This window comes from Choloepus didactylus, chromosome 10, assembly GCF_015220235.1.
Source record: "Choloepus didactylus isolate mChoDid1 chromosome 10, mChoDid1.pri, whole genome shotgun sequence".
NCBI lineage: Eukaryota > Metazoa > Chordata > Mammalia > Pilosa > Megalonychidae > Choloepus > Choloepus didactylus.
Window position 1 is genome coordinate 109,992,968 of NC_051316.1, and position 72,089 is coordinate 110,065,056.

The following is a 72,089-nucleotide window of genomic DNA, read 5'->3' on the forward strand; positions in this document are numbered from 1 at the left end:
TTTCAAAGAATATTATAGATTACATTTCCACAGTTTCAATTATTTCCTCATTGTGAAATGTAACATATGTACAAAAAAGATAATATCTTTCAAAGTATGCTTCAACAAGCAGTCATACAGGAAATCTCCAAAGTTGCCATGAGTTACAGCACCACAGCCTTAGCCTTTCCCTTATTGTGAAAAAATAACATACACACAAAAAGGTGATAGCCCCCAAACCACAATTCAACAAGTAGCCACAGAACAAACCCCTGACAGATTGTTTTAATTATGAGTAAGTTTGACCGTCTTCTTGTATGTTTGTGAGACAACCGTATTTCTTTTTTCTGTGACCTGCCTGTTTTTGTCTTTTGTGAATATTTCTATTGGGATTGTTGGTCTTCTGCTTATATGAGTTCTTTACATAATAAGCAAATCATTCCTCCATTTATTATATAATTGGTCATTTGGACTTTTGACTGCATATAGAATTTTGGAGTATTTTCTGTGAAATTAAAATTATCACTTTTCCTGTGTTTTGATTCTTGCTTAGAATAGTCTTTCCCAATGCAAGAATAGATTTTAAATATTCCAAGTTTTCTTTTAGTAATTTGAGGATTTTATTGTTTATATTTAAATCTTTGATTCATCTGGAGCTTATTTTGGTATAAGGGATGAGGTGGAGATGCAGTTTTATTTTTTGCAGATGGGCTAGCTGGTTTTCCCAGGTATTGAATGAATATCCATCTTTCCCCTGCTGATTCAAAAGGTTGCTGTTATCATGTACTAAATTTCTGCATGTATTTTAATCTATTTATGGGTCCTCCGTTCAGTTCCATTATACTTTTTTATGTGCCACTGACAGTATATGTTAAATACTATAGCTTTAAGGAATTTTTAAATATGTAAGAACTATGTCCCTTTACTATACTATTTCTTTTCCAGAATCTTCCTGGCTACATACTCCCATATAAATTTCAAATTTACATTATCTAGTTCTCAACAATTCTGTTACCATTTTGGATGAGGAATCTGATAAATTTAGAAAAAAAGTTGAACTTTATAATATGGAAGTATCCTATCCATGAACAAGCAATGTTTCCATTTTTAAGTCCTATTTTGTATTCCTTATTAATATTTTGATGTTTTCTTCATATGGGTTATGTACATTTCTTTTTAGTGTATTTCTAGGTGTTTTAACCTTTTTGTTTTTGTAAGTGGCATCTTTTCCTATTTACATTTATAAATGATTGCTGTTTGTACATAGGAAAGTTATTGGATTTCATATATCAGTTGCACATCCAGTTATATTACAGAAATCTTTTATAGTTTATATAGTTTTCCATTAGTTCTGTTAAGTGTTTCAGGCATTAACTAATGTAATCTGAAAATAATGCTAATTTTTGTCCCATTAATAATTTTTCTACATTTTGTTTCTCTTATCTCATAGCATTAACAAATACTTGAGCAACAGTATTTAAATAGTGGAAATTTGGGGCATTTTTATCCTGTTTATGTCAATGGAAATACTTTTATTTCACCAATTAGTATATTGATACCTTAACAGCATCTCTGGGTAAGATCATACGATTTTTCTCTTTTGATCTATCAATGTGATGAGATATATTAATAGATGGAATATTAATAGATGTCCTACTATAGAATCACCTTTGTAGTCAAACAGGATCATTAAAAACTCATGTCCAGTGACTCCCAGGTGTATAAATCTCCCTGGCAACATAGGACACGACTCCTGAGGATGAGCCTGGGCCTGGCATCATGGGATTGAGAACATCTTCTTGACCAAATGGGGGAAGCAAAATGAAACAAAATAAAGTTTCAGTGGCTAAGAGATTTTAAATGGAGTTGAGAGGTCACTCTGGAGGGCATTCTTATGCACTATATAGATTTCCCTTTTTAGTTTTCAGTGTATTGGAGTAGCTAGAAGGTATTATCTGAAACTGTTGAACTGCAACCCAGTAGCCTTGATTCTTAAAGATGATTGCATCACTATGTAGCTTACATGGTATGACCGTGTGATTGTGAAAACCTCATGGCTCACACTCCCTTTTTCCAGTGCATGGATGGATGTGTAGAAAAATGGGGACAAAAACTAAATGAAGAATAGGGTGGTATGGGGGGGGTGTTTTGGGTGTTCTTTTTTACTTTTACTTTTATTTCTATTTTTATTTTTGTAGTAGGAAAATGTCCAAAGGTTGTTTCTGGTGATGAATCCACAACTAAATGATGATACTGTGAACAGTTGATTGTACACTGTGGATGACTATAGGGTATATGAATATATCTCAATAAAACTAAATTTTAAAAAAACTCATTCCAACATAAGAGTACAAAATAAATAAATAAAATTCATATATAAATTATGAATTCAAAGTGAAATGGAAAGAAACAGAAAATGTAGTAGGAATTTTAACTCAAAACTGTCGGTTGGTAACAGAGCAAGTAGACAGAAAATAATTAAGGTTAGAGAATTTAGATGAAATAAATAAGATTGAACTAATGAGTATGTATCCTTTCTATCCTTTGACATGTGATTTGGGTCATTACATTTTGAAACTAGAAGATAATTGTTAAATGAGAGAAAGTTTTCTCTTTCTTCTATAAGCCTTGTTCAGAATCTATACTTTGGAACTCAGCTGAAGACATTCATTGCCTAGTTCTGATGGCACTGCAAGTACTGTGAGATCAATAAAAATGATCTTAGAGGCTCTCAGCTGGACAGGCCTTTGTCTTCCTGTAAATTATTAGTTCTCAAACCTGGCTGCAATTCAGATTCATCAAGGGAACTTTTTTAAAATACAAATTTCCAGGCCTTTCTCCAGATTAATCAAATTGGAATCATTAGTAATGGGGCCTGGGTCTCTGTAATTATAAACTCTCAAAAAAGATTATAATATAGCCAGCTGGAACTGGTCCATAAAAAGATTACATTTCTTTCAACCCTGGGACTCCAAACTTCCAGAGAGAAAAATCAGTAACCCATAAAAGAATGAGAATCAGACTTGTGTAGCACTGCATGCTAAAACATAAATGGACAACGCCTTTAAAACTCTGGGAGAAGTATACAAACATAGGTTCAGCCAAGTATGAACACAGACTAAAAACATTCCCAGACACAATGGACTCAAAAAATCTACTTCCAATGTAGTCTTTTCTGAAAAAGTTAATTGAAGATATACAAATTATAGGATTAAGTGGATAAAAAATATCAGTGTGATGGTCAAGGGATATGTTAAGAAGAAAAAGGAAAGGCAATTATAAAGTGTAGGGCAGACAACAAGCTGTAAAAGAAAGTCATGGTTCAAATTTGAAAAAACAAATTGTTGAAAAGTTCTAAAAAAAAAAAAGTTTGGAATTCAAAAAAAAAAATGCAGGCAAAAGAGAGAGACAGAACCACTATGGGTTGGATTACACAATTTTGTAATGAATATTAGTAAAAGTAAAAATCATAAAAATGGAAGACTATTGATTTTAAAATTTAGGCTGAAAATTACTTAAGCTCTAAATGATCTGACCACCGTCTGTCATTCTGATTTCATGTTGCGCCAATCTTCCCTTCTGTCCCAAAGCAGAGAATTTTTTATTTGGGGTAAATGAAGAGTGCAAAATGTTATTAACTTTGGCAATGTCACTATATCTGGTCAAAGTGGGGAAGTGAAGGTGTAGGAAAGGTGGAGAAAATATGGAAAATGGGACTGGAGTTAAAGGTAAGAATCTTTAAAGACATTCAGTTTTTAAATGTTTTTCTGTACTATTTTGAAAATTTTAAATCACATTACTGATCATGATGGGCAATTCTATTAATTTGCAGCTGAATTTTTATTCTAGAGTTTTATTTATAATTTTACTATCTACTTTCATTAATAAAATTGGTCAGATAAATATTCTGTTTGTATGTGCTAACTCCAGGTTTGGTTTGAGGATTAGATATAAACTGGGAAGTTTATCAATTTTTTTAGTGCTTACTTATTAATTCATTCATTTACTCATTCATTGAATATTTATATCATGCCAGGCATAGTTTTAGATTTTGGATCTACAGCAGTAAACAAGACAGACAAGGACTCTATCTCCATGAAGTAAAGCTGGTGTTCTGAAAAGGGGAGAGAGATAATAGAGATAAATCAATAAACAACAACAACAAAAAGTCAGATATATAAAAATTTTCCAGAAACAAAAACAGAACAACTTTAGATTTGTTACTTCCTCTGGCCTCCCTGTGGAGGTGACATTTAAGCTAGACCTAAGCAATAAAAAGGAAACAAAAAGAGAAACATGTAACTTTACAAGTGATGCAGCTCCTGTAATCAGAAAAAATAATTTCACTGACTTGAAGATCATGCATTCTGTGTATGAGCACAAGGCGTAATTCTTTCTTCACATCAAAAATAACACCCTCAAGCAAAAAATGGTCTGTCTTTGGATGGGGGTACATTACAATGCTTTTTATTAATCAAGTCAGTGTCTAAGCAAGAAACATATCCCACTGCATCAGTTCCCTAGGGCTGCCCTAACAAAGTATCACAAACTGGGTGGCTCAAAACAACAGACATTTACTCTTTCACAATTGGGTTACGGTTAGGGTTAGGGTTAGGGTTAGGGCTGGTGTTAGTGTTAGCATTAAGGTTAGGGTAAGGGTTAGGGTTAGGGTTAGGGTTAGGGCTGGTGTTAGTGTTAGCATTAAGGTTAGGGTAAGGGTTAGGGTTAGGGTTAGGGTTAGGGTTAGGGTTAGGGTTAGTCTAAACCAAACCCTCTGGGGGCTCTAGGGAAGACTCTGTGCCAAGCCTCTCTCCTAGCTTCTGGAGGCAGCCGGCCATCTCGGTGTTCTTTGGCTTGTGGTACCTTAACTCCAATCTCTGCCTCGTCTTCCCATGGCTGTCTTCTGACTGTGCCCTTTCTCTTCTTAGCAGGACATCAGGTTAAACTCCTGCCCTGCATCAGTGTGACCTCACCTGAACTACTTCCATCTGCAATGATCCTATTTCCAAATAAGGTCACATCTGAGGGGCTGTGGGTTAGAACTTCCACATGCCACATAAGTAAAAGCCCATGGAGACAAAGCGTATCTGTAACCAGAGTGGACAGTGTGTAACCCAGGTTTTCACCGCACCACTCAGTTCCCCTTTCACAGGAGCACATCCTCTTACCTTCAGGATTTGTCTGTTTCACTTCTACTCTCCAGAGCTTACTCACTTGTAATTTTGGAACAGCTTCTTTTGTTACTTACACACTGTCATAGTGAGACAAAAGTTTGTTGGAAACTTTGAAATCAAAGGGGCTGGTTCCAGGGAATTAGTGATATCCTGGAGATAAATACTGATACCCCTTACTATGCACCTTAGAAATGCACTGTTTGGGGCCCTCAGGTTATTACTATTATTCAAATTCTTATTATTTTTGGTGGGGATTCTGAGTTTGTCCTAATTTCTTATCAATGTTTTAACCCACACTTTTCCTCACCTAGTGCCTAGTTATTAAATTTTAGTGTGAATTTATTGTTTAAATGATAAAATTTTTAGCAGCTCTGGGGATGTGGTAAAAACAAAACAAAACAAAACAACAAAAAACAAAAAACAACAACAACAAAAAACCCTCCATTTGGCACAGCACAATTCTTTAGGCTTACTTTCCCATTTCAGGGCTGAAAGTTGCTCACAAAGTTGACATTGAACCAATGTCAGGACTCTAGCAAAATTGATTTGTGGCCCCTTTTAAAAATCCCTGTTGGTTTTCACTGTTCGTGGATAATTAATATTATTAATGACATTAATAGTGAACCACTTTGAGCATAAGTATCTGTAGTGGTTCTGAAAAAGGTTATACATTTCAGAATGATCTTCTGATACTTTCAATGTGGGCATTTGAGACTCAGATGTTTAGAAAATGTTACAAGATGTTAAGAAGGTTGCAAAACAAATTAATCCAACATAGAAACTATCAAGACAGAAATGACTAGTAAGGAATGAGGAAATTCAGAAGTTTTGGGTCATAGAAACCAAACAAAAAAAAGGAATTAAAAGAGAGGAACATGATTAATTATATCAAATCCTGCCAAAATCTCCAATAAAATGAGGCCTGTGAACTGACCATTAGATTTGACAACAAGGAGACTATTGGTGATCTTGACAAGAGTGGTTTCGCTTTTTCTGGAGTGGGTGCAGATCACATATTTTTAGTGTTTTGAGGGGGAGCAGAAAACGGGGAGCTAGGTAAAGAGGACCTGGAGTCAAGGAACATTTTATTTTCTTTTAAGAAGTGAGGTATTACAGCAAATAAAATAAATGAAACAGATTTTAAAATTAATTGATGGTGCCTTCCAAGGACCTTTTAAAACTCTACCTTAAGTGTCCTAATTTCTTATCAATGTTTTAACCCAGTTTGTCCCCACCTAGTACCTAGTTAAACAGAACTGCCAGCAAACTTTAGCCAGCATAAAAAGGCTGTGTGCCAAACAAAATCTGAAGGCAAGTACTCTGAATGGCAGAGTAAGAACCTCTGAATATCTGCTTCTTCAAAAAAGCAACAGGCACACTGGAAAAAATTGTCAAAATTGACTTTTTCAGAACTTTGGAAATTATCCAAAGGCCTGCAATCACCCAAGAAGATTTTATTCAAGAAAAACAGATGAATCTATGTAAGAAGGGTGAGTTTTGTGATGTTTTAACATGCCTGATTCCCATACTTTGAGATGAATGGAAACAAAACTACAGCATATCAAAACTCATAGGATGTAGCTAAAGCAGAGCTTAGAGAGAAATTTATAGCTGTAAATGCCTATATTAAAAAAGAAGAAAGCCTTCAAATCAATTACCTAAACTTCTACCTTAAGAAACCAGAACAAGAAGAACAAACTCAACCCAATGCAAGCAGAGGAAGGAAATAATAAAGATTAAAGCAGAAACAAATGAAGTAGACAATAGGAAAACAATAGAGAAAATCTATAAAACCAAAAGTTGGTTCTTTGTAAAGATCAATAAAATCGACAAACCTTTAGCTAGACTGACCAAGAAAAAAAGAAGACTCAAATTACTAAAAATAAGAAATGAAAGAGGAAACATCACTACCAAGCTTATAGAAATAAAAAAGGATTATAATGGAATACTAAAAATAATTGTACATAAACAAGTTGGATAATCTAGACATGATGGTTAATTTCATATGCCAATTTGCTAAGCCATGGTGTCCAGTTGCTTGTTAAACAAGCACTGGCTTGGTTGCTACTGTGAGAGATTTCTAGATGGATTTAAATCATTAGTCAGTTTGTTGCATCTATGGCTGATTACATCTACAACCAACAAAGGAGTTTGCCTTCAGCAATAAGAAGAGTTTCCTCACTCAAACAGTTGGAGGCCTTAAAATGAGAACTGAGGATTTCAGCAGTCAGAAAGGAAGATTTTTATCTCTACTTCAGCCAGCCCACTTTTCCTGGGGAATTCAACACCATTTTCTCTGGAATTTCCAACTTGCAGCCCTATAGAATTCAGACTTGCCAATCCTCACAGTTGTGTGAGCTGACTCCTACAATAAATTTCTTCATCTGTTCTGTTAGTTCTGTTTCTCTGGAGAACCCTGACTAATACACTAGATGAAAAATGAAAAGAACAAATTCCTAGAAAGATACATACTATTAAAACTGATTCAAGAAGAAATAGGAAATCTGAATAGAACTTTAACAAGCAAAGAGAATGAATCAGGAAATTTTTTAGAAAAACTTGCCTCAAAGAAAGCTCAAAGATGGCTTCACCAGTGAATGTTACCAAGTATTTACAGAATTAACACAAATCCTCCCCAACTCTCCAAAAATTAAGAGGGGTACTGTTCCCAATTCATTCCAGAAGGCCCATATTATCCTGATACCAAAACCAAAGAAACAAAAGAAACTAAAGATCAATATCCCTTATGAATGTTGATGCTAAAATTCTCAACAAAAGCCTAGCAAACTGAATCCAGCAACATACAAAAAAAGATTCTACACCATGACAAAGTGAGATTTATCCCAAGAATGAAAGATTGGTTCAATACATAATAATCAATCATTGTAAAACACCATACTAATTAATAACAGAAACCATATGATCATCTCAATAGATGTAGAAAAAAGGATGTGGCAAATCAAATACTCTTTCATGATAAAAACACCTAACATTCTAGGAATATAAAGGAACTTCCCCAACCTGATAAAGGGCATCTATGAAAAACTGAACAGCTAACATCATCCAAAATGGTGAAAGACTGAAAGCATTCACCTAGAAGATCAGGAACAAGACCATGATGTCCACTCTTGCCACTTCTATTTAACATTGTACTGAAGGGGCTGGTCAGGGAATTAGGTAAAAATAAATTAATAAAAGGCTTTCAGATTAGAAAGGAAGAAGTAAAACTATTGCTATTTACAGATGGCAGCTCTTGTATACTAAAAATCCAAATGAATTCAAACAGAACTATAAGAATTAATAAGTGAGTTCAGTAGGCTAAGGATACGAGATCAATATACAAAAATCAATTATATTTCTATCCACAATTTATTTAGTTTCCTAGCTGCTAAAACAAATACCATACAGCAGATTGGCTTAACAACAGGAATGTATTGGCTCAACGGAGCCCAGAGGAGAAAGAAGACAGCACTATGTGCACTGTCATGTAACAGAAACACCAAAGGACCCAAAGATTGCCAGCCAGCCGGAAGATACTGATCCTGAAAGGATGCAAGCCTTTTAGCCTATGAAACATGAGCACATAAATTCTGGTTGTTAAGCCATCCTCTTGTCTGGTATTTGTTTTAGCAGTTAAGAAACTAAAACACCATACAATCCAGAACTCCTACGTGTGAACCCAAGAGAAATGAAAACATGTCTACTCAAAAACCTGCACATGAATGTTCGTAACAGCATTATATATACTACCTAAAAAATGGAAACAACCCAAGTGCCCATCACCTGATGAATAAACATATGTGGTATAGTCATACAGTGAAATAGTAATCGGCAATAGGTAGGAGTGAAGTACTGATACACACTTCAACATGGATGCATCTTGAAAACATTATGCTAAGTAAAAGGAGATAGTCACAAGAGGCCACATATTGCATGATTCCATTTTTAGGAAATGTCCAGGATAGGCAAATTAATAAGGACAGAAATCAGATTAGTGGTCACCAGGATTTGAGGGAAATGGGGAGTGACTACTAAGGGGTATGGGGTTTCTCTCTGGGTGATGAAAATGTTCTGAATTTAGATGGTGATAGTTGTACAACTCTGTGATTATACAGTGTGATTTTATGGAGCATGACTTTATCTCAATAAATTCAAAAAATAACAAAAGCTGGAAGAGGTTACTTGGAATCTTTCATATTCACGACTTGCTAGAAATTTCTCAGTTTGGGGGAAAATCTCTGTGTAGTGGGTGTCAAGGTTATCTCTCTAATTCTATTTTCCTCATCCCATTGTGCAGCTTCCACACAGTTTGGGTGGGATTATCCTTACTACCTGTTCCAATGGGTCCTGACTTGCCATTCTAGTCTTCCTTGACACAGTGTAAGCCAATCAGCAGATGGTGTTCAATGATGCCCCAAGTGGGGGGGGGGGTAGCTTAAGATTTTTGTTAGGTCATTTTGCGTAATAACACAATCTCTCTTTCACTGTAGTGAAGGGAAAACCAAGAGGTACAGATAACAGCTGGCAGGTACCTTACAATTATGAGAGAAGTCAGCTTAAGGCAAAACTGACACAGAGAATGAGAGAGTCAAGCATATCACAGAAAAATGGAATAAGAGCTCTGATAGAACCATGCCTGACACCCTTGTCCTTTAAATAGGGTGTGGCCATGTGCCTAATTTGCCTAGGACAGTTCCAGTTTTTAACCAATCTCTTAGATTGATGGGTAAGTGTGTTGGTATAGACAATCATCTGCATTACAACACTTGAGCACGCGTTTATCTTCTGTAGCAGACTGTGAACTTCTACTGAAAAGGATTTTTATCATTTTTAACTTTGTATGCAAAGCATGAGAAGAGTGTTGTCCTAGTTTGCTAATGCTGGAGAATGCAAAACACCAGAGATGGACAGGCTTTTATAAAATGGGGGTTTATTTCACTACGCAGTTACAGTCTTAAGGCCACAAAGCGTCCAAGACAACACATCAGCAATCGGGCACCTTCACCGGAGGACGGCCAATGACGTCCAGAAAAACCTCTGCTAGCTAGGAAGGCAGCCGGCGTCTGCTCCAAAGCTCCGGCCTCAAAACGGCTTTCTCCCAGGACGTTCCTTTCTAGCAAGCTTGCTCCTCTTCAAAACATCACTCCCAGCTGCACTCTCTTTCTTCCCCCCAAGTCAGCTCATTTATATAGCTCCACCGATAAGGGCCCACCCTGAATGGGCGGGGCCACGCCTCCATGGGAACATCTCATCAGAATCATTGCCCACAGCTGGGTGGGGCACATTCCAAGCAAATCCAACCATCACCAAAACGCCTGCCCCACACAAGACCACAAAGATAATGGCATTTGGGGGACACAATACACTCAAACCGGCACAAGTGTGCACCTGGAATATGGTATATTTTAACAAATATTTGTAGAAGAATGAAGAAAGAACTGGAAAGCCATTAGTTTATTTTTTCATCTTAATAGTTTGTTCAAATAATTTTGCTCGATATTTTTAGTTGTATAATGACTAAAAGTTAATGATGGTTCCCAAGCCCAAATAATCCCAAAATAGTTAATGTGGGCAACTGAAGTTAGGCAAGAGCCTAGTTTATAGAAAAGTCCCCAATAGTTGTTTCTATTTACTTTAATTGAAAAATAGACTGTGTCATGCCTCTTCACATTGGAGGTAACACTTCAAATTTATACCCACAATGAAATCAAGGCTTGAAAATAATCTGATATGATTTTTGGACCAGAAAATTGCTAGACTATGGGTCTCAGGTGTCTTCACAAATTCATTGTTGGTTTGTTATCCATTCATGCAAATACAACTTTTTTTTTTTTGCCAATTTTGAGCTTAAAAATGATAATATTTTCATGTAAACTAGGTTCTGAAAATCTTGTTTGAGTTAATCCTGTTGCATTTTATTTTGAGTACTTTCTATTTATTACCAAAATTGATTTTTAACACCTATTTGATATTACTATTTCTTAAATGTCAGCAGGTCCCTTGTGTATCTAAATTCCTTTCTAATCTTATTCTTTTCTGAGTAGAATATTTTATTTCAAAGCATGAAATTTATTTTTCACATGGAGTAAATGTTGGGTATCTTTGTTTGCTTTTTGCTAATTATTTCTATTTCTCCTGTTTTACACAATTGTCCTCTACTTACGTTCATTTCTGATTGACTAAACTGGGTATGCTAGCAAGAAGATGAGATCTATAGGCTTTTCTGGTTTGCGAATAAGCAAGAATTTCAGAAAGTTGTATGCTACTTCTGTCACATAGAGACTGATTTGCTGAAAAAGTCCTTATAAATATAATTTTATTTTTTTATAAGTAGAAGCAGTAAAAAGACAGAGAAAGCAAGTTAATGATCTAGATGAAACTGTACAAAATGAATGAACTTTAATGAAATTTTCATAGAATTTACATATGCCCAAACTGTTCTAAATATTTTACATATGTTAACTTGCCTAGTCTTCAAAACAACCCTATGTATTAGGTACAATTATTATTCCCATTTCATAGGTAAAGAAACTGAGGCAAGAGAGGTTATGTGACTTCCCCAGGTCACACAGCTAGTAAATGGTAGACCCGGGATTTGAACCCAGCCAGTCTTTCACAGTCTATGTGTTTAATGGATAGTCTGTTACAATCCATACACTGTGTCCTAAGAAAAAGAATTCTTAAGATAGAAGGTATTTTGTAGAGATCCTAAACCCAGGAGATCCAGTTTATCTCATGAGCCTTTGCTCCTTAATAAAAGTTAAAATCACAGATTAATTTAATTATATTGTTGGTAATCCTGTGAAATAATGCAATAAGAAAGAGTTCACTGGCATTCCTGAATTATTTTATAAGAAAGCATTTCCAAAAAAAGATCTTTGGTTTTAATTCTTCTATTTGTTTTCTCTACTGTTCTGAAATTATTGTCATATGTCATCAAATTTCTCATAACTGAAGCAAAAGATGTGGTAAAGGATAGAGCAAAATAGTTAAATTGCCAGTGCATCTTAGCAGAAAGACATATTAATAATCTATTTTTAATATACTTCCTTATGTCTCAGATGGTGAAATTGATTTTACAGAACACTGGTTTCTTTACCAAACTGAACAATATTAGCCAAAAATCTACTTTGCAATCTGAATTTTGAGGATTGAACATTTGCTATTTACTGTTTAAATAACTTGATACTGTACTTGTTTTATAAAACTCTTGGCTCTGGAGTCAGAGGACCTGGCTCCAAGCTCCCAAGAGTTAACAATCTTTTTGACCTTCAATTATACATTTCAGGACTGTTGTGAAAATCAAGTTAACATTTTAAGAATTTCCCTGGCACACAATGGTGTTCATTAAATGTTAGTGTGTCAGTCTCTCTGTACAATAAGCCTACTAAGTTTGTCTACACATACACACACAGCCTACATGAAAGTTTTAACATTATGAACTTTACTAAATAAACAGGATTTCTGAGTCATAACTATCTATCTATCTAAGAAGAAAAAATTTCAGAAACAGTTTGAAAGAGAAAATAGTTGCTATTCACATGGGGCATATTTGGAAATCTTTTAAATTTAGCTTCCTTTAAGAATGAACATTTGGGCTCTAACCTGGCAACCTATGGACTAAAGTAAGATTAAATATGAAATTTAAAAAGATAAATGAGTATGTAGTAAAACATTTTAATTAGTCATTTGGATGTGAGCTAGCAAGAGCTAAGAATAATATGAACTCTAGTGAACTCTGGGCAGGCCTGTGGACCACACCCCAGGTCTGGCCTTGAACTGATACTTTGCATAGAGCCTGTTGTATCATCTGAAGGCCCTTTACTGCAACATAGTATCTTAAGTTCTGAAGGCTTTTACAAAGTTACCTTATCACATGAAACAAGGAACAGTAAATTAAGCACTTTGGTTGGTAAGTAGATCAAGTATGTTTCTACCAATTCTAAGCATGCTTAAAATAAAAAAGACAAGGATTATTGTTTCTTTTGGCAGTAGCCACGCAAATTTCAAATCAATTAATTGTAACTTTGCTTTGAAACTTCAAATCTACTCAATTTCTGGAGGACCACCTTTTTTTTGTTTGTTTCTGTGGGTCTGAAAATTTACAATACACTCATCTTTAAAAATAACAAATTAACCACTGGGAAATGAATTGTGATCTTTAGAATATTTATATGAAAGATCCTTTGTAATAATGACAAAGATGGAAAATATGCCCAATATTTACACAAAAATCATGCTGCTGATGCATCATCAAGTAAAACATGGGCTTTGGAGTAGATCTCCAGGTTGCAATTAGGTGAATTGATATGTGGCTGTCACTCACTCCAACTTTGTGGCATAATTTTGTAAGAGGAAGGAGAGGTGTTGTAGCGTGTATTTTTTTTTCCATAGAGGAAAATCATTTTTAAAGTATTTATAAGCAATGGAGAAAACTTGGCAATTTTTCCAGCAACTTCTGTCGATATACGTGAGTTTGTTTATTCAATTGTTCAACAAATATTTAAGTGCTACAAGGTGCAAAGGCCTATCTGATGGCAAACTATTTATCTCAATTATTCAGGCACTTAGAGAATTTTTAAAAATATATTTTGGAAACATTTTTCCAAAATTAGTAAGTGAGGGGAGCACTTACTAATTTTTAGAAATAGATTATAAAAAAATCCTACAGGGTTTTCATCAGTGATAATTTTGTAAAAATGGAAAAAACTACCATTTTCATCATAAAAACAATGCTCATTATAGAAAGTTCAACAGTATTAAAAAACAGATTTAAAAAATCAATACATTCCATACCTCAAATAAATGGTCTGGTGTAATTTCTTTCAGTCTTCTCTTCTATGCACAGCTTTTCAATAGCACATTTTAAACTTCATTTATCTAGAAATCACATCAGAGATTATTTTTTTAAATACCATCTAAATCAAGAATCCCAATTATTCAAAATGTGACAACCCTTAAAAATGTAATACAAACTTTTAAATATAAGCATTTCAGGTACAAGGTAACTGAGAGTAACAACTTGCCAAAGTTCAACTGCTTTGTTTCTCTGAAGTAACTCATGTACCACTCTCCTGCTCCTTTCTTTTCTGGGTCAGGGGACTTGAACCAATACAATTTTCATTCAGTTTCAGTTTGGAACCAGGTATAATTAAATTATTTTGGTTTGGGTTTGGTTCAAGCCAAAAGGCGTTTCAACAACTTGGTTTGAACCAGACATTTTTAATTGTTTTCTCAAGGTTTTATAAAACTCTAAAGTATCTAGACCATTAGTCACATTTGGACTTGGCCTCTAAAACATTGCTCTTTGAAGTGTAAATTCTAATACATACCAATATTACTGTATTGTCACTGAAAAAAGTAAGTCAGAAGCCCTGAATTTGGGGGATTGTTTTTTTTTTTCTAACAGAGAGGGCCCTTCAAACCATCACCAACAAAAATATTAACTGCCAAAAGTGAGACCAGCTTCAGTGGTGTCTTTGCAATAGACTCCTATGCTGCTGCAGTACGTGGAAGAAATTTAGAATTCGCAAGGTACAACATCTACAGGTCAGGTTTACGTACTATAAAGCTGTTGCCTTAAGATCTTCAACTTGCTTTGGATAGACCTAGTTTAACTAACTAGGCTAAAGCATAACACAGTTGCTGGTTAAACTACTGATTATACTCAATTACAGCAATTCTATTAACTCTTAAGGATATCTGTTTCTTTCACCTTTATTTGGCTTGCTTTCCTATTTTCTTGATCATCCTGTATACAATGCTTTGTTGCAAGATGACAAAAACTATGGAAAAATGCAAAATGTAGCAAAATGCTTATATTGAGCAATTGCAGTTTGAAGCCCTTGATTACAAGATGCACCATTATTTAACATATCTCTGAGATGCATATTATCTTACATACGACTAAGAGAAAAAAAAAACCTATAAATTAATTGTAAGATACCATTGACTGTGAGATGCATTCCCATTTCAGAAATTTAAAATGTTAAAATATTTTTCTAAAACTACATCTTAGAATTGGTAAACCACAGTAGTGACATTTAAAATTTTCCTTCTTCAATATTTCAATGTTAGCACTCTATCCAGCTTTAACATTAATTTATCAATCAGTAACACTCAACGGTGGGACTCTGGTTTCAAAGCACTATTCTTTCCTACTGCTTTTATGTGAGAAAAAATAGGAGGTATGGCCAATTCAGGATTGGGTCTCAGTTGGACATTAAACTCTTTTCTGATTGTAATTTATCATTCTATGTTAGAGTGAGGTAATGCATTCACTCAATATGAACTACAGCAAACAAGACTAATAAAATACCTTTACCTTTCAAAATTCATTTCAATTTTGAAATCTCTCATGGGAGGTCATGGATTATTTAAAAGGAAATCACTTAAAATAATAAACGTTGTTTAAACAGAAAACAATATAAACTCATCTAGGCTAAACAAACAAACAGAAACATTAAGTACTAGATCAAAACACCCTCCTGCACTGATTCAAAATTAGGATAAATAAGTTTCCTCACTTTCCAAAGTGCCACTTTCCATTTTACAGCAGTACTGGCCACACATGTATTTTAAATTTTTCTAGTCGCTAGCCACATTTAACATTTTTTAAAAAGTGAAATTAATTATAACATATCTAATTTAACCCCATATATCCAAAATATTATAGTTTAAACATATAACCAATATAAAATTTATTAATGAATGGTCTTTGAAAACCGAAAACAATATGTGTTTTTTACATCTCAGGGCTGGCCATATTTGAAACACTCAATAGCCGCATGTAGCTAGTGACTACCGTACGGGACAGAAAAATCCTAAGTATTTTAATATTAGTCGATTCTTTACATCTTAAAATTGTGTGTGTGTGTGTGTGTGTGTAGTACACACTGTCTCTAGGTGCTTAGAAGCAAATGGAAATTATTTTACTCTCGGGTCCGTTTTGACCCTAAATTCCGTGTCATTAAAAGCAGTGAGGGAGGAAGGCAATGAGAAACCCCCGCGCCCAGAAACGTGGCTGAGAGGAGGCCCTAAGCCCCTCCGAGCAATCACCGGAGGGGAAGCTGCGGCCTCACAGTCGGAAATCAGGCTGCGAGTCAAGCTCGGGCGGGTGCCCGGAATTCTGTCTTTGATGGAGCAATAGAGCCGGAAAGAGGGAGAGCAGCCTCCCAACCGGACACAGCATCCTGCGCCGCTACCGGGGGAACCTGGCCCAGGGCTGCCCTGCTGCCCGCCCGGGGCGCTTCGGCCCAGCGCGACAGGGGAGCCCGCGTAAAGCCCGGCCGCGACCACGAGAAGAAACCGCCCTCGGGCGCGCTCGCGACGGTGACGCAGCAGGCGCGCGGGCTGGAGGGCGGAGAGGAACGGCGCGCACCGCCTCTCGGAGGGCGGGCACCGCGGCTCCGGGGGGCGGGAGCCGGGCGGGGCGCGCCGGAGAGTCCGGGCGCGAGTCCCCGGTTTCGGCTAGTGCGCGGAGCTGCGGCGGCGGAGCAGGGCGGGGAGTCTACGCGGCCCGGAGCCTGGCGGCTGGGTGGCTAGGAGGAAGCGAGGGCGTAGACGCGCAGCCGGGCGGGCGGCGGCGGGGAGAGTGTGGAGAGGAGCGGGAGCGCGGGGCCCCGGCCGTCCCGACCACGGAGCCCGGTCACCGCAGAGCCAGCGGCCGCGAGCGCGCCAAGGACCGTGCGCGGACAGGGGCGCGCAGGCCCTGCCCGCCTCTTCCGTCCCCACCCCTCTCCGCTCCTTCCTCTCCGCCCCTTCCTCCCCGCTCCCGCGCCCCCGCGCCCCCGCGCCGGGCGCCCACGGAGTCCTCCTCTTGCGGGAGCGCGTCCGCGGCGGCCGGAGTGGGCCGGGCCGGGCTGGCGTGCCGTGTGATGGCGCTGCTGGACCTGGCCCTGGAGGGAATGGCCGTCTTCGGGTTCATCCTTTTCTTGGTGCTGTGGCTGATGCATTTCATGGCCATCATCTACACGTGAGTGAGGGGCAGCAGGAGGAGCTCGTGGTGGGGGTGGGGGAGAATTGCGCATTGGAGGGGACTGGGTTCAGGGGAAGACAGCGAATTCTCAGACTGTTCCCGGGTTCCGTCTCCCCTCGGACCGGCCTGGGGGTGGGGGGTCCTTGGCGAGTGAGGGGGTTGCTGGGCTGCCGGAGACCTCACAGTCAGGGGAAAGCTGGCTTGCTTGGCTGGATTGTGTTGGGGATTCGTGTTGGGTTTTCATCTGGGCCAGAATGTACGGTGTATTGTTTTCTCTCTCTCGACATCGCGTTTCTATTACGGTGATGATCGTTTCACTCTTTGGGGGAGCTACATACACACAGCTACCTGCAGACCTCCCTGTGGATTTCCTTCTTCCTGGAAGAGTGTACGTTTAGATAGGTGTGAAGCAGCTGAGCACCTTGAAATATGTCCACCAGACCTCTGAGCTGGCGTCGAGCCTTGAGTCATATCGACTGTACCTCTTATCTCAGTGTAGCTTTCTTATCTTTTTTCAGTTTCACGTTTAGATTTGTACTCCCACCCTCACCACCCCCACCTCCCACCTTTTCGTTATGTACTAGACATGCTTGAGGCCTACAAGATGCCAGCCGTCGTTCTCATGCTGGGGACATAGTGGTAAGCAGAATGGAATTCCTGTCCTCTTGGAGCTTACATTCTGAGGGGGAGACAGATAATAACATCTGGACAGGGTTATTTCAGAGAATGATAAAGCCTGTAAGTAAAATAAAACAGGGTGACGAGATAAACAGCGACAGAGGGTGTGTGGCCAGCTTTGATATTTCATTGTGTTTTGAACATGAAACCTGCGTTCCTAAAGAAATGAAAGAATTGCAAACAGCACACTATGATGTGGTTTCACTTGGCGTTTTAGCAGAAAAAAGAACCATCGTGTGTAGTAACCATATCACCAACTAGTACGGGTGTGTGTTAGTAGAGAGGGGAGAACATTAAGAAATTACTCATTTTTAGTTTTTTCCCCCTTTTTTACTACAGAAGAAGTGTTGTGTTTTGTTTTTTTTTTTTTTCCTTCTGAAATTTGCGTTATATTAGTATAGGGTGACATTTCCTGGTACAGAAGAAAGATGCTGCGTTGTTCAGGACATGCTGGCATTTCTTTGAAGGGGGAAAAACATGCCACTTGGATGGGGTTGACCTTAATTTGGGGAACTTGTGAACTGTTGTCACTGAATATATTCTGGAGTTCATCATAGACATGAGTTCTTGAAAATTTTTTGTGACTTTTTCCAATCATAAAAATAAAAGGTGCTTCCTATATAATGAATTTAAATAAGAGAGAGGAATTGAAGTAAGTTAAACACACGCGCACACACGCACACAGATACGTAACCCCAGCCTCCATAGTGCTGTTCACCTTCTGTGACTATCCTTCCTGTTTTATTTCTTTCTGTGTTTGAGACAGAAAAAATCATAATCATATTATGATTAGTGTTCAGCAACCTGTTCTTAAAATTCATCTATTTAACAAGTGCTTACTAAAGAAGGCACTGTTCCAGGTACTGGAAATGAGAGTAAAGAACAAGACACTCAAGGCCCCTGCTCTCAAGGAGCTTCCAGATAAAATGTCAGGGCACGGTTGCTGCAAAGGAGAGGCTAGGCCTCCCTATGGTTGTGCCTAAGAGCCTCCTCCCGAATGCCTCTTTGTTGCTCAGATGTGGCCCTGTCTCTCTAGCTAAGCCAACTTGAAAGGTGAAATCACTGCCCTCCCCCCTACGTGGGATCAGACACCCAGGGGAGTGAATCTCCCTGGCAACGTGGAATATGACTCCCGGGGAGGAATGTAGACCTGGCATCGTGGGACGGAGAACATCTTCTTGACCAAAAGGGGGATGTGAAAGGAAATGAAATAAGCTTCAGTGGCAGAGAGAATCCAAAAGGAGCCGAGAGGTCACTCTGGTGGGCACTCTTACGCACACTTTAGACAACCCTTTTTAGGTTCTAAAGAATTGGGGTAGCTGGTGGTGGATACCTGAAACTATCAAACTACAACCCAGAACCCATGAATCTCGAAGACAGTTGTATAAAAATGTAGCTTATGAGGGGTGACAAGGGGATTGGGAAAGCCATAAGGACCACACTCCACTTCGTCTAGTTTATGGATGGATGAGTAGAAAAATAGGGGAAGGAAACAAACAGACAAAGGTACCCAGTGTTCTTTTTTACTTCAATTGCTCTTTTTCACTCTAATTATTATTCTTGTTATTCTTGTGTGTGTGCTAATGAAGGTGTCAGGGATTGATTTGGGTGATGAATGTACAACTATGTAATGGTACTGTGAACAATCGAAAGTACGATTTGTTTTGTATGACTGCATGGTATATGAATATATCTCAATAAAATGAAGATTAAAAAAAAAAAAAAAAAAAAAAAAAGACATAATGCTGAGCAAAATAAGCCAGGCACAAAAAGAGAGATATTGTATGTTACCACTAATGTGAATTCTGTGAAAAATGTACAATGTTTTATACTGTAGAATGTAGGGGACCTAGAGATACCAATTAGTGGAGGGGGAATGATAATCTAATAAGAACAGATAAACTATGGAGGGTAATCTCAATGTTATGGGAATGCTCAGGAATGATTATGGTTTGTAAACTTTCTTGGATATAGTAAGATCATGTTGGAAGCAATAGAGTTATTTTAGGTTTTTTTTTTCTCTTATTCCTTTATTTTCTTAGGGGTTGTTAATTTTCTTGGGGTATGGTAGGAACATGTTGGAAGCAATGTAGTTATTTTAGATTATTTGTTTTTCTTACTCCTCTGTTTGGACATGGTTTATTAATTTTCTTGGGGTATGGTAGGAACATATTGGAAGCAAAGTAGTTATTTTAGGTTGTTTGTTTTCCTTAATCCATTGCTTTGTTTGAAATGTTGTGGGGTTTTTTTGGTTGTTGTTTGCCTGTTTGTTTTTAATTTTTTGATAAACAAAGTTAAAAATTGAAAAAAAAATAAGTAGAAAAATGGGAGTAAAAACTAAATGACAAATAGGGTGGGATGGGGGGATGGTTTGGGTATTCTCTTTTCACTTTTATTTTTTATTCTTATTCTGATTCTTTCGATGTAAGGAAAATGTTCAGAAATAGATTGTGGTGATGAACGCATAACTATATGATCATACTGTGAACAGTTGATTGTATACCATGGATGACTGTATGGTTTGTGAATATATTTCAATAAAACTGAATTAAAAAAAAAAATGTCAGGGCAGTTTTACCATGTCAATTAGTATCTGAGCTCTGCTTCATTTTTAATAGATACGTGGTATTCTAGTTTATGAGATACTAGTATTTTTTCATTATTATTATTATCATCAATGGTCATTTAGGTTTCCTGTTTATCAAGGTTACAGACGCTGATGAATTCTTATGAATGCAACTCTGACAGATGCGCTCCTTACGCTCCGGAAAGGGGAATTGTTGAGCCAGATTGGTGCACATTTAAAAGTTTGATACTTATTGCCCTATGGAAATGTTACATCTGTTCAGTCTGAGTAACATTGTATGATGATTCTCAGCTAACATCTAGTATCAGGCTTTTTTCTATTTTCCATTTTTATTTTTCATTCCTTTACTAGTTCTGTTGAATACTGTTTCCAGTGTTTATGTGTATTTACATTTCGTTGTAAATTACATACTCATAATCTTTTGCCTGTTGCTGCATTCATCTTTCTGATTTTCAAGTTCTTTTTATATCTTTATCAAAAATCTTTTTATATGATTATTTGCTATCTGTCATGTGTTGCAATTTTTTTCCATCTGTTTTTTGTCTTTCAACTTTGTACATAGATTTAACATGCAGAAAAGTATGTTTTAGGTACTCAAGACTTTTTTTTTTTTTTAGTGCTTTCTGACTGATTAATTTTGATATCTTTCTCATTCCCCCAAGTATTACACATGTTAGCTTGTGTTTTCTTTTAGTACTTTTTTCTTACAATTTTACATTTTACTCTTTAATTCACCCAACATTTTATTTCACTTAGATCTATATATCTAATTTTAGTTTTACTTAAAAATTTAGCCACTTGTCCCAAAATCATTTGAGTCATGATTTGATTATTTCACTGTTTTGAAATATTATCTTTATTGTAGACTTAATTATTTGTACTTGGTTATGCTTCAAAGCTCCCAATGCTGGTTCATAGAAATATTGTTTTTATACCAGTATCTGCTGTTTGAATTAGTGAAGTTTTATGACCTTAACTGAAGTTTTATTTCCTTTATTATCTTATTACTAGTGAGGCAAGCCCCTACTCATTCTTTTGCATAATTTTTTTGGCTCTTTACACATTTTTAGTATAAACCTCAAAATCTCTCTTTTTTTTCAAACTCTAATCCTGCTGTATTTTTGGTCAGAATTGTGTTAGACTTACAGCTCAATTTAGAGGAAATTGACTTCTTTCCATTTGGGACTATGGTATATCTCCTATTATATAAACATAATGATAAAGTCAACAATTCTTTAATTAAAATTAATACTATTGGTGTACCCTAGTATTCTGAATGACCATCTTAGAATGTTCATACTCATAGAATTGAGACAACTCAAAAATTATTTTGTGCATAATGATAAACAGCAAAGTTTTCTTAAAATACTTTAAGCTTTGAGAATAGTGTAAGGATTTTGCTTAGTTGTGATACTACAGAAAGACTTATTATTAATTTGCTTGTACCCCACAAAATTACCTATTTTTATTGATAGTAACAGGTCCTGAACACTTTTGTTAAAATAGAATAAAGAAAATGCAATTATTTCATACAGATTAGAATGACTTCCTAACTAAAGGAATCCTTTGAATACTTTTTTGGATATGGATAACTGATTATTAAGCAAATAATCAACAGCTTAATTTATGTATAAATTAAATTTTAGTGGTTTTTTTTTTTTTTTTTTTTTTTGATAAGTACCTGTCTTCTGGTCCCACTTGCAAAATTATTTACGTTTGATTTGATTCCTTTCTCACTGAAGTAAAGATTCTTCCTAGTTTAATGAGTTGTTTTCAAGCAGAGAGCTAAGGTTTTTTTTTTTTCCTCTCGTGTATTTAGTAAAATTGCAAATTTGATATCTCAGCATTTTGACAAGCAAGGTTAGGGGACCTGGGCAACAATATTTTGGTAAAAATACATGCTATAAGTATTTGGTATTCTACTGAAAATACATATTTTCTGAATATGTTCTGTGCCCCCTCAAATCCTTTTTGGGATAAGGCAAAGTATAAATAAATTAAAACAAGCAGATATTGATACCCTGCTTCTAAAAGCTTGTGCTTGCAACTGGTGGAAATCGAGCCTATTTTTAAAAACTTTTATGGCTTCTTTTCTGGTTGTCAGATTAAGGAGCATAATCTGTGGGCTCCTACTTGTTAAAAATATTTCAGTAATACAAATATTTTAATAAAATTGCCAACAAATTATAAAATATTTAAAAAATCAGTTGGTTATTTTAATAAAATGAAATTCGGTGTATAAATGTGTAATAGTATCTAGTTAATTTAGATTCACTGTTTTATTGTGTCACCTTAAAATGATGCAAGTAAAAATGAAGCATTGGGCTGTATTAAAAATGGAGCTGAATTTAATTAATACATTGAACTATGCTGTTCAATGACATTATTTGATCCAATCTGACAGACTTCTCATAATTCTTGTAGACCTGCATTTAAAAAAAAACACCTTTTATTTTGAAATTATTTCAAACTTAACACAGTAAAGTTGCAAAAATATTTAGAAGGAATACGTAGAACTCCAACATACCCCTCATTCAGACACCCAAATTTACCAACTATTAGTGTTTTGCCACATTTGTTATATTCATTCTGTCTGTCCTTCTGTCATCTGTCTATCCATTTTCCAAACATTTGAAAGTAGGGTGCATACTTATGCTCCTTTAACACTTAATACTTCCATGTGCATTTCCTGAGAACAAGATTACTCACTTATGTAAACACTTTAAGTACATCTATCAAGTTGAAGAAATTTACATTGATATAAAGCATACAGTCCATATTCCAATTTTTTTCAAATTCGATTGTCCCCAATAATGTCCTTTTTAGACCTGCAGTTTTTTAAATTGTGTTAACTTATAAACTAGAAAACTGTTATTTTTAAGGTTTCGGAACTATCGCTACTCACTAGTATCTCTATATACTGCTTTGCTCCCTTCCAATTTTAATATTTTACTGATACTTAGTCATTTCATAATGTATTTTAGATAGCAGACATTTGTAGGATTTTTGTCTAGAGTTTAACTTTCATATTAGAGAATTTGAAATTCAAAGGTTCTAGCCCCAAGATTTTTGATTTCCTAAAAATAACTAATGATTACATTCTTAGCAGGCAGAGGAAGTTAAATGACCATTATGGTTCTCTGCTTTTGTGAGAGCTAGTATGGTTCAATGGCTTGGGGGCTGAGGGGAAGTCTCAAAAGCCTGGAACCAGTTGTTTTCTTGCCTTTTTAGCCCTTAGAAACCATAACACCTTCTCCATTCCTTTTCTCTTTTCTCTTTGCTGTCTCTCTTCCACCCCACACCCAGCATTGTAATTTTCCTTCTCTGTGCATAATGGCTTACAGTTTAGCGATAGGCTTTATCTTTTCTATTAATACTGACTGTGGAAATACTTCCCATATCCATAAATATTAACTACCTACTATTCCTGCAAAGGTCCTTTTTCCTGGAATTTTTTTCAAGTTAATTATGCTTTCTGCAAATATGACATTTCTAGCTTTTCTAATATGGCCAATTTTGTACCTGATGCGTAGCTTTAAATGAAATTTAAATATTCAGTGCATCAGGATAACTGTGGCATAGCGCCTGTCAGAAACTAGTTGTGATTTTAAAGTAAACTTTAGCACTTGGAATAGTTTTAGTATGATTTTTACCTTAAATTCATGAATGCATTGGTGCTCTTAGACTTAGCCAATTGTAAACTGAGATCTTTTCTGGGTTGGGTTGCACTTAGACTTTGATCAGATGTTGCTCTATCAGGGTCGTTGCTACAGGACCACCTTTTTGGGGAATGAACAAGGCAATTCAGCAACTGAACCCCTTCAACCTGAGCCTGAGAATGTAGAGGATTGGATGATAGTATGATACCTCTGACAAGCAAAATGAAAATTGGCATTCAGTTTTAATATTCGGCAATGGTTCTCTTGATTCATTATCTCTCCCTTTTCTTACATCATTAGTTCAGTATACCATATCTCTTTCCTAAATTTTCAAAACTATTTCTGCTCACTGGTATCTACCTACAGCCTTGCTCTCCTTTGACTTTATTTTTCTTGTAACCTTATCTTTCTGAGGCGCTAATCTTGGATTGTATGCTTAAAAGTTAAACCATAGACTTTAGTTAATAGTACAATTATTAAAATGTGCTATCATCAGATGTCTCAAATGTTCCACACCAAAGCAAGGTGTTGGTGGTGGAATGGTGTATGGAAATCCTGTATATTATGCCTGATTGTTCTGTAAACCCAACACTTCTCTAATAAAGAAAAATAAATAAATAAATAAAATCTTGCCATGGCCCCTCACTACCTTCAGGTTAAAATACATACTCCTTAACAACTCATTCAGGGCTCTTCAGGAGCTGAACTACATCTCCTTCTACCTATTTTTTCAGTCACATTGAATTACTGACATTTCCCTTTTTGTGCCATGTAATACTTTCTTTAGAATTCTTTCCTTCCTTTCCATTTTTCTTTTTTCATTTTTCTTTTTTCTTTTTTCTTTTTTTTGTTTCTTCTCTCTCTCTCTCTCTTTTTTTTTTTTTTTTTAACCTAACTCCTACTCATTCAAATCTTTTTAGATTTTAGTCCCTTCCTGGATTAGGTTCCCCTTCTTATGTCCTTACATCATACCTTGGATTTATTCCGTCTATGTTGTAAATGTCCATTCAGTTGCTTCTTTTCACAATTTCATTGTAAGCTTTTGAGCTTAGAGCTGGTGTTACTATTGTATCTTCAGTGTCTTTTAGGCTCTCAATCATTATTTGTTGAGTGAATTGTCTTTGAATTTATTTTTTTCAGGAGTAATGGTGGATTTTTGGTCATTCATTTGTTCAGTCTCATTTGGCCATTGTGATTTGAGGTAGAAGTCCTGAATTTGGGGTACTTTCAGTGGCTGTGGACTTTGATTAAATTAATTGGACCAAATGAAATCTTTATCTTACTATTTCTAACCATTTGCAGGTTAAAATGAAAACAGGGCTATATCTACAACATGTTTACATACAGATTCTTCATTTAATCTAGATCTGAAAATTTTCCCCAAGGTTTTCCTAAGGGAAAGCTTGTCACTGCAATAAATCATCTTTACACTTAGACCTGTCCATTGGGGAATGCAGAACCCAGGGCTATCCTGAGTTGGTTGACAAATGCAGATCATAATACATGTCCCCCAGTTGTCCTCCATCTACAGCCTTTTGTTTTATACACAAAATAGTTTAATTTAAACATTTAGTTCAGCTTTACAATGGTAGCTTTATGAATTGTGTAGAAGAGGGTAGGGGCTGTTCTTTTAGTTTATTCATGGTGTGAAAAGAGTGGATGTTGAGTTTACATTATGTTGGAGGGTCTCCTGTGTTTTCAAGCACTGTTTCATGGGACCACATGAGACTGTCTTTCCTTCTTAGTTGCTCTCAGCAAAACAACAGGCTCTATCCATTTCTAATATGCTAGGGCTAACTCTCATAGTCAACAAAGGAATAGTGAGTTGTTTTATTTTTTTAGTTAATAAAGGTCCCCTGTTTGTTTTCTGTGTTGGTGGAATCCATTATATTCTGTAGTATATAAGTCCATTTTATATTAAGTGGAAATAGTTTGTGTTTTCCCATAAGGCTTACTCACTATGGGGAATCTTAAGGTTGTACCAGAGGTGTGCTTGGTGTAGTTGATGAAGCTCATATTAGTACAGAGCCATCTTTGAAATGACGTGTGCTATATGGAAATAACATTAGTCATGATCTATACCAATCATAAACACACAGTAACAGCCTTCCAGAGGAAGTGAAGTATGTGCAATCGGTAACAAACCTGATGGTAGAAAACCCTTGAGGGTTTAACTTTTTGCTGCCTATAATGCTTTACTTGACACTGAACTGGTTATCTTCTTCTGATAGAATGTCAGAAAAAACATCGTAAGTCCTATAAACTCTTTGGCAACAACCAAAGCCTGTAATCACTGGAAATTGCTGGCATGGGTTATATGAGGTAGAGAATGTCAGAACATGCTGATGTATCAACAACTTAATTTTACATGAAATATTAGCAAGCTTGGTGGCCTGGCTTTCAGAATGGAGCAGAGGCAATAAATTCCTAGACTCGGATAAGCTGATTTACCAGATAGTCTGCCAGGAATCACACAGCAGGACTATAAAAACAGCACTGTCTGTAATTGTTAAGCAAAGTAAACTTGGCCCTCAAGGATCCCATATTCTCCTTTAGAAGCCTTGAGTGAAATTCATGTCTTTCTCACTTCTGTGAGGTGAGGAGCTTAGTGAAGTAAATCATTTAAAAATGATTATGAGCTATTAAATAAAAAACTGGTCAAAGAAAGAGAAAGGATAAATAATAAGCTCAAATGTTGGAAAAGCAGGCAGCAATTTTAGAGAGTGGGATGTTAGGACATAAAAACCTACTAAGGTAAAATAATACCATTCTATCAGTTCAAAAGTTTAAAGCCCCTGTGAAGAGGCAATTAGGATTCATCAAGCTACTGCAGCTGTAAAATCCAGCAGAACCCCTGGGTATTTCTTACCATCCTTGGAGTTCTTTGAAGTGTTCCCTGAATAGATGTCCTTCTAGTTCCCAACGGAAAATGGGAACCCTGAAGGACTCTCTCTTTTGCCTGTGATTCGTCCTTCACACCCTTTTGGACTATAGGCAGGTTTTAAGTTACTCTGAGAAAGCACTCCAGATGGTGCCTGCCCTCCTGTTCACTGTCCCCCTGCTGCCAGGGGCAGCCAGGTAGCAACATGCTGTGAGCCCCTCCCTCTCCCATCCTTAAAAGTAAGGATGAGTTCATTTTATCTGTGTGATTGTTTTTTTTTTTTTAAATAGCGACTCTAGCTCCCTATCTAAAATTTAATTTTAGAAATAATTCCTTGGGGAAATGATCTATCTACTGAATACTTATTATGCTATCTCCCCAAAATTTCTCACTTAAGAGTTAGCATCATTTTATTCTTTCAGTTCAAACCATTGACTTGTCATACAGGCAGTCCGTTACTTTTATACCCACTTACATTCCTGAAGATGTTATGAAGTCAAATTTCTGATAGTCAAATGGACTTAAATGTTAGGAGGGGAGATTCTATTTCAAGAGAAATTAAACTGTTGTTAAAATCCCACATTATGGCTCCAGCTGGTCCTGGTGCCTGGGACATGCATCAGGAAATTTCCAGGTCTTAAAGGTTGGCGTGAGGGTTTCTCTCTGACCTGGAGTGGGGTGAGAAGGCTGACTTGTGGCCTCTGCTCTAGAGACTGTGCCTGGCTCAGAGATAAAACGGTCATCAAAACAGAATAGTGTCTCTTCTGGAATCTCTCAAGACGTCTTCACACTAGCAGGTGGCATTGCTTGGAATTATACAGTAACCAGCAGTTACTTTGTACATTGTATCTGCTGTAGAGTGAAAATGATCCTCATCCTGCACCTGTTTCTCAACCCTGAGGGAGGTACCCTCTCCCTCTGCTGAAGCCAGTTAAGGGGGTGATTCTTGTGGCTGCATGGCCTGAGGTCTTGAGTCAGGCAGGCTCGGAGGATAGAGGAATTACAAGAAGGCAGGGCTGTGCAGCTGGACCTGCCTCTCTGCCCAACTCAAGACCCACTAATAGTTTTAAAAGGATTGCTGAGCTCAGAAATAGTCACAGGCTTTTTTTTTTTTTCCTTTCCTTTTCTTTTCTTTCTCATTGTTTACATTAGGTTTATTTTTCCCCTGTACACCACCCTATTTTTAACACCTTGTAATACTGTCATATATTTGTTATAATTCATGAAAGAACGTTCTTATACTTGTACTATTATAGTCCATCATTTACAATAGGGTTCTCTGTGTTATACAGTTCTGTTTTATCTTTAAATTTTTATTCTAGTAACATATATATGACCTAAAATTTCCCCCTTTTAACCACATTCACATGTGTAACTCACAATAATATGCTACCATCACCACCATCCATTTCCAAAACTTTCCAGTCAGCCTAAATAGAAATTCTGTACAAATTAAGCATTAAGTCCCCATTCTCTACCCCCAATCCATTCCCCTGGTAACCTGTATTCTAGAGTTTGCTTATTATTAATTCCTATCAGTGAGATCATACAATATTTGTCCTTTTGTGTCTGGCTTGTTTCACTCAGCATAATGTCTTCAGGTTCATCCATGTTGTAGCATGAATCAGGATTGCATTCCTTTTTATGCCTGAATAATATTCCATGGTATGTATGTACCACATTTTGATTATCCATTCATCAGTTGATGGACACTTGAGTTGCTTCCATCTTTTGGCAATTGTGAATAATACTGCTGTGAACATCAGTGTGCAAATATCTGTTCAAGTCCCTGCTTTCAGTTCTTCTGAGTAAATACCTAGTAGCAGGATAGCCAGATCATATGGCAATTCTATACTTCGATTCCTGAGGAACTGCCAAACAGTCTTCCATAGCAAACAGGCCATTTTTAATGGGTAATAATTTGTGATATTATTAAATATCTTCACTCTTACACTTGTATCATTTTTATACTTTTGGAGGCTGTCTATAGAACTTTAAATGTGTTTTTTAAATGCAATTTTATTGAGATATATTCACATACCATTCAGTCATCCAAATTGTATAATCAGTTGTTCACAGTATCATCATATAGTTGTGCATTTATCACCACAATCAATATTTGAACATGTTCATTACTCCAAAAAAATAAAAATAAGAATAAAAATTAAAGTAAAAAAGAACACCCAGAACATCCTGTACTCCCATTCCCCCCTATTATTCATTTACTTTTTTGTCCCCATTTTTCTACTCATCTGTCCATACACTGGTTAAAGGGAGTGTGAGTCACAAGGTTTTCACAATCACATGGTCACACCATATAAGCTATATAGTTAGACAGTCTTCTTCAAGAATCAAGGCTGCTGGGTTGCAGTTCAACAGTTTCAGGTTACATGTGTTCTTAAATACTCAGTATAATTTTAACTTTGGATATAATTTTAACCTAAATATATATTAACAAATCTTTTTAGAAACTGAGTTTCCAGTCTTTCCATTTAGTAAGTTATCAATGTTTGGCGTCTTTAGATCTCTTATCAGAACTATGGTAGATTCAGAGAAGTTACATTAGGTGGGAAATATTACCTTACAATAAGCAGGATTTTTTAAAATTAATAATAATAGCTATCATTCAATGTTTACTTTATGGCTTAATCTCATTTTTTTCTCACAACCACCCTATGAGGTAGGTACTATCATCATCCACATTTTTTAAAAACTTGAGATAAATAAATTACTTGCCCAAGGACACACAGCTTTTAAAATGTGAATCTGGAATAGAAATCCAGTCTGCCTCCAGCCCAGGCTTTTAAAACAGTGGGCTACACTACCAGAGATAGCCTAAAAAGAAACCAGAGGTGATCCCTAAGGATAGAGTATCTACATGGGCATTTCTCCAGTTGCCCTGAATCTTAGTTTGTGATGATTGACAACATTTAGATTACTATTGAGAGAGCCACTACTCATTCTCTTCCATAACTCTTTCCCATGCTCACACTACTTGTACTGCTCCTTAACAGCCTCTGTGTTTCCTGTCCATCCCATAACTGCTGATGTTTCTAAGAGTTTTCACCTTGGCCCCCTTCTATTCAGTGTAATCTGTGCTTCTTGGGCCAATGGTTCTCAACTTTGACTGTACTTTGAAGTCTCCTTGGAGGCTTAAAAACAAGACTGCTGCTAGGTCTCATCCCTAGAGATTCTGATTTAATTGGTTCAGGCGTCAAGATTTTAAAAAAACTCCCCAGAGGATTCTGATGTGCAACCAAGTTTGAGAACAACTACCCTAGGCTATTTATCCACAGTTGTGTTCTCCACCTGCTGGCTTCATTTAATTCTGCATCTGGCCCAGAACCCACAATTCATCACTTTATTATCTCACTCCATTTTTTCCTTCATATCAGTCTGCTCTGTTATCTTGAATCTATCCAATAATTTATAGTTTCTCAACTCTCAGAACCCTGCATCGGGTAATCACAGAGCCATGTGGATTAATATTACTGTGCTTTCATGGTCTCAGAGCTCAGCAAGCCTGCAGTGGTGTCTGACAGTTCTGTTTCTGTATCTACCCATTATTGGCAAAACCTCGTCAGATGCCTTACCATTCTATTGCGGTCCACATCTTCATCTTGTCAGACTACCGTATATTAATGAGAAACAGAACTACAGGCTATACACACACACACACACATACAAATATTATTAAATTAATTATAGGAATTGACTTATGCAACCACAGGATTGGCAAGTCCAGATTCCATAGGGCAGGGCAGACTGCAAATTGGGAACTCTGAAAGAAAGTTTTGATTAATTCCCCAAGAGATGCTGGCTGGCTGAAGTAGAGTTAGGGATTCTTTCTGACTTCAACTGATTGGATGAGACTTCTCTCATTGATGAAGGCAGTCTCCTTTGTTGATGATATATGTAATCAGCCATAGGTAAAATCAACAGGCTAATGAATTAAATACCCTCACAGTAAGTCATGTCAGTGCTTGCTTGACCAAACAACTAGACATCATAACTTAGCCAAACTGATACATGAAATTAACTATCATGCCGTAAGTATTTTTTTTCTTTTCTTTCTCTATAATCTGTCTTTGACTAGCTCTTTCCCCTTAGCATATATACTCAAGTATTCTTTAAAAATTAAACTGAGAAACTCTCTGCTGCATCTAGCTACTGTGCTGGCTCATTTGTCTTTTCACTCACTGATAGGTTTTGGGAGAAAGTAGAGTTTATTCACTGTTATCATGTTCTCACCTCTCATTCATTTCCTTCCTTTTTATCTATCTCCCCTCTGTGCTCCATCAACTGCCCCAACCCTTGCCAAAAGTGCTTTAAGGTCACCAAGTACATACTTAATCTAGTGGACACTTCAGTTCTTATCTTAACTTCCCTGTAGTCAGTGTTCTTCCCTGAACCCTTTGAAGAAGAAAACAGCCTAGCCAAATAAACCTTTCTGTGACATTACTCTTTTCCTGGCTTCCTACTTCTCTGGTCACTCCCTCTTAACTTCATACATTATGGTTCTACAGTACTTATTATATTCATTCTTGGTCCCCAACTAATGGCATGCTCTACCTGATAGAGTTTATGCATTTACCAAACTGTGTGTGGCTCCCATATTTTTATCTCTAGGCTAACCTTTTCTTTGAGCTCTACATCTTTATATTTAATCATTTATTTGTTTATTTACTCTTTTTTTTTTTTTTTTTTTTTTGAGAACATACTATGTATCACTGCTTTGCTGGCCCCAGAGAGTTTATAGTCTACTGTAGTGTTTTCCAGGTATGGTCACTGCTGGCCTGCATCAGAATCATTTTAGGCTCTGCAGCTGGCCCATTAAATTGGGATCTTTACCTTTGGGCATTATGTACACCAAATGTTGAAAACCGCTAGTCTCCTGGTTAAGAGACATGACCACCTCAAGTCTTAAGAGTAACTTTAAAGTTGAGTGTGTTCAAAATAACGCTCAGTACCTTCTCCTGTCTTTCACTGCACCCAGATTTTGTGAATAGCACCACAGTTTACCTAAAACCAAACCTGTGTGTCATCCATGTGCACCCCTTATTCTTCATTCCCCCCTCCTCAGTCATTAGCCAAGTAAATTCTTACTTTCTCTTAATTCTTCCTTTATTTCTATTCCTTCTGCTGCCTCATTAGTTTGTGTACCTGCTTTTTTTTTTCTTTCTGAACCTTTATAATATTTTTCCTTGCTTTCAATCTCCCCAGCCTTTACTTTATTCTCTTCACTTCTATACATACAAAAATTATCATTATGACTTCCTTATAATATTTCCTGGTTATCCTTTACCTATAGGATGAGTTAAGGGCCTTTTCAGTTTTATGAAGTCCAGAAAGAGTTTGGGAGATGAATCTGAAAGCATTACTTCTCCAACTTGAATGTGCCTGTGATTCAGCTGGGGATCTTGTAAAAATGCAGATTCTGTTTCAGCAGATCTGGAGTAGGGCCTGAGATTCTGCATTTCTAAAAACCTCCCAGGTTGTGCCACTGTTGCGGGTCAGCATACCAGATTTTGAGTAGGAAAGCCTTAAAGGACCATCTCCCAGGAAGAGTAGAGGCCTCCTTCTCTGTGCTCTCAAACTGTTCTAAACGTACTTTCAGTATAGTCTGTGTCACACTGCATTTGCAGACACTTGTGCAGAAATTACTTCTGAACAAGAGGTGGTCTGCACATGTGTGCAAACCACCTCTCATGTTCTAAACACATGAAAGCGCTGTACTGATCCTCGACACACAAACACCGCCTGAAAATAAGAAAGAAAAATCTCCAGGTTCCAAAAATGGAGAGAGGATGCAAAATGGAGAGTGGTTGGGATTTGTCTGCTAATTCTAACCTCAGTAACAGTTCTGGGTCAGTTTCTATTTATTGCTTTTCCTCCTCATTATTGGTTGTATTTTCCTGGTTCTTTGCATACTTGGTAATTTTTTATTGGATGCCAGACATAGTAAATTTTCTTTTGTTGGGTGCTGGATATTTTTTTGTGTGTTCCTGAACTCAACTCTTATCTCCTCAATTCAGGGAAGTCTACATGGCTCTGCATGGGTCCCCTTTCCCTGTGCTATGGACTGAAAACTCCCAAAGCAGTAAGCTGGAACACATGTAGGGCTTCCCTCCTTTGTTTTCCATGTCTCAGAAATCACGTTTGTTCTTTACCTGATGTCCAGCATCTTGAAAACCATCATTTCCTATATTTCATCTGATTTTTCAGTTGTTTCAGGAGGGTAAATCCATCTCTGTTTCTCCATCTTGTCCAAAAGTGGAACCCCTGGATGGGGCAGTAGGAGGCCAGAATTTTTAATACTTACATAAGAACAAAGACAAGGCTGCACGGGACCCCCTGAGGAGCTGGGGTAAAATGTGGAGGTGTTGGGCTGCCTCACCTGGATTGTTGCTGATGTTCTCAACAAACATTGAGGACTGGCGGTTTGATGTGCCGAGCCTGCTATCTTGGGGCTTGCCCTTATGAAGCTTGTTGCTGCAAAGAAGAGGCTAAACCTGCTTGTAATTGTGCCTAAGAGTGTCCCCCTGAGTACCTCTTTGTTGTTCCTATGTGGCCCTCTCTCTCTAGCTAACCCAACTGGGCAGGTGAACTCACTTCCCTCCCCCCATGTGGGACCTGACTCCCAGTGGTGTAAATCCCCCTGGCAATGCGGGATATGACTCCTGGGGATGAATCTGGGCCTGGCATCATGGGATTGAGAACATCATCTTGACATGTCTTCTTGACCAAAAGAGGGATGTGAAATGAAAATAAAGTTTCAATGGCTGAGAGATTTCAAATGGAGTCGAGAGGTCTGCCTTGTAGACATTCTTACGCACTATCTAGAAACCCTTTTTAGATTTCAGTGATTGGAATAGCTAGAAGTAAATAGCTGAAACTGTCAAACTGCAACCCAGTAGCCTTGACTCTTGAAAACGATTGTATAACAATGTAGCTTACAAGGGGTGACTGTGATTGTGAAAACCTTGTGAATCGCACTCCCTTTATCCAGTGTATGGATGGATGAGTAGAAAAATGTGGACAAAAACTATATGAAAAAGAGGGTGGGAGGAGGGGCTGATATGGGTGTTCTTTTTTGCTTTTATTTTTTATTCTTATTTTTACTTTTTCTGGTATAAGGAAAATATTCAAAGAATGGATGGGGATGAGGGATACGCAACTGTGTGATGGTGCGGTGAGCAATTGATTGCACCTCGGATGACTGTATGATATATGAATATATCTTTATAAAACTGAATTTAATAAAAAAATAAAAAAGCAAGGCTGCATGCTATTTGTAATTGCTAAAATTTGGAAACAACCCAAATATACATCAATAGAGAGTGGATAAATAAATTGTGATATATTAGTACAAGGTATACTGTTCTTTAATGAGAATGAATTAACTGTAACTAAATGTAGCAACATGGATGAATCTCATCACAAACATAATGTTAAGCAAAAGATACAAAAGAATACACCCTATGGGATTCCATTTGTAGAAAATTTTAAAACAGCAAAACTAGTCTATGGTGTTAGAAGTCAGGATAGTGGTTACCCTTGAGGGGAGGGTAGTAAGTAGAAGGGGGCATGCTGGGCTTCTGGATGAAAAACTCTTCAAAGCATAGGAGGTATAGCTATATTGGCATTTAAAGTAAAATGTCTTAGTAAAGATGAAGGGGAGGAAGGGAAAAATAGAATTAACTTTAAACTTCTACCAAAAACTGCTAGACAAAATATTGAGTATAGTTTAAATTATCCTTTTTTTTTTTTTTTTAATCTAAAATCTTACCAGATGCAATAAAATTGTTGGTGGAGTAGGTTTCTCTGTTCATTGATCATCATTTCATGCACATGTTTGATACAGTTTAATAATACTAAATGATCACACATATGACCAATAGATAAAAATTACTGCAATTTTAGACCACCTTATTCTATCCTCAATATCTCTTAAACTCTTTCATGATTTCTATATCTTTGCTTCTCATTTTCTCTCTGCTGCATTCTTGGGATAATTGCTTGAGTGCTGGATTCCACTTCTCCAATTCTCTTAAGCTGTGTGCATGTAATCTGCTGTTTTGCCTATCTATTGAGTTCCTAGTGTCAAGGTTCATAATTTTCATTTCTAGATACTGTTTGATTTTTTCGTATACTCCTGGTGGGTTTTTTCAAGCATTGCAAGTAGTGTGCCTTCTGGACCCCAAACGTATGTGATTAGATGTTTTCCAGGAAGACATTTTCCTTTTCTGCTTTACCCAGGACTGAATCCGAGATAGGAAGCATCCCTGTCTTCTCTGTGAATTGGGAATTTTTTCTACCTCACCCTTCAGGGGTTCCAGATTTATTCAAGATTCTCAGATACATATTTTCTATCCTTCTTGGGTCTCAGTCTTATCTCTTCCATCTCTTGGTCACCAGGGACCAGCAGATGGCCCTGGGGCAAACATCGTCTCCAGCTCTCGGAAGTTGCTTTTTATTTCTGACCTTGGAGCATTTCCCTTCATTTTCCTAACAGTCATGTATTTTAAAATGTGCTTTTGATATACCTGTATTAAAAAGGAAAGGAGGAAATTTTATATATATGTTTAAAATGCTGGGGAGGTGGTGATGGGGACAGAGGTGGCTGGGAGACTTCTTTTATGTGAACCTTCCTACATTTTTAGTTATTTGAACCATGTGAATATATTACCAATTCAATAAATTAAATATGTAATTGAAACATTCTACCCCCCCAACCCCCACCCCACCCCCACCCCCAGCAACCTAGGTGTTCTGTACTGGGTGGGTCCGTCCAGACTTCTAGCCTGCTATTTTGTAAGAAATGGAATAGTGATCATTTTTTTGTGTGTGGTTATATGATTTTTAGATCATGGTTTTCCTTTTGTCCAGTCCTCTAGATGAATTCTGTAGATCAGTATTTTCCAAACTACTCGCGGCAAAGGATACATTCTTTAAAATTTTCCAATCTGTCATGGACTGATACTTTGGTAAACTACAGTAAAAATAAATTACTGATCATGTGCTTGGATGTCATGGCAATGTCAGATTGCTATGAAAGTTTTTAAATACTTTCTAACAACTTCTTATCTCATTGTGGACCAGATCATACTTTGAGTAGCACTGCTATAGATCAGAAATTGATATACCACCCTGTTCTTTAAATTTCTTGTTGGTTTTTCATTTTTCCATTGTAGGTAACCTGTTTCCTTTCTATAAAGACATTTATATAATCCTATCTGAAACATTAGGCATTTGCTACAGCAAACTGCTACCTTAATTAGCTGGGAGCAAGCCTATGGCCAACTGCTCTGGGCACTTCCAGAAGCCATTCATAGATCAATACTGAATTTCATCAACTCTATGATGCATTGGTGCTGGTATTTTCTTAATCTTCCAGAAGGTCTGACTGGGTGATTTTCACTCCACTAAGACTTACTTATAAGAAGTCAGGAGGAAGCCTTTGGAGACTTCCTTTAGAAAGTCTACCACTTTGCCAAATGGCATCTCTTGTTTCTGTTGTGACAGACTGACATTAACTGGAGCACTTTCTCTCTTCTCTAGTTGGCATGGCTTCCGTCATTCGGAGCCCACCCTTGGGATGGGCCGGCAGCAAGAACCTTGGTCAGCTTCTCTGTGAGCTAATGGCACTGGGATATTTTCCAGTGTCATTAATAGATAGTTTTCTCATCTATGCGATTTTTTTCCTTACTGTCAACTTTCCTCTGTTCTACCCCTGCCATACTGAGCTTGTGAATATCAGGAATTCCACTGATCCCATACAGGCTGCTTGGGAGTTATATCAGTCATGTGCTGTCTGAACTTTTTGTTGTAGAAATTCCTTAAAAATTTCTGGTTAACCTTCTGTATTTCTTCTGATGCAGATGTGGATACTCTCCCCCCTCCCCCCCCCCCCCCCCCCCGTGATTTTTATAGTTCTTTGGCCACTTTGAAGGCAGTTTGATAGGAAGGGCAGTTACTGTGTGGGCTAACACTGTCATTCATTTCTTCACCGATATTGATTGAAAGCCTGCTCAACGCCCAACATGCTTATAAGCACAGAGAGTACACTAATAAACAATGGTCTGTGTACCAGCCTTCACTGGAGCATTCATTCCTGCTTCGTTTTAGTTTTCCTAAACTAGAAGCTTACCTGGTTCTACTTCCTTTCATTTTCAGATCTCCTTTTAGAAAGCTGTCAATTAAAAAAAAAAAATCTTAACTCAGAATTTAGTAACTTTTTGACAGCTTGGTGCATGCTTTATTTAGATTTGACATTAGTATATTCTACAGAAATAACTTGTTACATATCATTTGCTTTTTTAGCCGATTACACCTTAACAAGAAGGCCACTGACAAACAGCCATATAGCAAGCTCCCAGGTGTCTCTCTTCTGAAACCACTGAAAGGGGTAGACCCTAACCTAATCAACAACTTGGAAACATTCTTTGAATTGGATTATCCCAAAGTAAGTACAAGGTTGTGTTCATTAGGGATGGGCTTAGACCGTGCTTTTTTTTTTTTTCTCATGGTAAACACTTAAAAGAGCAATTTTGACACTGTAAGGTGAAGGTATTAACAATTGATGATGCTGTCTGTCTTATAAAGCTAATACTTTAGTAGTAGTAGTTACAGGATGAAAATAGGGTTGGGAAGGAGTATATAGGGTGTATATTCCTTTTCTAACCATCTGTGTGTCCATCTGAAGAAGAAATCTCTGAGCAAACTTCCTGAAACCCAGATATTGTTAAGTACGTGGTAGTTTGAAAATAAAGATCTTGTTCCATGAGAATCATTTGTGAACAGTGGAAGGGGAGGCAGTAAGAGTGAAAAGTAGCATTTACTGTTTGTAGCTAGAACAGGACAGCTAGAACTAAACATGAATCCCCTTGGAAATCTGGCATCTGAGCCAAGAATAGGTAACATTTAGTGACAACGTAGCACTTCATCAAAGATATTTGAATTTCTTTGTTACTCTGACTTTTAGACCTAATTGTATTGCTCACACAGTATATCTACAATTATATATGTATGGATTCAATGTACAGTATTCAATGGAGAACTTCTACTTATATTGAGGTGGGAGTATTCTTTTTAACTATTCCCTTAAATATTCTACCCATAGTTTCTTGAAAGAACTTAATAGCCCTTGATTTTTATATTTAGCTTTATAAATATTGCCTGTTTGAGACATGGCTTTTCAAAGGGCATTTTGGTGGTAGTAGATTATTTGTGAAAAGAATGGGTCTTTAAATTTCTACCCATTTGATCATCAGTGCAGTTTAATTTTCCCTTTGTGGTCTTTATTCCTTGGCCTCAGTTTTTACCTTTATTGCCTCATTTTTTTCCATAACTGTATTTGCCACTTGTAGACTCCCCCCTCCCATTTCTTTAGAACAATATAGGCCAAATAGTGAGAGGGAAAAACACACTTCTTATGGTGACTGGTTTTCATGCTCTTGTTTCTTTTCTTTTAGCCCGTATTTTTCTTGGTAGCACCAGTGAAAAGAATAGAGAAGACACAGACGTGATAGCCTTAATGCAGCTCTTATTTAAGTATGTCAACATAGGTATCATTCAGTTTTTCTTAGTGTTTTCATATTATCACTTTCATTATTTTAGGAATTTAGGTTTTAGAAGCAAAAAGAAATGCATTTCTTCTAGCTTGTGTGTATATGTATTAGACATATATTTAATAATTTTAGAGATTTGAATCATATGTATTTATTATCCATCGATAAATATGTAATTTAAAAATAAGATATAGTTGTATGTGCTTGATGTTTTTCTAACTAAAAATGCAAGATGTGGCCTTTTGTAATTCAGAAAGAGTGATATCAGTCAAATTAACTGTAAAATAAGCTTTGCAATAAGAAATGTGGGGCATTTTCCTAGCCTCCACATCATATGAGTAAATACAAAGGAGAATTTATTTATTTATGAATGAATGAATATTTTCATTGATTATGAATAAATCTTAAGGTATAGTTTAGAATAATATGCATTTATGTCTGTGGAACTTAACCTCCCATTTCAGTTTTTTGACCATCCCATCCTTTCCTTACTTCAACCATTTTTTAAACATAGCTTTGGAATATTTATGTTGCGGGTCTCATGAGATGTGATATCATGGGATTTTAATAATTGAGGAAGTTATTGTAGGTTTGGGCTATAAAAAATGTTCCTTAAACTAATCCTGGGAGCATTTGCAATTGAGCAATAATTGATTTCTTCTTCTGAGTCAAGTTTTTTTTTTTTTGGCTACTATTCAGAGTTATCTTAAGAGTGCTAGTTTTCACTTAGTTCTTTTTTCCATTTAAGTTATGTCATTGAAGCTTTTAAATTGGTCAGGAGAAAGCTATTTGAAAATGAGTAATATATGCTATTACATATATAGCAGATTATTTTTATTCTTTTTTTAAGTCACTTTTAAAAAATTATGAAGTATTGATAGTTGTCCGAGCAGAAAATTTGGAAAGTAGAGAAAAAATGCAAAGTAGCTACTAAATAAATTGCACCAAATTTTGATCTCATGGCATTCTATTTGCTTTTTAAACCCAAACACAATGGCAAATGCTCCACAAGAAGCTCGAGTTAAACCACTGATCACAAATAAGTGTGTGAACAGATGACTTGTTTGTATCACAAGGAGACATGTAATCATGACATGAACATCCATGTGGCTACCAGCAATTTATGTTTTTTTGTTGAGCATGAACATTATTTTGCAAAAGTATGAGAATATTTTCATTCTGGACATAACTTTTGCCTCTGTTATTTGATTTGGAGCATTTTGGGTTATTTGGAAAAAATAGAATATTTATTGACATTTTAAAATTTTAATTTTGAACACATGCAAGATGATTTACTGGTACTGGTTCTGAATTTCTAGGTTTAAATTTTGGGGAAACTATTACTATACTAATTGCCCTGAAAGATTTCTGTGTTCCAAATATCTTATAAATCTACCTTTGTGTTGACACTTATTCCTTACAAAAATTTAAGAATACAAAAGTGTTAGGGTTCATTTTGTGCATAAATGAATACTTGTTTGTCATCAGGCTAGAAAGTAGCATTTGGGGAGAGAGTCAGCAGTAGTGGGAAGATTCAGTAATTCACATCTAAGTTTGCTTAACAACTTCAGTGAATTCTGGCCATATGGAGAATTTTTAAATAAATGATCAGAGTTATTAACAGAGTGAGGCAATGGTAATTGTGATGTTTTTTTTTTCCCAGATATGCTATTTATTTAAAATCTTATAAGTCTAATGCTATGTTTTGGTTTTCATTTTCAGGGGTATAGCTATACTTAAGAGGAATTGTTTTCTAACAAAATAGTCTTCTAACAAAGAATTAAAGCACCCTGAAAATAGGGTCAATTGAATGGTCAAGCACGAGTGTTATTAATACATGTAGTAAAACTATTAAGTCTGAGAGATTAGAAATTTACCAAATAAATTTGAAGAACTGTATAAATTACCAAAAACAAAATGCAAAGTGCTTGAGAATAGATATTCAACATTACTTATCAAAACTTTGAATTTGGAGCGCTTTTCTTAACAATACTTTTATCTCCTTCCTGGCATCTGCCTTTCATTCAAAAGTTAGCTGGGTTGTGGTGAAGAATGCACAAATATATGATGATACTGTGAACAACTGATTGTACACTTCAGATGATTGTATGGTATGTGAATATATCTTGATAAAATTGCATTTAAAAAAAGAAAAAAAAGTTGGCTGGGACAAATGCATTAACTTAACAGACATATGCTCGTCATTGACTCTGCCAGAGAATGTTCTAGGCATTTGGGGTCTAAGTCCATGCTATCATAAAGCTTATATTCTATGATTAATCCAAATTTAATCACAATTCTTTTCTGTATACATGAGATGTAAAGAATTTATTGATAAATAATTCAAGATATTCCTACTGGTTATGTAATATAATTGTTTAATATACATTAAAAATTAAAACATTTTTATATTTTAAGAGGATATTTCATCTTATTTACTCTTAAAAGTTTACATTCCTAATGTCTACAGAGCTGAATAATGTCTACAGAGCTAAATAAATGATATGATTTTTCTAATATTATTTATACATCTAAATGTAGTATTATTTTTACATCTAAATTTATTCATAAAAGCAAAAAAAAAAATAACCATAATTGTTGCAACTTCAGTTGTTAAGTTCTTAAATACCAAAAGTCTAAATGTTCCCAGTTTGTGAATTTTCTATACCTCTCTTATTCTCAGCCTTTTAGTTATTTCACTTTCAAAGGAAAAAGGGAAAATCAGTCTGGTTAGCTATTCATACAGCAACCTTGCTAATGATTTGATGGAGACTTACCTTCTCACCTAAATCATGTTGGGGGTTTATTGCTAGGTTTCATATATTCATGCTAGTCCATATAGATTAGAATTTACTATAGCTTATGTTCCTTGAAGATTTAGGAAGTAAATGTTTTGAAATATTTTAAAGGTGTAGAATTTTGGAACACAAATATGTATGTCTAATCCTTTAGGTAGTGTAAAACAAATCTGAAGAGTTCTTTCTGTGCTAGCAAAGAAAGCCTTTAACTGATTTAATACCTTATGCTTTGCCAGTGTAGTTGGAGTGATTATTCTAACACCAGTACCTAGCAAATAAAACATTTGATCAAACTGTGAACACACAATGGTGAGCATCATAGCTGAAAATGAAGATTTCTGGTTAAAATCTAATACTTTAGAAAACACTTGGAATGCTACCTTCAATTTGGTATTGTTCTCACTATCAGAAACAATTAGGCAGAAGTTATATATTTAAGAGTTCTGAACATTTTTTGGATAATGTGAATTGACTTTCATTTGCACTCTGGCCAATCAGAAGATATTTATTTTTAATTTTCAATGAAGTTTAAGAGGTTTAATAAATAAATAATAATTAAAACTTTAAACCTTGCATTTGAATAAGGGTAAAATATATCTCCATTATTTATAACTCTTACCATATATTTATCAAAAATATTTGCTGTAACCAAGGATATCATTTTTCTTCCCATTTTGCACATTTCTTGTACTATATTTTACAAAGTTTTCTCTTGCTGGGGGGTGGGGGGGACTAGAATTGGCTTTTTTATTGTATTTTATGGAATTATGTTGCTTATAAACATTTCCTTTCACTATATTTACTCGTACCTGCAAAACAGCGTAAGTTATAAAAGCTTTACAGAAACTGTTATGTTTAGCAAAACAAGGGATTCTTTAGAGGGAACTGGCTGTGCAGCCACAGGAGTAGGAGAGGAGAGCTACTAGTTGCTTTTCCCCTTTGGAAAGTCGCTTAACCTCTCTAGTCTTCACTGTTAAGGTCACTGCCTGGAGGTGGCTGAACTGAGCAATGTTTTGAGAGTCAGGCTGGGAGGAGGCACTGAAACAGTGACTGGTGCTTGACTTGACTTAGAGTCGATCCTTTGGGAAATTTCAGGGGTGTGGTAGGAGAGGTGCCCTTCCCATTCTCAGATCTGTATCTTGTCTCTGGAGACCGGATAGCTGCAAAGTTGGTTTTAAAACCTCTTGAGTGAAGGATGTGTGCGGCTTGCTCTCATGTGTTCATAAGACAGAGCAATAGATGATGGATGATAGGGAGGGAAGGAGGGAAAGAAAGAAAGAAATGGTCGTGTGACAGGGTGTTAAAGGTGGTGGATGGGGTATCGGGGGAGGGGGGTTGGGGTATGCTGGAGTTCTGCGTATAGGGTTTGTACTGTTTTTGCAACTGTTCCTGTAAGTTTGAATTTATCTCAAAATAAAATTTCTTATTCAAAAAAAAAAAAAAAAACTCTTGAGTGACAATTCTGGCCAGTCACCATTAAAGGCACTTAGTGGATAAAATTATTTTAATAGCAGTAGCTAGAAAAATAGGAAAGTATTCATTGTTTTCCTAATTGACTTAATTATTGAGAAGACATTTTTCACTTGGAAAAAAAGTCTTGCCTTATTACCTAAACCTTCTTCATTGACTTCTTTTTGTGCTCAAGCACAAATTTCTCTCCTTGTTTCTAATTTTTGCTGAGATAAAATATGGTAGGCAAACAATACTTTATTATTGTGCTTAAGGGCACTGTACACATCATATTTCCATTTTTTACTTGTGTATGTTTAACAATACAAGTAAATAAAATAGGTCTTCCTATTACCTGAGTTAGTCCCTGTATAATATTAGACACTTAAAAAGTTGTGTCCTTAGCCCTTTTTGAAAAAAAACAAAACAAAGCACATAGCTTTGCTCTTTTTTTCTGAATATACTAAACCTCCCTCCTGCCCTTAAAAATGTTCACCCAGTTTTAGAAAGAGGACTTGGTAGAAAATTTGTTGCTGAGTCAGCATGAATTTTTCACCACTTCTGAGAAAAATAACTACTTTAGAATACATATCCCTCAAAATGGTATAGTAGCATCTTTGTGTATGAAAAGCAAACACCTTTTAAACATTTAGTAGTTCACTAAAATGTTGCCTTAGAGGTTTAGCTTAATGGTGTAGAATTTTCAAAATAAATACTCTGTTTTTGAACATGTATACATATGCCTTATCCTTTAGATAGTGTGAAACATATCTGAAGAATTATTTTTGTGTTAGATAAGAAAACCTTTAACTGATTTACAGTATCTTGTGCTTTGCCAGTTGCAGTGTATTTGGAATGATTAAGTATTCTAAGACAGAGACTCTTAGCAAATAAAATATTTCATCAAACTATGAAAACACAAAGATGTCTCAAGATTTTATAAACCTGGCTTTGTCAGAATCACCAGAAATTTGGATTCAAAAGTCTAAGAATGGGGCCCAATATTATCTATCTTTAATAAATGTTCCATCATAATTTGACAGAGGCAGTCAAAATGCTAAGAAATGACTTCCTTAATTTACTATCAGAGACTAACCTGGGTGTTTTCATAGTTAGAAAATTAACTGTGCTTTTCCAGTTGGAAAATTTTGAATCAAATCAAATTCTATTTTATTCCAAAAAGTTATTATACACCAAAAATCTAACCTTAGATTTTTTTCTTTGTTCTTTTCATGAGAAGCATTTGGAAAAGCCTATTAATTTATCATAATGGGATTTGATATGTAACTTATAGCACCTTCATCGAGTAATACTAAATTCATATAGAAATCTTCTAGAGAATGGAGGCTGTATTTATTTTATTTGCTTTCTCTGTTGCTTATTAACTGCAAGGCACTCTGTGAGCATTTAGTAAATCTTTGTCAATGGCGAGGCTTGAGACCCCTTAATTACTGTGCCATGCCTGTGTAGGAATGGCAGAATTCCGACTGTGTGTCGCCAAGTTCTTCATTATCCTTTCAGTGCTTGCACACAGGCCCCTGTTCTGGAGAAGCTGCTTTCAATTAAAGCAACACTTGTCATATCATAAGTGTTTGCATCCATTATGAATACGGTCTGAACTTGTAAACTTTATGCGTGCGGTTGCTTGTTTTTTTTATGCTTTTTGATCAATCAGTACATGCTAATTGATAAATGCTTATTTTAAAGAGACTTATGTGTATTAATGTTCTTTGACTAGTATGAAGTTCTCCTTTGTGTACAAGATCATGATGATCCAGCCATTGATGTGTGCAAGAAGCTTCTTGGAAAATACCCAAATGTTGATGCTCGTTTGTTTATAGGTAAGCAACAAAGAAATTCTTCAACACCATTTTGCTTTAATGGAATTAGGTGTCAGTAGTCTTGTCTACATTAAACTATCAATGAGATATTAGCCATTCATTGGTGTTATTATAGCATGTTTGCTTTAAGATTTTTGGAATAGTGAAAGCTATTTACATCCATTTGAGGAAACCTAAGTTATGAAAGTCAAGTTTTTTTTAATATCAAGTAATCAACCTGAGATTAACAAAAAAATTAACCAAAATTATGTTATACTTACCAATCAGACTTGAGAGCTTATTATTTTTGTTTCTTAAATATAATTCAATGTGTGGACTTTTCTGTATATCATTGTCTATAGTTGGAAATTAATGATAGAATTACCTTTTATTATATTGCAAAAGCAGACTATTTTTCCAAAAGCCTACAGGCTAATTCTGAAGACTTGTAGAGATATATTTGGCATTCAATTTTGATTTTTATTTACCGTCTATTAATGTAAGAATGGAAGAATTAGAATAATGAATGTTTTAGGTAAACAATAGAATTAGTTTGAAAAAGAACATTTTTGCTAAATACACTTTTATGAATGATAGAAAATGAAGAAAATGTGAAAGTATGTTTGTTTGAATTTTTAAAATATGCAAGTACTTTCCATTTCTCCCTACCATGTACTGTATAGAACATATTTATAATGTTGCATGAATTTTTCAATTCTGTATCTTTAAATTTTTAGGTGGCAAAAAGGTTGGCATTAATCCTAAAATTAATAATTTAATGCCAGGATATGAAGTTGCAAAGTATGATCTTATATGGATTTGTGATAGTGGAATAAGAGGTGAGGTGTTTCTTGTTTCTTTTATAAACTTATGCATTTAATAGTAAAATGCCAAAAGCAATCCAAAAAATACATTTATTGGTCCTTTTTGTTTACCTAATAAAGCAATTTATTTCAGCATTATTTCATGGTAACATGTCAAGTTACATAAAGATTTTGATTTTCTTAATCCTAACCTAGCATGTTACATATATTTAAAAATGTTTTCATTTTGAAGAAAACAATTCTAACCATTAAAAAAATAGCCATGGTTCACCTTGTTTGCATGGCACTTATCTTTTATTTTAATCTGTTTGTGGCCTGCATAATACACTGTCTCACACAAAGAGGTAGAAGTCAATAGGTTCATATTTTACTAGACATACACTTATTAGAATTCATAGATGGCTTTTTACTTAGATGATTTGAGCAAGGAGCCTTTTTATATATTGCAGTTATAATTTGCATTAAATATTTAAACATTTATACTTATATTAATTTCAGAGTTCTATAAATCACTTTTATTCTGATTACCTCAATCTTAGCCTTAGAATAAGGTTTCTCAACTTCAGCATTATTGACATTTTAGGCCAGATAATTCTTCATGGTGGAGGCTGCCCTGTGCATTGTAGGATGTTTAGATCATCTCTGGCCTCTACACACGAACTGTTAGTAACACCCCCACCCTTGTCAGGATACCGGAATGTCTCCAGATATTGCCAGATGTCCCCTGGGGTACAAAATTGCCTCCAGTTTGGGAACCAAACTGAATTAATTAATGAGTACTTAAGGTCCAAATACCCTTTGTTTTGTACAATAGATTTAATTCTTTGAATAAAATTTAAAAAATAAATAAAATGAAGTCATATCAAATGATATGTCTGCTGTTTGAAGATGAGGCAACAATTTAAATTTTTTATTAGTTTAAAATGCAAATTTGAAATTAATGGACATGTAGTACTCCTACTAATTCCTCAGAACCATGAGCAATCCACCAACTCATAAACCCATTCTTCGCATTTGCTATCTTAAATTATTTTATATTTGTTATGTTTTCAGTGTACAAATTACTGTCAAATACAATCTCATTAGATTTCCATTAGCCACTCTGTGAGCTGGGTACATATTATACTCACTGAGAAGTGGAGGCTCATGTCTCATGGTTGGAGAACAGTGGAGCCTGCACAGGAAGTGGGGCCATTTGACTTCTGCACCTAAGCCTTTCCACTGGGACACACTGTCCATTTTTCTTGTGTGGAGGTCCAGAGAAGGAGGGTAATGTTTTTGAGGTATATCCTGCCTCTGATACATATTAGGTATAGACCAGGCTGGAAATGTATAGAAATTTTGTTTTGTACTCAGAAAGGTAATTAAGAATCATTTTGTGAGATCCAAATGTTAACGTTATATAAAGGCATTTTACTAAAAAGACATTTTCTCTTCCACTCCCCCCACTTTTTTTGTTTTGTTTTGTTTTTTTGTAGTAATTCCAGACACACTTACTGACATGGTTAACCAAATGACAGAGAAAGTAGGCTTGGTTCATGGGCTGCCTTATGTAGCGGACAGACAGGGCTTTGCCGCCACATTAGAACAGGTAAGTATGGTGGTTGTAAATGATAGTCATGCTGTCAGATCCCTAATCTCCCAGAAGTTTGATTCTGTACTAATTGTGAGAGTTGGGATTAGCTACCTGAAGTTAACTGTAGTAAGTCTAGTTGGAAACCTGTTATATACTAGAATCCTTGAGTTGAAAGTAGCTGGTTTCATTAGTGAGGAAATTCCTGGGATCCCTGGAATCTCTCATGCTGAGCCTGCTGCCCTCCAGCCGTGAATGGACATGTACAGAAAACATCTTGGGGTCTCATTGCCAACTGAACAGGGTCTGTTCTTTCTCCTTAGCGTTCTCACTTTCAGCTCTGGACTATTGACTTATGAAAAAGACAGATTTCTAGTAATTAGCTAAGAAACTTATTTTATGTCTTCCTTCTATATTTTCCTTCAGCTTGTAAAAGAAATATAAACTTGAATGTGGGAAACTGTAAGTTATGAGAAAAATACAAGGAGGGAAAAAGATCACCCATAGCCTACCAGTTAGAAAAAGTTCCTATTTTTAACTTGTTTGATTTAGCATTTTTTCACTTTGGAGTCTTTTGTACCATTTTAAAACATAGTTGAGATAGTATTCTAAAAACAACTTGTATCTTAATTTTTTTCACTTACTTCATATACTTTTCCCCATATCATTAATATTTTTTCATTAAAGTAATTTTTCTTGGCGAATCATAGTTTGTAATATGTATGTCCCATACTTAACACTTTCTGTACTGTTAAACATTTGTGGGGGGTGGGGGACTTGTCTTTATGTTATAGAATTATGGTTTGAGTCTCTAAATATATCAACTTGCTTTCAAGCTTCTGAACTGCAGTCTTAGCATTGCCACAGGTCTGAACAGGTAAAGGTACATTGTGGGAACTTGCATTCGACCTTTGGCAATTTGAACCATGAGCTCTTTCTTAAGTGTAGCAATGTATTTGTTCTCCTGCAAGATATCATTAATCTTAAATACCAGAGTTTTTGTTTAGTAAAAGAAACTCTGAATAGCTGCCTTAAAGTGATATACTGTGCAATCTTATTTACTGCTTTATATTTTTTTTGTTTTAGAAATATTCAAGTTGGTATACATGTCAGCAACAAATATCTCCCAGAATACATCCACTCTCATAGCTTTAGTTAAAGCCCTTAGCAGTCATTTTGCCATATTTAGAGTGGATTCTGATAGGCCAGAGGAATTATTCCCAGTCTGTACAGAAATCTTGGGAGCCTTCAACCCAGTCTCCAGTCCTACCTCATTTCTTAGGCCTCACTTAATAACTGCGTAAAGAAGTAGGATGTGTGCTTCTGGTCTGGAAGCTTGGTTCAATTCGGTCCCATTAGAGCTTCACTGAAATTTGGACATATAAGATAGGGTAGCAAGAATCATATTCTTAATTACTCCTTAAAATTCTCTTTTTTTTTTTCACTGTGTGTAATTCCTGCCATTGGGAAAGATCACTGCTCTCTAATTCAAGCTAATTAAAGAAGGCAGTGTATCTAAGATGTGAATAATAAATAGGGTTTTATACCTAGTAAGTAGAGTTGATGATCATCTTTTTCCATCATTGATTTAACAGCTTGTGTATCTTATGACTTCAAAGCATATCTAGGGAAAGGGTAGTAAGATGGAGATAGAGTTTAGTTTCTGCCTTGCTTATGATAATCACATTCAGAAATAAAATTGAGAAAATTGGGAAGAAGTTCGTTGACTGGGGGGCAGAAAGAATCTAGGTATAACAGATGCAAGAAAAAGAATTAAGAGATGTGATTTTTGAATATGTTGTTATACCATATATTATTTAAATGTGTGTGTGTGTGTGTGTGTGTGTGTGTGTGTGTATTACATGAACATCCTGGAGGCAGGATACATTGAATATTTGTTAATATTTTATATGTCAATGCATGATATTCTTACCTGTCTTATTTTGTATCCAAATTGAATTTTACTGTTTTAGAGAAGACTATATTTACTTGAGAATAGGATATGCTTTTCCCTCCTAGAAGTACATATTCTTTGTAATTACAAGAATAGTCAACTAAATAAATTATTGACCATCTGCTATGTGTAAACATATTATGTACCACATTTATTCAGATAGTTTATGTAAGAATAACAGGATATTTACTCACATCCATTTAAAGATAACTTATTGGGAAAGACAGTTTATATACACCATACTTTTAACATAAAGTTCTAATTTTATACATATATATATACTTTTTGTTTTTTTGGCAGGTGTATTTTGGAACTTCACATCCAAGGTCCTATATCTCTGCTAATGTAACTGGTTTCAAATGTGTGACAGGAATGTCTTGTTTAATGAGAAAGGATGTATTAGATCAAGCAGGAGGGCTTATAGCTTTTGCTCAGTACATTGCTGAAGATTACTTTATGGCCAAAGCGATAGCTGACCGGTAAGAAGACTAAATTGTATTAAACCATGATATTTTGAGTACCTAACTTCTGCTGGCTTATTCTATTTGTTGAACCCATAGAGTAAGGACTTTTATTTTATTTTTTGTTAGTGAGTATAGAATAGGTTAATATTTTTAGAAAGTAATTCTATCTAAAAGTAATTATTTGTATATATATATTAATGAAGCAAATAAATGCTCTGATTCCTCTATTAAGGTGGTTTGAAGTGATTAAAAGGAAACTTCTTTGTGATTATGAATTTTCATTAGTATAGACATAAAGTTCTATGTTTTAGAAGAATTAAAATTATCAGTGCACAGTTTCTCAAAAGTTAAACCTAGAATTACCATGTGAATGATCTGGCAATTCCACTCCTAGGTATATAACCCAAAAGAATTGAAATAGGGATCCAAACACATACTTATACACCCATGTTCATAGCAGCATTATTCATAATAGCCAAAAGGTAGAAATAACCCATGTGTCCATCAAGAGATGAACAGATAAACAAAATGTGGCATACCTATACAGTGGAATATTATTCAGCCATAAAAAGGAATGAAGTTCTGATACATGCTACAATGGGGATGAACCTTGAAAGTACTATGCTAATTGATATAAGCCAAACACAAAGGGATAAATATTGTGTATTTTCTCTTATATGAAATATCTAGGATAAGCATATTCATAGAGAGAAAGTAGGTTAGAGGTTACCAGGGTTAGGGGGGAATGGGGAATTATTGCATAATGAGTATAGATTTTCTCTTTGAGGTGATAAAAGCCTCTTAGGTAATGGATGGTGGTGATGGTAGCACAACATTGTAATGTAGTTAGTGCCACCGAATTGTACACTTAAAAATGGTTAAAATGGCAAATTTTATGTTATATATACATCACCACAATAAAACTTTAAAATGTATGTCAGTGCAGTCATAAACCAGTAAGGTACAAATTTAAAGAATATGATTTCAAATTTTGAAATTTCTCTGCAGATTGATGCTTTGCTAAGAAGCATCATGATTCGTATGGTTGACTCAACATTTCTCTATCACCAAATCATTCTTGCTTGTTTTTAAAGGGGATCACTGCATTGTGTGATCATATACTAAAAATATGGTATTTAAAAATTGAAATATGTTATAAGAAATCTTTCATGATGGTTACATTTCTTACTGAATATCCACACACACGCATTGGGGTGGGAGGGTGATTAGTTGTGATCAGAAACTAAACTATGAAATACAGAGCCCTCTCCAAACACAGTACTCTCATTTTAGTACTTTAGACTGCATTTTAACTTTCTTAAAATGCGAGGGAGTTAAACTTCCTTTCAGATCTTAAGGTGGCACTATCATGAGCCTGTGTAATTGCTGAAAGATCGTAAGTACAATATACCCAGAAGTAGTGAGCTAATCCTGAGGACTAGCCTCACCCAGAACACCAGCAGTTATTGTACTTGGCATGTGTTGCGTGTGTTCTTAGAATTTGTTCATCATTATAGCTCATTTTATAATTATCTTCATTTTCAGAGGTTGGAGGTTTGCAATGTCCACTCAAGTTGCAATGCAAAACTCTGGCTCATATTCAATTTCTCAGTTTCAATCCAGAATGATCAGGTAAATCAGTTGTTTTTCTTCTTTTTGTACCTTGGTAAAAGAAAAGGGAAGGAGGGATAATTTTTGCATAGTCTATCTTAGTAAAAAAAAAAATATCTAAAGAGTCAGTTATTTGTTTAGTTTAGTTCCAAAAGACAGAGTTTACCTTCTGTATTAAAATAAATCCTGAATCTAAGTATATTTTCTCTGCTGTGTAATGGTGAAGGCATTCAAAAAGGACATTGAGACTTTGATTGAATTTTTTATATATTAATCTGTATTTTCTAAGTTTTCTAAACTTGTTGAATTTTATAATCTTTATTCATCAGACTAGGCCACACAAAATGAATTTCTATATTTTTTTCTTTTGTGTACTAAATAAAAATAGAAGAGATTCAAAGCAAGTTTTTTTAAAGAGGAGGACCAGAAGGGTAAAGAGTTGATCACTTTGGGAAAAAAATTTATTGGTCTTGAAACCAGGCTGTTGTTGAAAGACAATCCTTTTGATTTTTTTTAGGTGGACCAAATTGCGAATTAACATGCTTCCTGCTACAATAATCTGTGAACCAATTTCAGAATGCTTTGTTGCCAGTTTAATTATTGGATGGGCAGCCCACCATGTATTCAGATGGGACATTATGGTGTTTTTCATGTGTCATTGTCTGGCATGGTTTATATTTGACTACATTCAACTCAGGGGTGTCCAGGTATGTGAATAGGCATGGAAAGGTTTGCAGTTATTTGGTGGAACTAAAACTATTTTAATTTAGAGAAGGCTGAAGAAAATCTATGAGCTGATCTTTACTTCTCATTGAAGGCTAATATTAGGTTTAAACATTACTTTTCCTAGTATGAATGTTGACAAAAAACTTAACTTGATTTTCAATTTTCAGTCAGTTATAAAGTCACTTTTATTAAGGCTCCACAGAAAATATGTTAAGCAAGTTAGAGAGTATTCAGACTAAGAATACTTTAGGATAGCAGCTATTTTAGTGCTTCTACTATAATTAGCATTTTCTTAAACAGCATAGCACAGCAGTTAAATTACCTAATGGAGCAGACTTAAATTTTTTTTGATGTTTTTTCTTATTTTTATTTCATTTTATGTAATGTTTAAGTTAATGTAAATTGAAAGCCAACACACACACACCAAGAAAAAAATATTTTACACATATTTCAAATTGAAAAAAAACAATAGTTTAAGAAATCATATTACCTCCAGTAACTACTTTTCTTCAGCATACTGCTCCTGGCTTGCATTAAACTTGTATTTTCAGGGCATTTGATGAAAAATTTTTCTTGTATTCTAAACTGCGGTGTTAATTCAGGCCATAGATTTTCATTCCGGTCATGTCTTTTGGTGCACATTCCTATGTTACTTATTTTCCTGTGTTTCTTTTTTTTTTTTTTAAATCTTCATTTTATTGAGATATATTCACATACCACGCAGTCATACAAAACAAATCGTACATTCGATTGTTCACAGTACCATTACATAGTTGTACATTCATCACCTAAATCAATCCGTGACACCTTCATTAGCACACACACAAAAATAATGAGAATAATAATTAAAGTGAAAAAGAGCAATTAAAGTAAAAAAGAACACTGGGTACCTTTGTATGTTTGTTTGTTTGTTTCCTTCCGCTATTTTTCTACTCATCCATCCATTAACTAGACAAAGGGGAGTGTGGTCCTTATGGCTTTCCCAATCCCATTGTCACCCCTCATAAGCTGCATTTTTATACAATTGTCTTTGAGATTCATGGGTTCTGAGTTGTAGTTTGATAGTTTCAGGTATCTACCACCAGCTACCCCAATTCTTTAGAACCTAAAAAGGGTTGTGGAGCAGACTTAATTTTATGTAGTATACTTAGTACAGTTGAAATCCAAGAATTTCATTTTTCAGTAGATCTTTAGTCTAATGGTCAGTAGATTAATTATTTTTTTAATTCCTAGGGTGGCACACTGTGTTTTTCAAAACTTGATTATGCAGTAGCTTGGTTCATCCGCGAATCCATGACAATATACATTTTTTTGTCGGCATTATGGGATCCTACTATAAGCTGGAGAACTGGTCGCTACAGATTGCGTTGTGGAGGTACAGCAGAGGAAATCCTAGATGTATAACTACAGCTTTGTGACTGTATATAAAGGAAAAAAGAGAAATATTATAAATTATGTTTATATAAATGCTTTTAAAAACCTACCTTCAATAGTTTTATCACATGTACATTTTCGTATCTGTTCTTTAATTTATTTTGCATGGCACTTGGCATCTTTGGGGGGAAAAAAACAAAATACACATCTGTAGTTTTAGTCAAATGGTACACTTTATTTTGTGAAAGTAGAGAATCAAGAGACTTGGTTCCAGGAACCTGGGTTTGTTTTTGTTGTCGTCGTTGTTATTGTTGTTTGTTTGGTTTTTAAAACATAAATAAATAAATTATATATATATATGTGTGTGTATATATATATATATATATATATATATATAATGAATGCTCTGCAACAACCACTATGACAGTATCCTTCAGTAGAGAAAGTTTCTTATTTGTGAGTACACTCTTGCAGAACATTTATGGATGGCAGCAGCTTAATTTGGGGATTTAGAAAAGACTAAAAGATAATCAGTTTTCACGTCTAGAGTAAATACTGTTGTGCAGTGAACAACCATGGTGAGGTACTAACTGAGAAACTTTTTCATGCTTTATGCCTACCTCTTGTAGTTGTTGCAGAGCAAATATAAATTGTAATAAGGTAGCTAGGCTTTGCAAAAACAAACAGAAAAACTTAAATAATAATAAACGAGCTGGAGTCTAGTATTTATATGAATCTGTGAGAGATATTTTTTTGGTCTCACTGCAATGAACCAAAAGTGGCCGAGTCTGTGTTTTACTTGTAGCCATGTATTGAAGGCATCTTTTTGACCACCTCTTGTTGGTTCTGTCTTGAACCATTGTTAATCACTGTGCTGTAACTAGTATAGCTAAACCTTTCCCTGCTCCTCACCCAACCCCATCTTTTCTCAGTTTTTTTTTCAGGGGGGGTTGGGGATGGCTTTGTTTTAGTGTGAGTGGATATTTTGATAGTTGTGAGGAAAAACGCATTTCAGACACATTTCACACATGAGCTATTTTCTTACACAGTATGTCTTATTGTTAATAAGAATGTAATTTCATTATACAGGTATTTAATATCTTTTTAAAGTAAGTAACGATTCTAGCCATCAATAAATAAATTGCAGTAGAGTATTAAGAGGGACAAGATGAGTTTTACTGTTAAATTTAATCAGTATCAAACTAGGTCTACTGTGAGTGTGTGTGTTGTGTTTGCTTTTTGTTCTTTTTTTTAATATATATACTATTATGGTTAGTCCAGTCTTATTTAAATTGGATTTTTGTACTCCAGTTTGTATGACAAAATAGACTACATCAGTGCTAGTTGTAAATGTGTGCTGTATTTCACTTTTCTCTTCCTATCATGTCGCTAAACTTGCTTGTCAGGTTGTGCTTAACTTGTGGTGAACTGGACTTGTTTTTGTTTTTTTAAAAAATAGGCAAAAATGTAAGGTACAGTGCATAAGCCTTTCCTTTTTAATTTTTTTTTCTTTCTTTTTGTAGTTGTATTTATGCTTTTTCTTTAGAATTGGATGGCATGTTGTCCATATGACTGCCTCCTGCAGGGCTAACACTGGCAATATGGCAGCTTGAAATTCGAAGTTCCTGTAATTTCCATGTCAAAGCATAATGTGTAGCATTTTAGCAATAACTCCATATTTATAGGAAATGGACACCTTTTCACTTTACTGAGCCAATTTGTTTAATTGTCTAATGACTATATTCATGGTTTAAATTGCATTATATCTGTAAATGTGTATATAGTATGTACACGCATTATGTTTAAACTTTTCTCTGGGCCAAAATGCTTCCTCCAACTTTTTTTTTCCCTGCCTTATGATGAATTTGTTTGAAGGGCATTTTCTTCATGAACAAAGGCTTTGATGCATTTTCCTTTCTTTCTGTGAATTAGGTAGTATTGTTCCCTGAGGGAAGTTGCACAGTGAAAAAACCAGTCTAGTCGTGACCCACTACATGTTTATTTCTTAAATCACTATTACACAGATTGAATTTTGCTGACCATGTTTGTAGTTTGTTGATTTGTTTAATGAAGTTTGGTTGATGCCATTCTTTGCACTGCTGAAGTGAAATCTTGCTTATTACTTAGTGTTATGCTGATTTCAGTGTGGGCAATGTGACAACACAACCAAAATGGCCGGACAGACTTCTTGTGTTTTGTAAATATAAAAAAATGACTGTTCTGTATGTGTGCTTTAAGTGGTAGTAGAGTATTTCCTTCAAATGATGCTTCATGTAAGCAGACAGAATGATTCTCTGTTTAGCATATTTGGAGTGATGATGAAGTGATAAATAATATAGATGTTGAAGAAAGCATCACAACAGAACTGTAGGAGTCCAAATTTAATGAGCTGTCAAAAAAATGTCTAGAATGTATTGTTTTATTTAAAATCACTGTCTTAAGTTTTTTGTTCAAAAAATAAAAATTTGAATACAATCAAAACATTAGTATTAATATGTTTTTATTTATGGTCTTTCCTTTTATTCTATATTTTGTAAATAATCTAACATGCATTCCCATCACATCAGAATTATTAGAAGGGTCTGTCAAGTGTTAATTTTGAAATCTTCCTTTTGCCTGTGCTACAGACAGACCTATGATCTAGCATAGGACTTTTATACTTTGATTTGTATGTTAGAATCACTTGGAGAACTTAAAGAAATATATACAGGTGCTGGGCCCTGCCCCCAGAGATTTTGATTTAATTATCCTGAGGGAGGGCCTGCGGTTGGCTCTTGATTCTACAGTGCAACCAAGATCCAGAAACACGGACCTATAGTGACATTTAGAAAAGACTCAGTGGCCCTTTGGTCTCCATTCCCTGGACTACAACCTGAACTCCTCCTCTGGGGTCTTACCACTCTGATGGCTGGGAAAGGCAAATCCAAGGAAAGGAGTGGAATGGCGTTGCTGCTTGGAACCTAAAAGGGGAGAGAGTCAGCTGCACCCCAAGCTGTCTAGGACCAAGCACCTCCCAAGCTAGAGGCATTTCCAGCCTGTGAGAGAAGTATACATTTAACTGGACAGCAAATGCCAGGGGAGGAAGAATCTGAAAGGGATCTAGCACTTTGACCCAGTTAATAAGCTCATTCCTCCTACTTTCTAAATTATACTTTTAATCCCAACATTTAAGAAATGATAAGGATAAAGTTGGGTATAAGTCTTAGAACTTTATAGCTAGGAAAACCTTGCAAAGCCCTCACCCTTATTTTAGAGTGAAGGAGCTGAGGCAGCCACCAGCAGATTGTGGTCACAAGGGTTAGGTGGCCAGCTGGTGACCAAGCTGCGAGAGGCCCCTGCATATATCAGATTCCAGTGATCTACGCTTCTCTACTGGATCATGTTTGAAGTTCTGCCTACAACAACTTCAAAACTTACATAAACCTTAAAATTAAAAACAACCACAAAAACATAAATCTTAGCCATCTGTATTCCAGCTCTTAAAAACTGTTCTAGAGAACCAGATTCAAACCTGCTGAATAAGGATGTAAATTATGAAACTAAGGTAAAAGGCTTTACATATGTTGTTTATAGGGAAGATTAGTACATTGCAAGACTGTTCATATGAATTAAAACAGTTTAGACATTTCCTTGTATTAAGATAGAGTGCTTGAATTATTCATTATGTTATAATTTATGACCATATGTATTAGTCATGATTCTCTAGGGAAACAGAACCAACAGGAAATATCTGTAAATATTATGAGATTTTATAAAAGTGTCTCATGCAACCGTGGGGGTGCACAAGTTCAAGTTTCTTAGGGAAGGCTGCAAGCTGGCAACTCCAATGAAGGTTTTAGATGAATTCCCCAGGAGGAGCTGGTGGGCTGAAGTAGAGATGACAATTCTCTCTTCTTACTGCTGAAGTCACCACTTTTCCTTTTAAACCCTTCCAGTGATTGTATTAAATGTCTCATCACTGGAGACAGTCTCCTTTCTTGACTGTGGATATAATCAGCCATAAATGCAATCAACTTACTGTTGACTTAAGTACACAAAATGCCCTTGCAGTAACAGGCCAGTGCTTGCTCGACCAGACAACTGGGCACCATCACCTGGTCAAGTTGACACATGGGCCTAACCATCACAGTCCACCCCTTGTCAACTTGGCAGCCATACACATCACCTTAAACCATGATCAATCTCTAAAAACAATAGCAGTCATATTTTATACCTAACAATACTCAACTTCCTACGTACAATGGGAAACACACTAAATCTCTCCAGAATAGGGTGCCAGTCCTTGGGTAATATTCACTCTTAAACTTGATATCCTATAACTTAAATACTACAAATGAACAGTACAACTTACGCCATATGATAAGGGGATAAGATAGAGAAGAAAACAAATTTGCTTTTTTTACAAATACAAACATAACAAAGCAAGGAAGGATATTCATAACAATTACAGTCTTTGTTTCTGTAACTGGTCATGTGGTTGTCGTTCATATTTACCACTACCTTCTTCCACTACCCATTCCATGTTCCCTTTACCCTCAGCAAACATGTTAGCTGGCCGTGGTTCTTTGCTTGGGGGGTGACCCAAGCCTTCATTCCTGAAGTTTCTTGGCTATTGGTAGTCCTGCCTGGATTGAGTTGTTGTAGTTTTCCATTGACTTTAATCACAGGGCATGGTAGTTCTAAGAGATGCCCTCAGGGATCTCCTGTATTCCAGGAAAACTCATCTTTACCTCCATTGTATAGTTGCAGTGCTATTTCTCCTTGATAGTCAGAATCAATCACCCCAGCCAGTACAGTAATCCCCTTCCTTGTCTGTTGATTCAGAGGCATGAGAAGCCCAAAGTGGCCAGGTGGCAGTCTTAACTTCCAGTTCAGTGGAATTGTTGTGTCTCCTGGTGGGAGCACTCCTCCTTTTGGAACTAAGACTTGTAAACCAGCAGAGCTTAAGGTTGCAGGGACAGGAAGCAAAATTTTTTCTAGTGGATCCCTAGAGGTAATAGTGGTGCCACTCCTGTTTCCAACCCCTTGATCCTAGGACTGTGAATCCTGGCTATGGGAGAAGCAGCACTATAGGGTGGACACTGATTCAGAGCCTACACAGTCTCCTGGAAAACAATGCAAGGTATTGCCACCCAGTTGGCCCACAGTTGAGTCTTCAAAAGGCCATTCCACCCTTCTATCAATCCAGCTGCTTTAGGATGACGGGGAACATGGTAAGACCAGAGAATTCCATGACCATGTGCCCATTCCTGCACTTCATTTGCTCTGAAGTGGGTTCCTTGCCCAGAAGCAATGCTGTGCAGAATACCATGATGGTGGATAAGGCATTCTGTAAGTCCACAGATGGTAGTGTTGGCAAAGTACTGCTTGCAGGGAAGGCAAACCCATATCCGGAGTATGTGTCCATTCCAGTTAGAACAAATCACTGCCCTTTCCATGATGGAAGTGAAGGAGCAGGCTGATCACCTCAGGAAATGAGTGTGGGTCTCTGCTGCTGGCAGATTAGGTACTCAGCAATGGCTGTGGCCAGATTGCCCTTAGTGAGTGGAAGTCCATGTTGCTGAGGTCATGCATAACCTCCATCCCTACCACCATTACAACTTTGTTCATGAGCTCATTGGGCATTGACAGGAGTGGCTGGAGAAAGAGGCTTACAGGTATACATAGAACAGGTCATCGTATCCACTTGATGATTAAAACCTTCCTCTGCTGAAATCACCCTCGGTGAGCATTCACATGGGACACAAATGTCTTCATGTTTTTTGCCCACTCAGAAAGGCCTATGCACATACCTCTTCCCCAGACTTCTTTGTCACCAATTTTCCAATCATAGTCCTTCCAAGCATCCCTGACCATTCAGCCAAACCGTTAGCAACAGCCCTTGAGTCAGTATACAAATGCACCTCTGGCCAGTTCTTCTAAGCAAAATGAACAACCTCACTACTGTCCTTAAAGGACATCCCAGAAAGGGGCTGCAGTGCTGCAGTTGTCCACTTTCAGGTGGTACCTACATATCATGTAGAACCATCTGTAAACCAGGCCCGAGTTTTCTCTTCCTCAGTCAACTGATTGTAAGGAACTTCCCAAGAGGCCATAGCTCTGGGCTGCGAAAGAGAATGTGGCAGGAGTGGAGACCGTGGGCATTTGGGCCACTTTCTCATGTAACTTACTTGTGCCTTCAGGACCCACCCAAGCCCTATCTCATATATATCATTTCCATTTTATGATGGAGTGCTGCTGTGCATGCTCAACTTTATGGCTTGGTGGGTCAGACAATACCCAGCTCATGATAGGTAACTCAGGTCTCATGGTAACTTGGTTAAGTGTTCAGTCTCTACAAAGGCCCAGTAGCAGGCCAAAAACTGTTTCTCAAAAAGAAAGTAGTTATCTGCAGAGGGTAACAGGACTCCATTCCAAAATCCTAAGGGCATGCATTGTGATTCTCCTATAGGGTCTTGCCAAAGGCTCCAGACAGCATCTCTATTTGCCACTGACACTTCCGAGACCATTGGATCTGCTAGATCATTTGCCCTAGTGGCAGAGCAGCTTGCACAGCAGCCTGGACCTGTTTGCAGAGCCTCCTCTTATTCTGGTCCCCACTCAAAGCTAGCAGCTCTTCTAGTCACTTGGTAAATAGGCTAGAGTAGCACACCCAAATGAGGAATATGTTGTTTCCAAAATCCAAAGAGGCCAACTAGGTGGTGTGCATCTTTTTTTGGCTGTAGGAGTGGTCAGATTCCACAGCTTATCCTTCACCTTAGAAGGGATATCTTGACATGCCCCCCACCACTGAAATTTCACAGAGGTGAAAAGGACCCTGTATTTTTTTTTTTTTTTAATCTCCCATCTTCTGACACACAAATGCCTTACCATTAAGTCTGGAGTAGTTGCAACTTCTTGCTCACTAGGCCCAATCAACATGATATCATCAATATGATAAACCAGTGTGATGTCTTGTGGGAGGGAAAAATGATCAAGGTCCTTGCAGACAAGATTATGACATAGGGTGGCAGAGTCGGTATACCCCTGAGGTAGGACGGTGAAGGTATACTGCTGGCCTTGCCAGATGAAAGCAAACTCTTTCTGGTGGTCCTTAGCAACTTCTTGAGAAAAAAGCATTTGCCAGATCAGTAGCTGCATACCAGGTACCAGGGGATGTGTTGATTTGTTCAAACAATGACACCACATGTGGAACAGCAGCTGCAATTGGAGTCACCACCTGGTTAAGTTTATGATAATCCACTGTTATCCTCCAAGACATGGCTGTTTTCTTCACAGGCCAATTAGGAGAGTTGAATGGGGATGTGGTGGGAATCACCACCCCTGCATCCCTCAAGTCCTCGATGGTGGCACTAATCTCTGAAATTCCTCCAAGAATATATTATTGCTTTGGATTTACTATTTTGCTAGGTAGGAGCAAGTCTAGTGGCTTCCACTTGGCATTTCCTACCATAATATCCCTCACTCCACAAGTCAGGGAACCAATGTGGGGATTCTGCCAGTTGCTGAGTATGTCTATTCCAATTATGCATTCCAGAACTGGGAAAATAACCACAGAATGGGTCTGGTGACACACTGGACCCACTGTGAGATGGACCCAAGCTAAAACTCCATCAATCACCTGACCTCCATAAACTCCTACTCTGGTGGATCAGAGTGATGCTTTGGGTCTCCTGGAATTAGTCCCTTCTGACCCAGTGTCTAATAATCTCCAAAATATTTGATCATTTCCTTTTCCCCAGTGCACAGTTACCCTGGTAAAAAGCTGTAGGTCTCTTTGGGGAAGGCTGGAAGGAAGATTAGCAGTATAAATTTTTGGCAGTGTAAGAGTCCTTCCCCAAGGAGACCTAGACTTCCCCTCATGGGGTTCTGAGTCTGTAAACTGTCTCTAATCTGGGAATTGATTAAAGGGCCATGACTCTCTGTTTTAGTAGTTCTCATTAGACTTTTGTTCATTAGACCTAGAACACTTCTGCTTATACAAATCAAGTAGAAATTTAGTAGACTGCCCATCTATTTTACTTCTAGGTACCCCATGATCTGCTAGCCAGTGCCATAGGTCTCTGTGAGTCAGATTATTTCAACTGTTGCTTTGAGTCTGCTGTCCATTATGGTAGCCACACCCACCTTGTCTTTGGCAGTTAAGTGATGCCACGTGGCTTCTGCCAACTCGGAATCTGATCATCCCCATTGTGTTTAAGGTTTCCAGCTCAGTGACAGCAGTTCTCACAGTAATATCTGACCTACAGGTAAGGATGACTACAGAGCTCTTCAGAGATGACGGAGTTAGTCTCACAAATTTATTCCTCACAGTCCTGGTGAAAGGTGTGTTCTCTGGACATTCCTGGGGTGTTTGAGCAGTTCTTCCATGATAAATCCACTCTAACATTCCAATCTCCCTAAGCCTCCTCTACTTTATACCAGGGCAGTTCTGGCATTTTGACCTCAGATAAGGTTGGCCACCTTTGATCCATGTTTCAGCCAACCACCGAAACAAACTGTTAATGCCCTTTCTAACTCCTGAATGCAGGATCTTTGCTTAGTGAGCCCAAATTAATAAATTCAGCCTGATCCAACTTTATATTCCTTCCACCTTTATCACACACCCTAAATATCCATTCCCACACATATGCCCCCTGATTTCTGTTTATATAAATTAGAAAACTCATGTACTTCTTCTGGAATATATCATACCTCCTCATGGGTCACACTTTGTACCTCAACTTTTGGAGTCCTGCTGGGCCTTTAGTCTAGTTATAGGCCTGGATGCAAAGAGGGTTAGTGGGAGTGGGTCATGAAAGGAAGTACAAGTGTCTTTCAAGTCAGTTACCTCAGGACATTCCATTGCAGTTTCATCTGGTGAAAAAGGATTAATCTCTCCAGACAGGACTGAGGGCTTTTTCCTCAGGGTTCCAGAATTCGCCAGTCATTTTTAATTCCTTATTGTCCATGACCCTCCACTGAAATCTTGAAATCTCTTTCCAAGACACCGTGATACTCCTTTTACTACTTCTTTCTTCTTTGAAAGGAGAAAGGAACTAACCATTACTATGCTTTATAAATATGACCTCCTTTAAACCTACCAATTCAGGATGTGCTTTAATATCCCCCATATGACAAAGAAATAACCTTAGGCTCACAAAATTAAGTAAGCTACCCAAAGTCCCATGGCTACCAAAAGGTTTAGTCTGAGCCAAAGTTTCGCAGCCTCTCTTCCTGTATGTTTTTCTCTCACTGTATCTCTAAATAGGTCCCCCAGATTCTGCCCTTGGCTCTCACCAGTTGACACTATCTTTGGTTATTTCATCCACTGTCTTCATCTATCACTTCTATGAAAATTACTCCAAAGTCTCCACTTCTAATTTCATTCCTTTCCCATGTTCCAGACCTGCTTGACTTCTCTAGCATCTTCCCTATTTTCCTCTGGCTGGCCTGTCATTGGTCAGTTATAAGGAGGGAAGAGAGAAGTTCCAGGACTGGTGATAAGGACAAGGAAACGAAGGCAAAACAGGATTGCCCAACTGCAATAGGAGATGTGGGTGGTCCTGGATAGAAATAAATGATACCCTTAAATTATTTAAATTAGGTAATTACAAGTCCATGCTATCAGCATGGATATCGTGATAACTAATAGTCTAAACAGCATAACCACTTGAAATCACCCCACAGACACCAAAAGTCTCTGCCAATCTCTGCCAAGATTGATTGAGGAGGGGCCATGCAAAGAGTTGAGCACATTTTGGTTCTTAGGCAAAACATTGCTTAAAGAAACTGTTAAAAATATGCAGTTTTATATGTTTTTAGAAAAGGCTGAATAAGGATTTTTAAGTATCTTACAGACATTAATATTTTAAGGTGAATTACCCAATCAAATGTATCTCCTTACAGTTCTGCAGGAATAGTTGCTCACCATTTTGCAAGATTTGTGTTCTTTTCAACAAAACAAAGTTGATGTGGTTGATGCAGTGTGATGGTTAGGCTTATGTGTCAACTTGGCCAGGTGATAGGGCCCAGTTATCTGATCAAGAAAGCATTGGCCTGTTACGCAAGGACATTTCATGTACTTAAATAATCAATAAGTTGATGGCATTTATGGCTGATTACATCTACAATCAATTAAGGAAAGTGTCTTCAGCAATGAGAGACGTTTAATCCAATCAGTTGAAGGCTTTAAAAGAAGAAGTTAGAAAGGAGAACTTTCCTTTCTACTTCAGCCAGCCAGCATCTCCTGGGGAATTCATCAAAAACCTTCATTGGAATTGCCAGCTTGCAGCTTTCCTTAAGGAATTTGAACTTGTGTATCCCTACAGTTGCGTGAGACACTTTTATAAAATCTTATAATATTTACAGGTATTTCCTGTTGGTTCTGTTTCCCTAGAGAACGTTGACTAATACAGCTCTGTTCTTGAGAAACAGATTCTTGAAAATGGGTTTTTGCAATTGGTTTTCTACTCTGATTAGATTCAAATCTATTAATGGTGAGGTACCAGTGTGTGAGTAATATACCTTGTATGGGTTGCCTAGGGCTGCCATAACTAAGTACCACAAGTTGGGTGGCTCGAAACAACAGAAACTTATTCTCTCAGTTCTGGAGGCCAGAAGTCCAAAATCAAGGTGTTGGCAGGGTTGGCTCCTTTTGGAAGCTCTGAGGGAGGAGACTCTGTTCCATCTCCCCTCTAATTTCTGGTGATTGGTGGCAATCTTTGGCATTGCTTGGTTTGTAGCTGCATCACTCCAATCTCTGCCTGAATCTTCACATGGCCTTCTTCTCTGGGTCTCTGTGCCTCTGTCTCCAAATCTCCCTCTCCTTTCTCTCATAAAGACACCAGTCATTAGGTTCAGGACCTACCCTAATTCAGTATGACCTTGTCTTGACTTGATTACATCTGCAAAGGCCCAATTTCCAAATAAGGTCACATTCACAGGTACCGGGGATTAGGACACAACCATGTCTTTTTAGGGGACACAATTCATCGTACTACATAGCTTCTCTATGAATGACTTGCCTTGCTTTTCATTATGATATATTTTCTTGCTTGAAAGGGAAAGGGCTGGGACTTTCACCTAGAGCCGGAAATTTCTCCTGACTCAGAGAATGCCCATGTGACTTTGTGCCAGAAAAATGTTTTAAGACCAGCTGCTCCTAGGAAACCAGTTCAGTAGAGTGGAAGGAGCAGAAACCAGATTATTTGGGTTTAAGGAATACATGAAGATGACGAAAGCTGTGAGTACACATATTTGGAAACTGCAACAGTGATACATTTCCTACTCAAGGTCCCCAGAAATACTAGACCAAAAAGAATCCTGACTTAATTTCTCAAGAGCTTCAGTCAGAAAGAGACAATGAAGGATAATTGTCCACCCCAGTCTTCCATCCTGTGGCTTTATCCTACACCAATCTCCCTGACATGATCAGCGTTCAACAAGGAGCTCTGGACTCCCCAGGCTGCCCACCATCTATACTTTTTCATTTTTTTAATTTTCCTTGGTTTTTCTTCTTCTTCTTCTTCCTCTTCCTCCTCCTCTTCCTCCTCCTCCTCCTCTTCCTCCTCCTCCTCCTCTCTCCTCCTCCTCTTCCTCCTCTTCCTCCTCTCCTTCTTCTTCCTGCTTTGTCTTGATACTGACCTAGAGCTGAACTTCTGACTTTGGCTTCTTTTCCTGACCCCATGGTCCTCAGCATTACTCAAAGCTTTGTAAAATCTGGTCCTTTCCTATTCTCATTTCATGCTACATTCCCAGCCTCAGCTCTCCTACCACACCACCTCCAACCCAATTCCTTGCTCTCACCAGGCTCCTCTGTTCTCCAAATAGAGCCAGAGAGTCCTTGCTGCCATGCTCTCTCCTTGGCCTGAAAGTTTGTCTCTTTCCCTCCATCTTTACTTTCTCTGCCTATTGGAATCTTCTTATCCCTTAAACCTCAGCTCAGATTTCATCCAGGACCTCTCCAGAGGCCTGTGAGCTAACATTATTGTTCATGTTTCATTTTGTCAGGAATTTTACTTAGGTGTCTGCAAGTTATATCCAGCTTTTTAAGCGCCTGGACTTTGCATGACTTAGTAACCATTTTCATGCCCTTTTCTCTTTTCACCAGTCCATACTCTCCAGCGCTTTCACATACATTCCGAACTTCTCACCTTTTTCCTGTCCCTCCCAAAATTCTTCTCATACTTTATACAGGGCAAGCTAACTACAGTTGCTAAACTGAGCCCCCAGGCCCACCTGTGCAGATACAAAACCCATCAAAATGTTCTGCTGAACAAAAAGAATAATTTCTCCCTTACTAGTACAAAGGCCTAGCAGAAAGCTTGTGATTAAGACCTGCCCTTGTACAGAATCCATCCTCATTACAAGGCTGTGCCCTTTTATATAGCATTTCTTCCCTCTGTTACCGAGGTCTGCATGAAGTTCCATGTAATTGGGAAGCTATGGGATTGAGAACAGGGGTAGAGATGGAGGTGGGGAAAATGAGATGGGGATATTGAGATCAGCAGGGCCAAAGCGTGCAGTCTTGAAAGCCTGATCATCCCCAAAGCAGTGGGGAGCCAATAAAGGTTTTGTATGTTAGAAAGATTTTTCTGGCTGCTCTGTGAAGGTTGAATTAGAGAGAATGAACTTGAAGGCAGAGGGCCAAGAAGGAAGGCTGCTTCTCTAATCCTAATGAGAAGTTTACTTTGTGGAAACCATCCCCACTCCTATGACCTAAGTGTGGCTAAAAATTTTTCTTCCCTTTTTTGCAGGTCAGATGGCAATGCATTTGCCTACAGTGGGAATTTCCCCTTTTTTCACTCTGACCCTAAGCCTTCCTTTATGAGGGTCTGATGACCCAGTTCCTCAGGAGGCGGGCACCCAAGAAAGGTCCATGCCAAGATCACAGCCTCACTTCACCTACCTTTACTTGACCTCTCCAGCAGATATGTCTCCAATCTGTTCCTGGCTCTTGGTCTCATTGACTTTATCTTCCAATTCCTACTTGCTCTTGGGTTTGATGACCAGCCTGGCTTTCTCTGCTGCTCCTAATAGTCTGATTCTGCAGCATGTTGGATTAAAACCTCAGTTGAATTCATAGCGTCATAAAGCCTATTGTAAAAGTTTTAGCATGCATCAGAAAGAAGTAGGGCACCAAGAAATGAATTGGTGAGATTCATGGGACTCAGAGAATCCCAAATCCCACTGAACCTCTCTTTCTGGCAGGCAAGCTCCTCCTCTTCCTTCTCTGTTGGAGAACTCACAATGGACTTGCTAGAGGAGGTTACCTTTTAAGAGGCCAATTCTCTTCATGTCCCATCCTTATCATCTCTGATTGTTTCTAGACTTACAACCAGAATTACAAATCAGCATGTCCCTAGGAACCCAGAACCAGGAAGAAAGCTACTTCATCAAAGGAATTTTAAGTTTTTGATAATTACTTTTTTATCTTTGCTCATTTTTATCAGCAAAACCTTGGAGGAGAAAGGAACATAAATAAAATTAGGCTAAGTTTTTCAATATGGTATTCTTTCCAGAGATTTTATATAAAAATGCTAGCTCCAGTAGCTGGGAATGGTTCTTATCATTTTTCTCAGTTGGCTAACTGGAAATGTGATTCAAAGATAGGCCACACCAAATGAAGCCAAGAGGCCAGAAATTCCTTGGAATAATGTAGAGGAAGATATACAAAGACTTAGGAAGACAGAAATATTGAGAGGATTTATCATATGTGGCTCGTCCAGCTCCTAATTATGCACAACCTCCCCACCACCACCACCACCACCACCTCAATGAAGACCAAGATCATATCATTCTCAAGCCAGTGAGAATTGGTTTGCATTGGGTCAGGGAGAGCCAGAATCGCTGTAAAGTGCTTGTAGGCCAGAGATGCTGATGGGAGGAACTGTAGCTGAAAATAGTCTCCCTGATTTCAGCTGGGGAGATGGGATGCAGGTAGGGCACTTACAAGCAAGGCCAAGCATCAGCACTTAAACATCCGAGGCCTCTTATCCGTGATTATCATAATTGGCAAAGGTACTAAAGTGTTAATCTGAATGGTCTGACTCTTTGGAGGTGTCTAATTAATCAGAAGGTCTAGGATTGAAACAGATGCACAGTTCACCACAAGGTTTTACTTGATTTACATAACCAAAAGTTCCAGCTCTGGTGGGAGTTGAGCCACCACAGTGAAGAACCGTACTTCCTTACTCAGTTCCCAGGCCTGATTCAGTTCAGAGACCCTGAGTCCTTTAAATGAAAGGAAGGTGGGCAATCTTAAGAAAGACTCTATGATAAGATTATAGGTATAAACTTATGCCTCTTCCACCTTGCCATCTCCAAAGAGACTTATAGTTATTTATCAGGGTAAAAATATACTTAAGAAAGAAAATATCCAAACTTCTGGCTATGAAATAATGGAAATCTAGAATGCCACTGTGGACCACCTACCAGTCAGCATTAGTCTTATGAGAGTTAGGTTATAATTGCTTTGATTCAAATCAGCCTTATGTTGGACTGTTTGAAACCTCAAACCCATCTTGCAGTTGAGTGAATAGTTGGAATAGATAATTTCAGCAACTGGCATAATTTCCAAATTGGCTTCTTAGTCTCCGTCATGAGGGCTATTATGGTAAGAAATGCATGTTAAGTCTTTAGAGGAGTGCTGTTCAGTAGAAACATGTGAGCAAAACATCTAATTTTAAACTTTCTATCAGCCACATTATTTTAAAAAGTAAAAAAAAGCTGAAATAAATTTTAGTAATATGTTTTATTTAACCCAATATATCCAAAAGAGTAACCATTTCAAAATGTAATCAATATAAAACATACTAATGAGGTATTGTATGTCTGTTTTTAAGACTCAGTCTTCCAAATACGGTGTATATTTTATACACAGGGAACATCTCAATTAGGACTAACCATATTTGAGGTGCTCAGTAGCCACATGTATTGGACAGCATAGCTCTAAGGCTTCCCTGCCTACCATGAGAGTAAGGTAAAGTCAATGTCACATTTCTGAAAGATTCTCAGGAATGAATGCAAACCGAAAAAGAGTTGAAAGTTGCAGGGCTCATGATTCTTGTCATATCCCCTTTTAACACACGTGTTTTGCCTATGCAGCTGTCAGATGGCTCTCAAAGAGATACAGAGGATTCTTACAAGCTTAAATAAGTAGTAACACAAATTATATCTGCTTTTCCAGATATGGTTTTTCACTAGAGCTAATCTATACAGTTCCAACATCTGGTATGCAACTATTGGTATGATAACTGATTTTGTCTATCCAAATAAGCAGAAGCATTAGTTGCAATTTGTTTCACCTGGCAGGCACAGTCATACAGCGTACCCCATCAAAGATTTGCATTTGATTACATCACTTCTGCCTCTTCATCACAATTTAGCTCAAGCTTGACTTTTTCCGTTCCATAGTATGTGATACTCTTCCATTATATTGATGATATCAAAGCTAATATGACTTGGAGGACAGAATGTAGCAAATACCTTAGATGCCTTGAGGAAGCTATATAAGTGCCTGAAGTGAGAAACATATTCCATGAAAATATAGGGGGCTGCCACCTCTTTAAAGTTTAAGTACTCTGAAGTTTAAATACAGTCCAAGGATTGGTATATCCCAGGCAAATTGTTACACCTTGCAACTTCTACTATTAATAATGAGGCACAATGCTTAGCAGACCACTTTAGATCTTGGAGAAAGCAGATAATACATTTAAGCGTACTGTTTTGATCCTTTTACTGAGTGACACAAAAGTCTTCCAGGATTCAGTAGGAGCCAGAACAAGGAAAAAACTCTCCAACTGGTCCTTAACACTTGGTCCTTATGACTCCCACAGATACAATGGAATTTGATGTGTCTATGTAGATCAGGATGTGGTATGGTGCCTATGGTGAGTCTCAAAAAGAGAATCAAAGCTGAGTCCCCTGAGGTTTTAGAACAAAGTCATTACACTCTTTGGCAAGTAACTATTCTCCTTTTGAGAATCAGCTTTGTCTTGCTATTGGTAGACAGAGCTTGAACTCCTGTCAATGGACACCAGGTATCCATGTAAGATAAACTGCCCATGAACTGGATGTTATAGGATCTAACAAGCAGTAAAGTCAAGCATTCTTAGCAGCCCTCCTTCCAAAGGTCCTTAAGGTACAAGCAAGTTACATGAACAGATGACTCAGACTGCCAGTGTGCCTACTTTGTCAAGTAATACATACCTGCAGACTTATCACTAGTTGGCTGCTTAATGTTTTGATGCCAGAAAGAACTGTAGTGCTAAGCATTTTAAACCCCTTTAAGGGTGGCCCTGAAAGACAATGGGAAAGGGAAAGGAAATCCTCCAATATTCAGAATTTTGAAATGGTAAATTGCAGTAGCAACCTTACCTATAAAATAAGATGACATGAAGTATGGATCTACAATGTAAATTCATTACCAATTCATGGGGAATGGCTAATAATTTGTCCAGATGTTCAAGGAATTGGAACAAACAAAATTGGAGGAATGGTGACAGAAAGTTTTGGGGAAGAAGTTTGTTGAAGCAACTATCAAAATGAGTGAAGAGTGTGAGATTGACTGTGTCCCATAGGAATGCTCACTAAATTTAGTTTCCTAGGCTACTCCAGCAACTCCATGAAATGGGTCTGCTTAAGCAATTGAATTTATTCCCTCATGGTTTTGAGGCCAGGAAAATGTTCAAATCAAGGCATCATCAAGGCGATGCTTTCTTCTGGAAGACTGGCTGCTGGTGATCCTTGGCTCCTCTGCCACATGGCAAGGCACATGATGGCATCTGCTGGTCTCTCCCTTCTCTTCAGGTTTTTGTTGATGTCAGCTTCTTGCTTCTGTGGCTTTCTCTCTCTGTGTCTGAATTTCATTCTCTTATAAAGGACTCCAGTAATAGGATTAAGATCCATCCTGACTGAGGTGAGTCACACCTTAACTGAAGTACCCTCATCAGAAAGTCCTATTTACAATGGGCTCACACCAACAGGAATGGGTTAGATTTAAGAGCATTTTTCTAGGGGTACATACAGCTTCAAAGCAGCCCACTTACCAAGGAACTCATTTTACAATTTAAGAAGAAAATGGGCCGATGCTTGTGGGATCCAGCTGTCCCTCTGTTTATCCTGGTCATCCAGAAGCAGTCAGCTTTAAATATTGGTGCCATTGTTTACTGAAGACTCAGTTATGGCAGAGTCTAGGAACAAGACCTTGAAAGTTGGGTCAAGGTACATACTCTAAACCAGTAGTGCATCTTCTATAGCCCAGATATATGAGTTCTATAACTGAAGGTTAGAAAGTGAGTATAGCATCTTTCATTATTACATCAAACAACTCACTTAGAAAATTTTTGATTTTCATTTCCACAAGTATGGGCTCTGCTGGTTTAGAGGTCTTAGTAATCGATCAAGGGATGTTTCCATCAGGGGACACAAAAATAACGACACTGACGTGAAAGCTGAGACAGTCACTTGGCCATTTGGAATGCCTCATATCACCTGAATAAGAGGCAAAAAGGGAGGTGTGGTATTGGCTAGCATGATTATGCTGATTGTCAAGCTGAAATAAGGTTACTGTTATACAATTGAGGATGCAGAAGGAAGTATGTCTGGAATCCAGGATATAGTCTGTATACCTCCCAATACTGCTAATATTTAAATGAAAACTGCAGAAACTAGATGCAGGCATATGAAGGTTTGGGTCACCACAGCATGTACAGAACCACTACAGCTGACATGTTAGCTCAGGGCAAAGGAACTAGGAATGGCTGGTAGAGGAAGGAAGACATATAAACACTGACTCTAGTCATTTAACCAATTATGGAGGGAAATGGCTATAATATGTACTTGTGTTTTTTCCTTCATATGTCACATATATATGTGTGTGTGTGTTTATTGTAACTAATTTTCCTGTCTCCTTTCCTATTCTCTACTAATTTATATAGAGGGTTGTGGCGATGGTGGTTATCTTTACAATATAGTCCATAGATTATAGGATAGAAAGACAGAATCCAGAGGGAACTGAAAAAGAAGGTACATTGCCCAGAGATCCTGGACTAGAAAGTGGATGTGCTAACTGATGTGAACTTCGGTTTTCCTTTTGGCAGGGCAGAGAATATGCCTGTTTTCATTTGAGGGATAGTTGCATGGTCTCAGGCAGGAAAATTGTTGTTAAACGTAAGTATGAACAAAGGGTATATGTTAATGAACAGACAAAGGGTGGCCTTTACTATGGATATTTGTCACATTTTATGGCAACCCAACAGTTTTTGAAAACCTTGGCGTTGTTTTGGGAATTTGCCACCTTATAAGTCGTACCCCACCCCCAAGGTAAAAATCCAAAAACTCTCATTTCCAGCTCTCCTGACAGCTGGGATGAAGACATGTGGCTCAGACTCCATTAATCAGGCCCATCCATTGGATACATTGATTTAGAAGTGAGCCACATAAGGAAAGAGTATTGTATGGCATATATTTTTTTCTCACAATAGAATGGCAGAAGTATCTGACTTTTGGAGGCTTCAAGATTGAGTTCTTGGTGCAGCAGAAATGGTACAGACACTGGTAGCAGAAATAGTTCTAATAAAGTTGAATTTCTGATGCAGAAGCGGCAGCTGTGGAAACCACTCAGTACTCAGGGGAAACAACTGTGGTGTCTTTCTCATCAGGTTAATCTGCAGTGTGGTTTGGGGCCCCTAGAAATGTACAGTTGTGCCTGATTCTTTGGTCTTCTCAATAAGTCTGCCAAGTACCCAGGATCCAGAGACAGCTCCTGTTGCTTGCAATTGGCAACCCTGACTGTTTACATATAGGCTCTAGTTCCATTTGAAAGGGTTGAAGGATGCATTAAAAGAAAGCATACAAAGCAAGTCTAAAAGTGTCAGTGTAGAACCACCACAGGTTCTGAACAAGGAAGTGATATAATCAGAACTGGGCTTCATAAAAATGAAACTGGCAAGAATAGGGATGATATATTAAGAAGCAGGAACTTGAAACAGGGAGGCCAATTAAGGGC

At 37.1% G+C, this 72,089-nt stretch overlaps 1 protein-coding gene across 1 annotated transcript; it reads left to right on the plus strand.

Annotated features, from left to right (window-relative positions):
* The first annotated feature begins 16,623 nt into the window (after nucleotides 1–16,623).
* On the plus strand, nucleotides 16,624–55,579 carry UGCG (UDP-glucose ceramide glucosyltransferase). Its single transcript, XM_037797473.1, has 9 exons — nucleotides 16,624–17,127; nucleotides 37,259–37,400; nucleotides 44,491–44,593; nucleotides 45,310–45,411; nucleotides 46,875–46,987; nucleotides 49,224–49,402; nucleotides 50,933–51,019; nucleotides 51,516–51,705; nucleotides 52,958–55,579. The coding sequence occupies exons 1-9, from the start codon at nucleotides 17,030–17,032 to the stop codon at nucleotides 53,126–53,128; spliced, it is 1,185 nt and encodes a 394-aa protein (XP_037653401.1). The 5' UTR covers nucleotides 16,624–17,029; the 3' UTR covers nucleotides 53,129–55,579.
* Nucleotides 55,580–72,089: the final 16,510 nt, after the last annotated feature.

Bases quoted from the DNA above. Each gene is read 5' to 3' on its own strand.
- UGCG (XM_037797473.1), top strand. From the start codon at position 17,030: ATGGCGCTGCTGGACCTGGCCCTGGAGGGAATGGCCGTCTTCGGGTTC. The intron at 17,128-37,258 runs GTGAGTGAGGGG...TTGCTTTTTTAG, and splicing joins TTCATGGCCATCATCTACAC to CCGATTACACCTTAACAAGA. The intron at 37,401-44,490 runs GTAAGTACAAGG...TTCTTTGACTAG, and splicing joins TTGAATTGGATTATCCCAAA to TATGAAGTTCTCCTTTGTGT.